At 42.5% G+C, this 72,089-nt stretch overlaps 1 protein-coding gene and 1 long non-coding RNA gene across 7 annotated transcripts; both read right to left on the bottom strand.

The window, feature by feature from the left end:
* Window positions 1-15,622: 15,622 nt before the first annotated feature.
* On the bottom strand, window positions 15,623-16,409 carry LOC116668031. The gene is made up of 2 exons (XR_004325077.1): window positions 16,162-16,409; window positions 15,623-15,935 (listed from the first exon to the last, which is right to left on the bottom strand). It is a non-coding gene; the product is annotated as an uncharacterized LOC116668031 (long non-coding RNA).
* Window positions 16,410-20,798: 4,389 nt separating this feature from the next.
* LOC106729829 lies at window positions 20,799-69,973 on the bottom strand. Of its 6 annotated transcripts, XM_032494415.1 has the most exons (6): window positions 69,614-69,973; window positions 68,625-68,755; window positions 64,453-65,282; window positions 25,947-26,082; window positions 24,694-24,828; window positions 20,799-22,552 (listed from the first exon to the last, which is right to left on the bottom strand). In XM_032494415.1, exons 3-6 carry the CDS (start codon window positions 64,680-64,682, stop codon window positions 22,460-22,462), a joined length of 594 nt encoding a protein of 197 aa, XP_032350306.1. In that variant the 5' UTR covers window positions 64,683-65,282; window positions 68,625-68,755; window positions 69,614-69,973; the 3' UTR covers window positions 20,799-22,459. The 6 variants fall into 6 exon arrangements, 1 of the variants encoding a protein (XP_032350306.1); XR_004325065.1 differs by lacking the exons at window positions 20,799-22,552; window positions 24,694-24,828; window positions 25,947-26,082 and adding exons at window positions 62,062-62,169; window positions 62,283-62,399; XR_004325063.1 differs by lacking the exons at window positions 20,799-22,552; window positions 24,694-24,828; window positions 25,947-26,082 and adding exons at window positions 62,062-62,169; window positions 62,283-62,399 and having other exon boundaries at window positions 65,147-65,282.
* Between the last annotated feature and the right edge of the window lie 2,116 nt (window positions 69,974-72,089).

The raw sequence follows: 72,089 nt of genomic DNA, 5'->3' as shown, positions 1-72,089 counted from the left end.
GCAATGACCACTGGAATCCCACTTTTCCTTCCCCTTCATAGCCACCCTGAGTGCCCCTTGCTTTTCCCCACTCATTGCTGGGTCCAGGATTGGGCTCCTGACCTATTCATGGGATCCTCAACCATGTACCCCATCACTCTTTCTTAGGACCCCAGTCCAGATGAACCCATACATTCTGGCCATGCTAATTAATAGAATAAGAACACTGTAATTATTGGTTCACCTTTACTGAGCATTTAGTCTGAACTAGGTGCTTTGTTAAGTACTTGGATCTATCATCTCATTTAATCCTCACAGCAACCCCATGGGTAAATTATATTTTAATCTCTTTTACAGAACAGGAGACTAAAGCTCCCAGAGATTAATTAATGTGCACAAGGCCCAGAGTTTGTAACTGGTGAAGTGAGGTGTCATCCTTAGCTGTCTGACTTCAAAACCTGTGCTGTTAACCCCAGTAACTGTGAATCTCTCCTGCTGCCAGCCCTACTGCCCACCTGGGGACAGAGGCTGCTGCCAGCCAATGGGCCCATGTCAGGCCTTCTGCCTCCCTTCTGAAGCCTGGGGTTGACTTATCTGAATCAGGTAAACACACACTATCTGAAAGATATCAGTTAATTATTTACACTTAACTTCTGTTCCTCCACTAGCATGTCAACTAGTGGCAAAGGCAATGACTTGTTCCCTACTGTGTCTCTAGTTCCAAGAACCAAGGCTGACACATAGTAGATGCCCAGCAGAGATGTGTTGAATGAGCACTGAATGAATCCCATGGAGCTGACCATACCCCTCAGACCCCATCCTCCCAGCCTCAGCCCAGCTGCAGGCCCACATTCAGACAGACAGCGAGGCCTGATCCTCTGGCCTCTTCGCCTCTTGGAAGCTCTGTTTCTCCCTTTATATTGCTGGAAGAGATCTCTGCTTCCCCTCCCCACACCTTAGAGACCTCTAGATCGGTGGTTAGAAACGAAAGCTGGCCTCATAATTTGTATTTATCCATTACAACTCAGGGTGATTCAGAGAGGACCTGAACCATGCAAGTAGCACGTGGCCACTCCATTCAGCTGCCTTTTCCCAAAATATTAACCACCATATATGGAGTCCCATCTAGGATACTGGGCTAAAGGCTTTATTACATTATTTCATTTAGTCCTTCTAAAAATCCTGAGGCATATATATGTGTATCCCTGTTGGACAGGTAAGGAAATTCAAGCTCAGAGAGGGATACATTCATTTGGCCAAAATCACACAGTAAGTGGCAGAACTGGATGTTGAATCCAGATGTTTGATTCCAAAGTTAATTCTCTTATCTACTAAGCAGACATTGGAGAGAACGGCAATGGGTTTGCTCTGGAAAAGACTTCTGAATCCAGAAGTCAGGGACAGAAACAGGGAGAGAAGTCCCACCTTGGTATTGAACCATGTTAATCTCTTTGGAATCAAACTGGAGACAGCACCCGGCTCAGCATGTGGCAACTCCAGCTGCTCACCTCTCCCACTCCTCCTGGGGGTCCCCTGGGGTAGGTCATATTTCTCTCTGACATTCTTGGAATAGTTTATGATTCATCCTTGGAGCGTGACCTTCTTAACTCTTTTCCCATGGAAGAATTTCTCCTTCCTTAGCTGCAAGCCTGCACGGAAATGCACAGAACTTGCATGAGCAAAGAAAGAGGGATACCTTTTGGTACTTCATCTCCTTTCTCCTCCATAAGTATGACTTATTGGAGTCTAATCATTTATTAGCTTGTTTTGGAGACCATCAAGCCTGGAAAGGACCTGATTTCCCAGAGAGGAGACTTGGCCAAGGTATAGCAGAGATAGGAGCTCAGGACTTGTACTGTGAGTCCCGGATTCATTATATTCCAGCTTCGTAAATTCATGGTGCCTGACCTAGTGTGGTTTATTAACATAAATTCAAGATGAGCCAAATTTTTTCAGTTTGGTCAATGGCACTCATGTTTTCAAAGAATACTTTCCTATTTCCTTTACTAGGGTAGAACAGCTGAGCTGAGTGAACCTTGGATGACCAGAAAAAGAGTAAAATTCCACAAGAAGATTCTCTGGGGGTAGAACTAATATATCTTGCCAAAGATTTACAAATATTTTCTTCTGTGATGCTCTTAATAACCCTGTGAGAGAAGCATTGTTTTCTCCATCTTCTAGATAAAGAACTAAGACTCAGAGAAAGTAATTAACTTGCTTAAGGCCTCACAGCTTGTAACAGAGCCAGGATCCAAGTCTAGATCAACTTGACTACAAAGCTTGAGATTGTTTCACAACCCTACCATTCCAGAGTAATTTGGGTTTTACAAAAGGTCAGATTTCTCCAGAAGTGCAAAGACTCTTTGATCAGCAGCCTGGGGGGTGATTTGTTACTTCTCAGGAGGAAAGTGGGAGGACAGTGATAGGAGCGGTTTTACCCCACTCCATTCCCCACGTGCCAGCCCTCTGACATCATGGGTGTGCAGCTCATTTCTGGAACGCCCTGCCTAGAGAGGCTCCACCCAGTGGCCCAGCACCATGGAAATGAGCCCATCCTCTGGGCCAGAGGTGTCAGTCTTTGCTCCCAAGGTACAGAATGAAGCCAAAGGCTGTATGAGTTTCAGGCAAGACATCAGAACCTAGGACCCAAAGGTAAATGGTTGGAGGCATCCAAGAAATTCCAGTAGTTCCATCTCAGTGACTTAAGGTCACAGTTCTGTGGAATATTCTTCAAATGGCTTTCAGTATCATTCAGAATAAAGTTTAAACTCTTATCCTGACATATAAGATCCTTCATGATCTAGTTCTTGCCCTATCACCTCTCTCCTTCCTGTTCATACCTTTTCTCTAACCACATGAACCACCACCAACCTTTATGCCCTGGCTCTTTTCACAAATTGATCCTACTGCCTGGAACCCTTGTTACTTCTTTGTCTGGATAACTCTAGCCCTGCTTTCAAAACTCAGCTTCTAGGTCATCACACCATATCTGGGAAGTCTTCTTGAAAGTCCAAGTCTGGGTGCGATGCTGTGATGCCTATCTTATCAACACAAATATCCTCCATAACATTTCTCTGTCTACTTGTCTGCCATCTCCCTTAGCAAGGGAGGGACTTCAGGCAGGGAATGTATCTTAATCCGTGTTGGTGTGCCCAGTGCCTAGGAAAGATAAGTCCTAGTTTGGACAAAATATCAAAAAGAGCTTGTGGGTATTTCTCATCATCAAAGTGAGCATCCTTTTTATTTCTGAGCACATATGAAGATGATCTGAAACATTTATTTATTTTTGTTGCCACCTCCCATGCCAGAGTTCAACTGACCCAAACATTTGGGATCTGAGGACTTTCTTCCTCCCTTGTTTATTCCTTTCTTTTTCTACACCCCCTCTCTGCCTTTACTTTCTCCTCCCCTGCCCAGAATCACAGCTTCAACCTGAAGGGGCAGCATTAAGTCTATAAAGCTTTAGGTTCTTCCAGTTCTTCAGAGGAGAGCATCAACATTCAAACCCAAACCAGCATTTCAATTCTTAATATTGAGAAACTTTCTTAGTAAACCTTTGATGTATTTTTGTGCTGACACAACCTTTACATCTTTATTTTGTCTCACTAATAATCACTTCTCTGCAAAAGATTTATGGCAGGAAAAAGAAGGAGGTGAGAGGGAAGTCAAATACTATCTTTTATGAAAATAGTTCATGTAGAAAAAAATGGATGAATGGTTGAATGGAGGCACAAATGAAGGGCAGGAATGGATAAATGAAATAAATGAAATAATAAATAAATAAATAAATAAATAAATAAATAAATAAATAAATAAATAAATAAATAAAAATTAGGTGCCCCTGGTTTGGCCATGACCTCTGGTACTGCAGTCCTGACCATGCTTCTGCTTGCTCTCCATGTGTGGTCAGTGGCTTGAATCCTAGGGCCCTGAGTTGAAATACTGATTAGGATTCAAATATTTATAGAGTCCTACCTGATACTGATCACTGTCCCCAACTTCCTAGTATCTTCTAACTCAGGGTTCCATATCCTTAGACTCATCCACTGGTCAATGCAATTCTCTTCTTGTCAAGGAAGTCACAGAGCAGACTGACTCATCAACAAATATTTTATGGAGTGTCTACTAAGTGCCAGACCCTGTTATTTGCTTTTTCTTGAGTATGACTGGTTGTCACCATAGTTTTTCATAGTTTTATTTTTCTACTCACCAGATTGAACCTCCCCTAAAATTTTAGGTGCACTTGTCTACAAAGGGTCTACCCTAAAGCTGGGTGCCTCCCTCCTGCCTGCCCAACTTGCTGCATTTTTCAAGGCACGACATCCACGAAGCCTGAGTTGCATGGACAAGAAGGCCCTGAGGGAGCACCTAGGAGATCCTGATAGACATAAGTTTAATAAGGAGGGGGTATGACATGAAAGGTGAGCCTTTTACCCTGCCAGAATCATGATGACAAGAGAAAGTACATAAAAGTGTCAAAGTGCCGGTGTCGCCATTCCTCTCCTTTGTTTCTTTTTTATTGTCCTCCATCCAAATTTCTACTCCTTTCTTTTCTCTCCTGATTGAATGCCCTTTGCTCTCTCTTTGGGCAAAATCCTTCAGGATTCAGTGTCACCTACCCGTAGAAGGGGGACTCTTTGTCATTTCTTTTTTGTGCCCCCAGTGTCCAGTACCTGGCCTGTCATAGAGCTTAATCATTGTTCATTGAATGAAATGAATAGTTAAACAAGGGAGTGAACAGAATGCAGTTCTTACTCAGAGAGACAGGTAAGTAAACAAGCAGTTACAGTGCAAAGTGCCAAATCTTTTCACAGCTAAATTCTAAACAAGCACAGACAGTAGAACACATCCAGTATGCCTAGGGAAAGTAGAGAAAAACCAGGGAATGTGTCCTGGGGAAGGGGACACTGAAGTTGAGTCTTAAAGGATATCATATCCTCATTGTGTGCATAAGAGGAAGGGCATTTCCAGATATTTCCAGTGTGCGCTGTGTACAGTGGCATAGAGACACCACAGAGTCACTCTGCAGGGAAAGACATGTCACGCCGCACAACGGATCCAGGCAAGTGATGAGCACAGACAGGTCACAGGCTCCCGAAAAACTGGAATGCTATCCAGTGGAAGGCCTGGAATACTATTCACCCTCAGGAGAAGGCTGACTCAAGCCCTGAACACTGAACACCAAGTTACTTAAGAAGTTAAAAGAGAATAAGATTTATTTACAAAACAGAAACAGACTCACAGACATAGAGAACAAATTTATGGTTACCAGTGGGGAAAGAAGGTGGGAAGGGATAAATTGGGAGTTTGGGATTTGCAGATACTAACTACTGTATATAAAATAGATCGACAACAAGTTTATACTGTATAGCATACAGAACTAAATCAATATCTTACAGTAACCTATAATGAAAATGAATGTATATATGCACACGTATGACTGAAACTTTATGCTGTACACCAGAAATTGATACATTGTAAACTAACTACATCTCAACTAAAAATTTTTAAATTTTTACAAAATTAAAATTAAATTAAAAAAGAGAATGAGGACATACCAGGCCATGCCTGATAACCTCTCATTGCTCCATCCAAGATCCCCAACATCCTTTCCAGGGTTTACAACCTCCTCTTATATTTTTATCAAATTTATCAAAGACCATTTCATTACACTAACCTATGTTCCCCTTTAAGATTTAAAATAGCATATACTGATTTAAAAAAAAAAGAAGGAGAAAATCATGAGTCACCACACATAAATATAACCATTGTTTACATTTTTGGCATATTTTATCTTACTTATTTTCCAAAGCACAATATGAAAAACTACAATTTTGTATCCTACAGTTGTGTCTAATATTATACCCTGAGCCAGTTTTCATGTTATTTGTTTTGTTTTAGAAGGAAAAAATTTTAAAAAAATTTAACTTTTTTTTATTGAGTTATAGTCATTTTACAATGTTGTGTCAAATTCCAGTGTAGAGCACAATTTTTCAGTTATACATGAACATACATACATTCATTGTCACATTCTCTTTCGCTGTGAGCCACCACGAGATCCTGTATATATTTCCCTGTGCTACAGTACAATGTTGTTTATCTGTTCTACATTTTGAAATCCCAGTCTGTCCTTTCCCACCCCCTGTCCCCTTGGCAACCACAAGTTTGTATTCTGTGTCTATGAGTCTGTTTCTGTTTTGTATTTATGTTTTTTTTTTTAGATTCCGCATATGAATGATCTCATATGGTATTTTTCTTTCTCTTTCTGGCTTACTTCACTTAGAATTACATTCTCCAGGAACATCCATGTTGCTGCAAATGGTGTTATGTTGTTGGTTTTTATGGCTGAATAGTATTCCATTCTATAAATCTACCACTTCTTCTTTATCCAGTCATCTGTTGATGGACATTTAGGCTGTTTCCATGTCTTGGCTATTGTAAATAGTGCTGCTATGAACAATGGGGTGCAGGTGTCATCCTGAAGTAGGGTTCCTTCTGGATATATGCCCAGGAGCAGGATTCCTGGGTCATACGGTAAGTCTATTCCTAGTCTTTTGAGGAACCTCCATACTGTTTTCCACAGTGGCTGCACCAAACTGCATTCCCACCAGCAGTGCAGGAGGGTTCCCTTTTCTCCACAACCTCTCCAACATTTGTCATTTGTGGACTTTTGAATGATGACCATTCTGACTGGTGTGAGGTGATACCTCATTGTAGTTTTGATTTGCATTTCTCTGATAATGAGTGATATTGAGCATTTTTTCATGTGCCTATTGATCATTTGTATGTCTTCCTTGGAGAATTGCTTGTTTAGGTCTTCTGCCCATTTTTGGATTGGGTTGTTTGTTTTCTTCTTATTAACTCATATGAGCTGCTTATATATTCTGAAGATCAAGCCTTTGTCGGTTTCATTTGCAAAAATTTTCTCCCATTCCATAGGTTGTCATTTTGTTTTACTTCTGGTTTCCTTTGCTGTGCAGAAGCTTGTAAGTTTCACTAGGTCCCATTTGTTTATTCTTGCTTTTATTTCTATTGCTTGGGTCGACTGCCTTAGGGGAACATTTTTGAGATGTATGTCAGACAATGTTTTGCCTATATTTTCTTCTAGGAGGTTTATTGTATCTTGTCTTATGTTTAAGTCTTTGATCCATTTTGAGTTTATTTTTGTGTATGGTATAAGGGAGTGTTCTAGCTTCATTGGTTTACATTCTGCAGTCCAGTTTTCCCAACACCATTTGCTGAAGAGACTGTCTTTATTCCATTGTATATTCTTGCCTCCTTTGTCAAAGATTAGTTGACCAAAAGTTTGTGGGTTCATTTCTGGGCTCTCTATTCTGTTCCATTGGTCCATATGTCTGTTTTTGTACCAATACCATGCTGCCTTGATTTAAAAAATTTTTAATTGAAGTATAGTTGATTTGCAATTGTGTGTTAATTTCAGGTTAACAGCAAAATTTTATATATATATATATATATATATATACTTTTTCAGATCCTTTTCCATTAAAGGTTATTACAAGATATTGAATATAGTTCCCTGTGCTATGTAGTGGGTCCTTATTATTCATCTATTATATATATAGTAGTGCATATCTGTTAATCCCAAACTCCTGATTTATTCCTCCCTGACCCTTTCCCATAAGGTTGTTTTCTGTGTCTGTGAGACTGTTTCTGTTTTGTAAATAAGTCCATTTGTATAATTTTTTTAGATTCCACAAATAAGTGCTATTATATGTTATTTCTTTCTCTGTCTGACCTACTTCACTTAGTATGATAATCTCTAGGTCCATCCATGTTGCTACAAATGGCATTATTTCATTCTTTCTTGTGGCTAAGTAGTATTCCATTATACACAGACACAGACACACACACACACACCCCACATCTTCATCCAGTCATCTGTTGATGGACATTTAGGTTGCTTCCATGTCTTGGTTATTATAAATAGTGCTGCTATGAACATTAGGGTGCATGTATCTTTTTGATTTAGACTTTTCACCTTTTCCAGATATATGCCCAGGAGTAGGATTTCTGGATCATATGATAACTCTATTTTTAGTTTTCTAAGGAAACTTCATACTGTTCTACACAGTGGCTGCACCAATTTACATCGCCACCAACAGTGTAGAAGAGTTCCTGGAAGGAAACAATTAACACTCCCCTTTCAAGAGACTCAGGACACAAATGGCAGATGGAGAGCAAAGTTACTGAAAGCTTTATTACCCAAGAACCTGGCTTCAGATGTGTAGCCAAAGGCCTTGATGCTGCCCTCTGAGTCAGATTTACCCACATGGCGACAGGTACCAACAGTCTGGCCCAGCTGCAGAAACCCTGCCCATCTTTTTCTTATGCTCTTGCAGGGAATCTGGGGAAAGAATGCTGGGAGGTGTTTGTGGACAGGCTAGTTCTAAAACAGTGAGGGCCTGGAAAGGCCAAGCTGGGCAGCTACATTCCTGTCCCCAACTTGACAAGAAGGAGAGAAGCTCTAATTCTTCCTTGCATACTTTTCCCTTCTGGGAGAAGGCAGGATTTTCTCTCCTTTCATCAACCCCCTTCCTTTCCTGGGCCTCACATATACAAAGTCAGAAGAACAGGTTAGCTAGAGAATCTTTTAGCCCATTTGCTGTTGGAAAGCTTCTCTGAAAGGCCCCCAATCAGCTGCTGTATCATTACCTGTCCCCACCGTGTGCCGCCAGAGCATCCTGAACTTATCTGCATCCCTGGCACTTGTCCTTCGGTATTGAAATGACCTGTTGTCTTCTCTTCCTCCTGTGCTACAGTGAGTGTGAGTCCCCTGGGAGCAGAGTCTCTTGATTTTTCTCACTCCTGGCCTCCCAGATCTTAGCGGAGAACCTGCTTCAGATTCTGAATCTCTGCCTGAGTCGTGCTCGGAGGAACACACCTAACTTTCTTTGTTTTATAAACTTGGGTCTGTGAAAGTTCCTACTTCTTGCTCATTCTGTGCCTCAGCGTCACCTGTCTGGTGAGGTCACACATCCAGGACAAGTAAGTCCAGTGACCGGGAGGGTGTGGGGGCCTGCCTAGCCTGGTCAAGCCCAGTGGTACAGCCCCGGGGGACCAGCTGGAACGCCTGTGATGTCACCATATCTCCAGGCCTGGTATTAGACCCCTCTAATTTGGTTTTGAAAACATGTGGTTTTGTCCTTGTTCAAATATTGATTTTAGGTAACTTGAGCCTGGCAGGAAAAGCCTCTGCCAAAGCCAGTGGGGCTGTTTGTTGCCTTAATGACATTTCTATGTGTTTGCCTAACATGGGCTGGCAGTCGAGTTGTCGCTCCCTGGGAAGATTTACGGGACTTTACACTTTGGAAGATATTGAGGCAAACTGTTGATGAAGGCCCAGGGCATAAATCAGGCCCACTCGGGCCAATAATGGACACTTTGGAAACTTTGCCAACTCCTGGTGTGAGTGAGGGGTTTAGGTTAGGTTGGCTGGTTCTGGAGTGTGTTCCCTACAGGCCTTCGATTTCAGGGAGCAGTTGGAGAGAGGCAGAGAAAGGAAGTGCTTTGGCGGAACAGGCAGGGTTCCATGACCATCCAGAACTTGATCAATTTTATAACCGTGGTTCTTACTAGGTCTCTGCAGGTAACCATAAAAAAAAATTAAAAACCACAGGAGTAAAAGACTTTTGATATGCCTTCTAGACCTAAAACTCTCATGCTTAATTACCCTGGGGCCTAACAGGAAACAGATGGCTCACTGGAATAGGGTTATTGAGAACAGTTTAATGAAGGAACTGTTAACAAAGGTATGAATGGAATTAAGGAAAATAAACAAGAGTAACAGTGCCCTTAGAGAGAGCAGGAGCTGTGCTGTGTCTTCAGCAGAGAGTTACCTGGTGGGAATCGAGGCCTTTGGTAGATGAACACAGCCACTGCCAACCTGTGGCCTCGCAGGAGGGAGCAGGGAATAAATACTGTCACCTGTCTTGCCTGCCCTCACATGTCTTGAGTCCCACTGGCCATACCCAACTGGAAGCCAGAGGCGTGCGGGGATCCATGGAGGCCAGGCTTCTGGGGCCCAGAGAGGCTGAGGTGGAAAGGGGGTTTGCAAGGGTGAGTGGAAGCTACCCAGTTTATACCAGGAGCTGTGCAGACTACTGCAAGAGGGCAGGAGGTAGAAGGCCTGCTTCTCCTCCCAGCTCTGTCCTCATCAGCCTTCAGCTGAGCATCTCACATCTTCAGCTATCTTGTTTCTGTTTTTAATCAGTTAGGAGTTTGGTGATTTCTTCCCATCTTTTCCTGTGCTATGAAACACCAAATCTGCCTGAACAGGGAAATGCTGGTTAGTAGTTGAAAGAGAAACAGTAAAGGAAATTGACTGAAGTCCTGGACCTTGAGGTCATACACAGCTGGGTTTCAACATTGGCTCTGTCTCTCAATAGCTGGGTGACTCTGGGCAAGTTATGTCACCTGTTAGAGGTTCAGCTTCTTACCTGTGAAAGGGAGACAATCCTATTACCTTACAGCATTGGGACAATGACAAAATGCATTTAAACTTGTAACGAATACGCTTAGAGTTAAGCACATGGTTAGGAATCAATTGGCAGCAGTTATTCCCCAGTAAGAGGTCACTGGAAAACCCTTGTATACACAGCAGTATTAAAGTTCTCATTCCCTATTAATCTTTGCATTCTTGTCTCCTCTCTGTCCTCAGCTTTCCTGGTCAAAATCTAGCAATTTGGAGAGAGTTCTCTTGGGTTGGTGCCAGAGACATTTAATGAGATAACCTGTAACCTCTGAGCTGACCAGGTTAACTCAAACTTCAGTATCTGCCCTTGGGAACATCCTCTCACCTATCCAGGACTCGGGTCCTCCAGCTCGGCCATTCTTGTCATCACAACAAGCTGTGTCATCTTTAGGGCAGGCCAAAGTGTCCTGGAGCCCAAGCTGAGCACAGCAGTCTCCTGCTCTCTCTCTTTAGGCATGAGAGCTTCAGCCAGGGCAGGTTGGTCCCAGCTGCGCTCCCTGGCACATAAAATCCTACCTCCTGTCAAAGCCAAAGCAGAGAAAGCTGTGCACCAGGTTGACCTAAGGCGAAAGCTTTCTCCTCCTTGTGCATTCTACCAAAAGCCACTCCCCTGGGGCCTGGGGAGACAAGTAAGCAGTTCACATCTCGCAGCGGCCCTGGCTGTAAGTCTGCACGATTTACCTTGGCTCTCGCTGGCACTGTGAATGAGGTCATAGAAGGAGGGAGACAATGGAGAAGACCTCTAGAAGGGCAGCAGTAAAACATGCCATCAGGGGGCAGGAGAGGACCCTTGAGTCATGGAGTCCTTGGCAGCTGTCTTTGAGAAGTAAATAACTTCAAAAAGTCCTTGACTGGAAGATAAAATGTGTACTTTTATGCGTACCAAAGGCCATCTCTAGACTCTTCTCTCATTTATTTTTATGGAATCAATTTCCCTAAGGCTCAAGAGTATGGGATGGGAAAATGAGCAAGAACCAGGGTGATGAGAGGAAAGATAACAGATTTCCAGAGCCAGACAGAGCCTACAGTGGTCTAGGTAATCCAGTCCTGGCCCACCTCTCCAGGACTCTCCTCCCCAATCCCCATGAGCCAGCTGTGCTGGACATCTCCCACCAGTCTTTCCTGTGACTCGTGTCCTCTGAGTCCTTCTTCTAGAAAACTCTTTTTCATCACTCTTCTTTGGCTAATTCCTGTATATTTTTTAAATCTCAGTGCCTATGTCATTCTTCGGGAGCTTCCGTCATCCACTTCTTATGTCTTTTCTCCTTCCTGATAGCTAAAATGCAGTTGTGATCATTGGTGTTTGAGCAGCCATTTTGGACCATGAGGTGGAAGTTACAGATGTAGATGGAAGAACTGCAAGATAGAAAGAGCCTGAATCCCAGAGGTTGTCATTAAGCTGCCTACCAGTTCTGAATGTCTCACCTCAGGATTTATTATGGTTTAGTTGAGATAAATTTATGTAACATTAAATTGGTCATTGACTGTTTTAAAGTGTATAATTCAGTGGTATTTAGTATGTTTCCTGGGTTATGAAATGATCACCTTTATCTAGATCTAGTTCCAAGATGTATTAATCATCCCAAAAGGAAACACCAAACCCATTAAGCAGTCACTCTCCATGCCCCCTTTCCTTCAGTCCCTGGAAACTAGGAGTCTGCTTTCTGTCTCTATGGATTTGCCTATTATAAACATTTCATGTACATGGAATCATGGTATATGTGACCCTTTGTGTCTGATTTCTTTCACTGAGCATAATGTTTTTGAGGTTCATTCACATCAGATTACGTATCCATACTCTGTTCCTTTTTAATGACTGAATAGTAGTTCATTGTATCTGTGTACTACACTTTGTTTATCTGTTCATCTGTTGATGGACATTTGGGTTGTTTCCACTTTTTGACTATTGTGAATAGTGTTGCTATGAACCTTTGTGTACAAGTATCTCTAGACTTCTTTTACTCAATTGAGACAGGAATACATTTCTGTCTACTTAACCCATGTTATTTGGATTTTTTTCATTCTCAACTAATCATACTTTTAGCTGATACAAAGGTTCTAGCAATTACAATGGAAAAAAATTGTATTTCTTCCTTATCTATCCTGTCTGGAGGTAGAGAATATTAAGAAGCAGAAAGAGCTATGTTATCATTTTTCTCCACCAACATTTCCTGTGTTTCTTTGGGCCTCAGCAACTTTATCTCTAAAATGGGGATAAACAGGCTCTTGAAAGCAGAGGTCGAAACCAGATAATCTCTCCTGGTCGCTTGTGTTTGATTCTTCAAAGTCTGTTTTGAAAGAGCTAGGGGTTACAGGAAACAGCATGAAACCCATTGAAATGTCATGTCACTTTCTTTGGAACACTTTCCCAATTTCATCCCCTTCCATTGTTCTTGAGCTGCATTTTTTGCTTTCATCTCCCTGCCCTGTAGCCCCTCTAAAGCTGCACTTTTCACAGTTCATCTCAAGTGTGATGTGTACATATCTGTTTTCCTGGTAGATCCCCCAGTCTTTGAAAATAAGTCCTTTATGCAGCCTGCTTTTCCAAACAAAGCAACACATAAAAGCCAAGCAGAGCAACAACATATATGCTGGATGTTTTTTCTCACCCAGCTTCTTGTCATTCCCAAGGATTTCTGATCTCCTGGGCCTTGGTATCTATGTTTCAGTGTCTCCTCCAGTTTTCCTTGATGAAGGTATTATTCTTTTGACTGCCAGTCTTGTCCCTATCCAATTCCATCTGATCATTTGAGCCACAGCTACGGTGATGAAAGGTTTTTGTTTGTTTGTTTGTTTGTGGGTTTTCTTTTTTTGTTTTTCATTTTTTTTTTTCCTTGCCAAGGAATAAATCCTAGAGGCAAAGCCTAATTCTGGTCCTCGTGGGAATCTGGGTTGGAGATGAAGAAGAAAACACTATTTAATGTAAGTTTGAAGATATATTTCCTAGCTTCCTATTTCTCTCTAAACTAACCATCTCTCCCTTCACCTCAAATGAGTCCATTCTTGGCATATATCAAGGATATGTTAAATGAATTAAACTTGGTAATTTTGAAAGTCAATAATAGCTACTGCACATATTATACAGGTGCTTGTCACATGATAGACATGATGAAAATTCCTTTATTTGGACAATCTCATTTATTCCTTGTAAAACCCTATGTGGCAGATACTTTAATTATGTTAATTTTCTATGTGAGAACACTGAAGCTTCTTAGACAGGCTAAAGTAACTTGCCCAAAATCTCACAGCTAATAAGTGAGGAGGCCATGATATCACTCAAGTCATCTGATTTTAGTCTACACACACAACTCCTCTTCTACATCCAAAATACAGTTCGAATTTACACAGGTATTTCTAAGCCTCCATTCATCCATGCATCAAGCTTGTACTGAGTGTCTCTGCTCAGTCACTTGCTTGGGATAAAGAGATAACTAAGATGGGGTTTTATGCAGAGCACATAAATATGAAGAATTTAACGTGACTATTTCCTGGCATACTTCAGTAGTCCCTAATCCTCTGCTTCAATCACAAGATATTTTTGAATGGTGAAATCCTTCTGAGACTCTCTATCTGTGTAATAATGAAGAAGAAGTTAATAAACATAGTAGGAATACTACTATTTAAGAACCCCTAAGTATAGCTGAATAATGGAACTCAAAGATGTCAGATCCTAATAATACCTGGCACCTGTAAATGTCACTTTATGTAGCAAAGCCATTGTAGATGTGATTAAATCAAAGACTATGAGATGACGAGATCATTTTGGATTATCCAGGTGGGCCCTAAATACAATCACAAGTGTTCTTATAAGAGAGAGGCAGAGGAGGATTTGACTACACACAGAAGAGGAGCGGGCAGTGTGACTATAAGTGGTAGAGACTGAGCTGATGCAGCCACAAGGCAAGGAATTGTGGCAGCTGTCAGAGGCTGGAAGAGACAAGGAATAGATCTTCCTCTAGAACCTCTAGAGAGATCCCCTAATTTTGGATTAGTGAAACTAATTTCAGACTTACGGCCTCCAGCACTACAAGAGAATAAATTTCTGTTGTTTTAAGCCACCAAGTTTGTGTTATTTTGTTACAGCACCCACACAAAACTAATATGCCAACTTAGCATACTTTGCTGCTTTCATGGCCCCTGGAATTACTAGCACCCAGGACAAGTATAAAACACACGAAGTAGAAAACTGAGTTTCAAACAAATTAACTTGCCCAGGGTCACATGACTAATAAGCAGTTGAGCTGAGATTAAAACCTAGTTCTGATTAACTTCCGAGTTTTGCAAATCACTTTGTAGTTCACAACCACCTTTTTAAACTTTTATTTTCCGTGGGAACCCAGAGCAGATTTTATTCCTTTTTTTCACTAGATAGATAGATAGATAGATAGATAGATAGATAGATAGGAAATCAGAGGTTCAGCAAGGTGAACGGACATGCTTTAAGTCATAATAGAGTAGATAAGATTGGAGCCTGGTTGGGTCTTCAGATTCTCTGCCCCTGTACTCACACCTCCTGGCCTATGATGGATTTGGATGCTGAGTGAGGAGGTCCTGTCATGAGCTTCCTGCCAGCCTGGTTGCAGGCACCCGCAGCTTATCAGTCTGACCTTTGGTTTTTCATGGCAAACCCCTTTGTGGAGGAGGCTGCCAAGAGGCGGCCAAGGCTCTGTATTGTCCTTATTTAGAATTGCTTTCACTTAAACTGGCTCTGCTCTTGCAAAACATGTTTATTCTGGTTTCCTCTCCCTTCTGGCTGCTTGACTAGTGTGAGCCCAGAGCACAGCAGCTCCAGCTATCAGACCTGGGCCAGGCAGGGCAGGGCCAGAAAGAAAACAGGAGACTCCAGAGACAGGGCACAGGAGGCCTTAATTTCCCTCCCCAAGTTTTGTTCCAGACAGGATGGACACCCTTTCTTTGGGGTAATGCTATAGGCCCTGAGGAGAATGGGCCATTCAAAATATCCCCCTGCTGAGACTGACCTCAGCTTAGACAGTACAAAGAACTCAGGAACAGAGCTTTACTTTCTTGAAATCCAAAGGGTTTTAGAGTAACAGTAACAATAATAATAATGATGATAGTTCTAATAGCGTAGCAACTTCATTTTCTTAAATACTATCAACCAAGCAAGCTATTAAATCTCTTATTGATTTATTTTGTTTAATCCTCAGGATAACCGTATTAGATAGGTACTTTTAATAACCTCAGTTTGTAGATGAGGAAACTGAGACTTTGAGAGGTCAAGGTCAAATGTCTGGTAAGCCACAGAAACTGAGATTTGAGGGCAGGCGTGTCTGGGTCTGGAGTGTGTTCTCTTATACAACACTCCTCTTTATAGACACTCTCCGTTAGTAGAGTGAGGTTTGTAGAGCAGAGTGACTTGTCCAAGGCCACACAGTGAGTTCCTGTAGAGTTCGTTTTCCAGGATTCCAGAAGTGTTCTTTTCAATAGGTTACCCCAATGCAGACTGTAATTTTAAAAAGAAGAAAAAGCAGTTCAAGACTTCCCGCTTGCTGTAATTTGAAAGGCTTGTTCTCCCCTCCCCTCATCCCTTTGAATCCCATTTGAAAGATATTAAAAGATACTATTGTCTTTGGGACCAAGACATTTTTTTTTTCTCATGGGCATATCTGGGGAGAAATTGGCAGGAAAAGGAAAGAGAGCGCTCCAGAGTTGAAGGGGCGTGTACTCACCAAGTTCCTTGTAACAGCTTTATGTGGAGAGCACTTTATGAAACATGTTTCCTGGAGTTATCTCAGACTCTTCCCACTCTTCTGGGGAGTATCCCCATTTTACCAGTGAGTAAAGTGAAGTTCAGAGGCAGTATGTCAACTGTCCCCAGCAAATGGCTGGTAAAGGGGTAGAGCTGGTCCTCCAGCCTGGGTCTTTGCCTGCTGACAGTAAACAGAAATACTGTACAGAAGCTAGGGTTCCTCCTGGGCCAGAGAGCTCAGCTCTCTCCCCAGCCATCATGCCACATTTTTTTAAAATCACTTGGAAATGAGAACATGTTGAAAATTCTTATCTTGCTCTGTAGAGGGAAGGAGAGGGGAAAGGGAAGACTCTCAAGTAAATTTGCATCATAATAGGGGAGAGGGTAATAGTTGAGGAGGAAAGCAACCCAAAAAAACAATAAAAAAAAATTCTTTTCCTCTCTAGTCACTCTCTCATGGGATCTAGAACACATATTTTCAAATAACCTTTTTAAAACGTGTGCCACGCACAGATGGGTGTGGCCTTCTTCCCAATGCCTGGCCCCATGGTGACTTCTGTCACAGATGTCAACATCTACATGGAGAGTGGAATCAACATTCACAAGGGGTGGGTGGGTGAGTGGGTAGGGGGACAGGAGTATAACCCATCCCTGTCTAGTGGCTGGGGAAGTGGAGGTTTCTTTAGGGGCCAGACAGAGTCAGTCCATTGGATATCTGATTCCCCTTCCCTTCCCCCATGGTTCCTGTCTTACTCTTGTTCTGCTTATTTTCTCTTTATGGTACCCTTCCAGGAATGGCAGAGTTTTTGACAATGTTCGTCGTTGGCCTTTCAAGAGGCAAATGAAGATGAAAGAGCTAGACTCACAATCTCCTGGAATCTCTCTAATTTTTCTTTTTCTATCTGCCTCGTTTTGGCAAACAATGGGATCAGCATAATCCCTCCAGAGTATGAAGGCAAACCACAGGCATTTTGCCTTGATTTTATCACCTATCTAACAGGCACCCTAATCGTGGCCTTTCCTACCTCATATGCTATTAAAGGTCAAAGAAACATGGAAACTTCAAACACTTCAAAGTGCTAGAAAAAGTGCTAAATTATTGGGCAGACTATGATCTAGAGATTTCCCTCCCACTAATGGAAAAAAAAATCCTAAGTAGTCATTAATTTAGCAAATTATTGCTACTCAGAATCTCTTCTCTGCTTTTTAGAATAGACTACAGGGGATGGATGTGTGGGCCGTGAGGGTAGAGGTGATGGGTAGGAGGGTGCTTCCGCGGTTGAATCAGAGACAACTTTCAAGTCTCAGAGCTACCATTTGCTAGCTGTTTGTAGTAAGCAAAGCACCTACTTTTTTTGAGGTCCAGTTTCCCAATCTGTAAAATGGGACTACGATACCTACCTCACAGGGTTTTTGTGAAACTTAATAAGAACAAAACAAGATGGCTGCCAAATGCTGAGCACTTGGTCTGTATCAGCTATTTGAATTAATGACCTTAGCACTTGCAATGGCTTGGAATCCTGTGCTTCATTAGGCTATTTTTAGAATTAAGGGAATCAGAAGCTCTGAGAAGTTCAGCAATCCGCCTAGAATCATAAAGTGAGTATAAGAGCTAGAATTCTAACACAGATATATTTATTCCCAAATCTGGTAACTTCTCACTGCCTCACTTTGCCTTTCAGTATATACTTGGAAATACTTTAAAAACAGTAAAGTGATGTGGAGTGCCATTTGCTTCATGAGCAAACACTTACTAAAGATCTATTATGTTGAGACCCTGGGATGCAGTCTAGGGATAAAAGCCATTGGTTCATTATTTCCTTCCTTTGGGCCTCAGTTTTCCTGTCTGTAGCTAAGAGAGGAATCTCTTAGATCACCTTTGAAGTACCATTTTGCCTAGCTCTGACTTTCTGAAACTATGTATTAAAAGAATTTTGAAAAAGTAATGAGTCAAAGTGAAAATGGAAAGGAGAGAATGGATGTTCATTCAGACTGAGATATGCCATGTTCTGTGTGTTTGATAGTCTCCAAAGGTGGTTGTCCTCAGCTCCTTCCCTCTCTGCACACACATACTTCTCACATCAAGAGATGAAGTCCACTGCAGTCTTTCCCTTGAATCTGGGCTGGCTTCAGTGACTTACTTGGCCAACAGAAAAATCGCAGAAATGATGATCTGAAACTGCCAGAATAAGGTCATAAGAATCTTTGTAACTTAGCCCTGGGTCTTTGGTAATCCTGGCTCTAGCTGTGCTCCCTCTTGGAACCCAGCCCTGTTGCTGTGGGAAGTCCATGCTGCATGGAAAGGCCACATTTAGGTGTTTCAATCAATAGTCCTCGCTGAGTTCCCAGTACATCAACTGCCAGCCATAAGAGTGTGCCATCTTGGACATCCAGTCCAGTTGAACTTTCAGATGACTCTAGCCCCAGTCAACATTAACTACAACTCATAAGAGGCTCTAAGCAAAAACTGCCTGGCTACCCCCAACCAACTCAGAAACCTGTGAGAGATCATCATAAGTTGTTTTAAGCTACTAAATTTTGGGGGTGGTTTGATAGGCAGCAGTAGACAAAAAACACCCATTATTTAACTGCCACAATAAGGCATAATTTTAGCCCCATTCTATGGGAAGGACACCTGAAGTTCAGAGAGATTGAGTTAATTGTGTAAGGTCATATAGAATGTGGCAAAACTTTGTTCAGAAATGAAATCTGCTTGACTTTAAGTCCTGCATTTTAACCTTCATTACGAAAGGATCTTTTTCTTTTTTTTTCTGCCTTTAGTCATTTATTAGCAAAACCATTAAGTTGAAGTAGAAAACTAAACCTAGGTGCTACTATATATAGTAACATTGTGAAGAAATTATAAAATAATAACTAATTTTCTTTATTGGGTATTAATTATCTACCATATTTGAATGACATTTTGTTATGGCTTATAAACCTAGTGTTATTCTTCCCACATTTCAGTGCTATTTTGGCCAAATTGCTGGTCCAAGCCTTCATGAAATAACTACACATCAAAGTGCTGGTCCCTTTATCTCTCCTCAGTTTTCTCTGCCCTGTCTCCAACTTTGCAGGTATCTCTGCCACCTGCCTCCTCTACTGCCCTGAGAACCTGGCCATTTATTCAAAGCTTATTCAAAAAATAAGTGAGTGTTTATTCTGGGAAGGCATAGGCTTGGTACTGGGGACTTGGAATCTAGGATTCAGAATAGACAAGTAGACTGACAGACAGACAGACAGACAAATAATCACAGCCATGACCCAGAGTCATGATAGAGATGGAGAGGCACTAGAGGTGTTTATGAATCCTCTTACTCCCTTCTGCTCATGCTCATCCTACACGGAGCTACTTTGATGTCCCCGAACATGCCATCCTGAATTTACTCATGCTGGTTTTTTTCTGCCCTACTTCACCCCACAAGCCTCCGTGTAGTTTTATTACCTCAATTTGCAAACTTAGCAAATGACAGTGCAATTGTTTGCTACTCTTTTTCTCTCCCTGTAACTGAGTTCCTTCAAAGCAGTGATTGTCTTTTTCCACTTTGATTTCCCTGCCTTTTAAAAAATAGATCAAAATTATAACATCTAATGACCATCAATAAAAACAGTAAAACTAGGTTAATGAACACAAACATTTTCAGTCAGGTGTTACCCTTGGCACTCAGTCTACTTTGGCATTTTGTTTTGGTTGTTCGGTTTGAAAAAACCTGAATTGCTCTGATGAGCAGTTGCAAGATACAGTTTTTAAAGAGTGAGCTTTCCAATCTTGGGGGAGTGAGATTAACAGAGGGGACGGGCAAGTTCTCATTCAGAACATCGCACAAAGACAACTTAACCTAACATCACATGAAGTCACTGGATAACCACCATGCATTCGAAGAAAGTAACAAGGTAAGTATAGATTGTGTTTCATGCTGAAGAGAATGGAAAGATGATGATGTTTCAGAGAGTAACTAGAGCACAGAGAGGAAAAGGGGATTTTATTTTTACTTTTTTTATTGAAGTATAGTTGATTTACAGTGTTATGTTAGTTTCTGGTGTACAGCATAGTGATACAGTCATGAATACATATACATATACTTTCATATTCTTTTACATTACGGGTTATTACAAGGTATTAAATATAGTTCCCTGTGCTATACAGTAGGACCTTGTTATTTATCTGTTTTGTATATAGTAGTGTGTATCTGCTAATCCCAAACTTCCTCCCCACTCCTTTCCCCTCTGGTAACCATAAGTTTGTCTTCTATGTGTGTGAGTCTGTTTCTGTTTTGTAAATAAGTTCATTTGTATCTTTTTTTAAGATTCCACATATAAGCAGTATCATGTGATATCTGTCTTTCTCTGTCTGACTTACCTCAATTAGTATGATAATCGCCAGGTTCATCCATGTTGCTGCAAATGGTATTATTTCGTTCCTTTTTAGGACTGAGTAATATTCCATTGCATATATATATACCACATCTTCTTTATCCAATCATCTGTTGTTGGACATTTAGGTTGTTTCCATGTCTTGGCTATTGTAAATAGTGCTGCTGTGAATATTGGGGTGCATGTCTCTTTTTGAATTAGAGTTTTCTCTGGATATATACCCAGGAGTGGGATTGCTGAATCCTATGGTAACTCTATTTTTAGTTTTTTAAGGAATTTCCATACTGTTTTCCATAGTGGCTTCACAAATTCACATCCCCACCAGCAATGCAGGAGGGTTCCCTTTTCTCCACAGCCTCTGGAACTTTAGATAGGAGCTGGGGAAAGCCTCTTTGAAGAGGGGATGTTTAAGGAGATAACTGAAGAATGAGAATAATCCAGGTATGCAAAGGACAGAAGGAAGAACATTCTGGACAGGAAGAAGCCTGGGATTGGCTCTCCGTCTTCCTTTTAGGAAACCACACCAGGGACTTCAGATAAAACTAGATACTCCCAGTGGCCTCTTATAGATGCTTGACCTCTTTTCTTAAACACAATGTCACTGCGGCGAACTTGGGAGGCACCAGGCCCATCTTATAGCCGAGAGGTAGAACAGGAATGTGACGGTCACACACAGCTGGTCATTGACAGGCCATAATGAGGTCCCAGCAACACTTTGGCTTCAAGCCCAAGAGTCCTAACCACAACATCACACCATTCCCTAGCCAGAAGGTAGAGTTATTCCTAAAACCGAACCTTCCTCCACCAGAAACCAGGGACTGGGTGCCAGGGCAGGATTTATGACCTAGTCACTGAGGACAGAAATAATTGGTCACATTAGTACCTGGCGATCCCAGGCTGGGCTCTGCTCTGGGGGGGTGGCACGGATTGAAATAGCCAAGGCAAGTTTACTTTTCTCAGCCCAGGTGCTCTACTGTAGCCAACACCGCCTTAATGAGCTCTGCATATTGAGGACACATATAATTGATGGTCCAATTTAAAGTGTGCAGAAGCCACATTTCTTTCCAGGCTCTAAAGGAAAAACACCGACTGAGGAAGAATGAGGAACTGCCTGTTCTAAGTTATTTTCCTTCTGTGGTCATTCGATCCCCAGGAAGACCATGTCTACCCTATCAAGAGCCTAGAGAAAAGAGGCAATTACCCAGAGAAGTCAAGCAAAAAGGAAAGGACAAAGGAAAATCATTCACCAGGGAAGAGGTCCTGGGCTCTGTGCTGGAATGGATACAGCCTTGAACATACCCTGCTTCGCACAGAAGCTTGAGTTAAGGCCTTGGCCTTTGGGGTCAGACAGCTCTGGATTTGAAAATGAATTCCACTACCTTTTACATGGGTGAGCTAGGCAAGATTTAACTGCTCTATGCCTTAGTTTACTCATTTGCTAAATAGGGATTATGAGCACAGACTTTGGGGCCATGAGACTTGGATTTCAATCCCAGCTGTGCCACTGACTATGTCATAAGAGCAAGTTTCCTAACCTCCTGTGTTGGTTTCTTTCTTTCTAACAAGAAAGTAAGTAGTTACCTTGGAGGGCTATTGGGAGGACTGCTTGAGATAAGATGTAAGATGTTTGTGTCCGGCGCTCAGGAAGGTCATGGTTAACTTGTTAGATACCACGGGTTAAGCTCTGGGACCACAGTTCTCAAAATGTGGTCCTTGGACCAGCAGCATTAGCCTCACTGGGGGGACTTGTTAGCAATGCAGATTCTCGGGCCCTACCCCAGACCCACTAAATCAGAAACTTTGGGGGTGGGTCCAGCATGCTATGTTTTACAAAGCCCTCCAGAAGATTCTGGTGCTCATTCAAGTCTGAGAATCTCTGCTTATGTGGTAATTCAGAATGCACCTCAGATGTTTCCACTCCCCAGCTGTCTCCGGCTCTTAAGTGCTTCAGCTCCATAATCCTTCAAAATGAACTCTCTGCTCATTCCTTTCTGCCCCTAAACAGGGAAGAAATACTTTATTACCCAGGATTTCAAAGGGGCCCCCTCACACTAGGTAACATTTTCTACATTCTTACTATATTCCAGGCATCCACATGATTATTGCAATTTATCTCTTTAATCCCTGTCTGCGGTAGATATTATTATCTTTGTTTTGCAGATAAGGGAACTGAAGGTCTGTGAGGTGAAGTAAATTGCCCAAAGATGTACAGGTAATGAGTGGTAAAGTCAGGATTCAGACCTCAGTCATCTATTTCTAGAGCCAGTATGCATCCTCACTCAACATACTACTTCTTATACCAGTATGAAGAACCAGGGGTGTCTAGTTTGGTGAAGAGAAGCTTCCAGAGTGCACGTGAAAAGTGTCTTCATGCATCTCTAGGGCCATTATGGTCATGGGAGTCAACCAGTTTGATGTTGTTCCAAACTTCAGAATGGAACCATGGGGAGCCTGATTGTGGCTTGACAGAAAAAATCACTTTCAACAAGTCTGAACTGTCTATGGGATAGTTAGCTCCCTGTCTCTGAGAATGATAAGCACAAGCTGGGTGAACACCTGTCAAGGTGTCATAGAAGGATTGGTTCCTTCCCTCCCCATGATATTTGATTCTGAGCGGAAGTTAGTAGACAGTCGTCTCTCTTGAGTGGTTTATCCTTTGATGTGTGTGAAGAAGTGGAAATAATTCCACTTATGCAGGAAGGAGACTAAGATAAGTCTCCTGGCTTGAGGAAGAGAGAATCCACTTTACTGCGGCTGCAAGGAGTTATTTCAGGACCTTCTCTGATCTGACTGGAAAGGACCTCTCTTTTCTCTGACTCCCCTATCATGTTATTTTGCTACTGCTCTTGTGCTGAGCCCTGTTCCACTGCACTATCGCTATTCGTGGGTAGCTATATTTCTTCTGTTATTGAAGCAGTAAGATGTGTCTACATGGAGGCTGATAGACCTGTGGGATCATGAGCAATAATCTTAACCTCTGTGGGTCTCAGTTTCCTCATTATGTAAAAGGGTCAGTAGGGGATTCCTTACTGAGGCTTAAAGGATTCAAGGAACTTGAAATATGGCTCATCATACCCCATGGTCTTCTCTAATCCCCCTGCAAATTGTAAAATGTCTTTGGGAAGAACGCACATCTAAGTCATTGAGATATCCTTTCTACTAGCCTCCACTCATCCCTGTCTTCCCACTCAAAGTAGAGATATTCAGTATCTATACATAAATATGTAACTGCCTATTATGTGCCACATACTGGATTTAAGAACAATTTAACAAATAAGTGCTCTTCCTCCTCTTCCTCATCTGCTGTGGATCATCTGATAGGCACTCCATCTGGGTGGACATTTTCTGGGTCACACCATGAGTCCTGGGTGTGTGTGTGCTTAACAGAATAATCCACAACATGCCATAATTTGAAGGGACCTATGGGAGGAGAGAGGGAACAGGAAAGGAAAACTTGAACTAATCTCTTTACAGGGCAACTAATTGCAGTTTTGAGGTTGTTTGGGGCACTTGATAACCGTGGAAAGAACCTGGCCTCAGGGGTACAAGCCTCACACATACTGATCTCCATCTTGAACCCCTTGGGTAGGAGCAGAATGTTTCAAGTGCAGATTCTAGAAGACTTAAAAGCAGGTCTGTTTTTCAACATACCACACATTGCACTTTCTCCACTGTGGGAGGCAGGCCAAGTAGTGGCTTTTGAAGCTTTTAAAGGCTCACTGGCCCTTCAAAAAAATGGCCATTGTGGACATATGGTTTTAGAAGCTTTTTTAAAAAGCCTTGTGGGCTTATTTTTAGAGCAAACCTTAACCTTGTAAAACTTCTGAAAGGAGCCTCAGAGGGTCCAATCGCTTGAGCCCCCAGAGAGCCCCAGGAAGCTGCTCCCAAGGTTTCCAACATAGCCTTTCCTTGTGCTTGATGTGAGTATCAGGCTGCCCACTGAGCCTGGAGTCGGCCATCCCTTGAGAGAGTGTGTCCTAGGAACCAGAAGACCTGAGGCCTGAGCCCAAGGAGGCAGAATTTTCTCCCAGTGAGTGGAGACCCTTGACTCACAGACTCCCAGAATCTCAAAGACTCCCCTGAAGGCAAAGAGCTTTAAAAGTCATCCAGTCAACTCTGATCTGATGCTAGAACCTGCCTGAAACACAGTTATAATGAGGTGGTTCCACTCGGCTTGCACACTTCCAGCGATGAGAAGATCATTGTCTGGGCACTCATTATTCAACACATCTCTAATTGAGTTCATGTTACATTCTCGGCACTGTGCAGAGTCCTAGGGATGACAGTCAATGAAAAATTAGTTTCAATACAGACCAAACATTAGTGGGGAAGACAGATGTGGATCAAATGATCACATCCAAACATAATTTCAAGTGAAAAGTATCATTAAAAAAAAACTCAAAGATTCATCAAAACTTTTGATCAGACCTGATGTGATCTGAGAGATCAGAGAAAGGTTGATGAAGAGGTGACCTTTGAACCGGGGCCTGAAGGATGAGTGAACGTTAACAAGGCAAGAGGAGGTTGGAGGGCACAGAGGGCCCAGGGAACATCTTAGAGAGGCTCTCAGGCAGGAGGGAGTGCAGCATTTTGGAGGACATGAAAGCAGCCCAGGTGTGTGACATGAAGGAGAAAGAGACCTGGTATGAGGCTAGGGGCACACAGTGTGTAGGGCATGCATGGCCTGCTGTCATGTTGACGGGTTGGAAGCCTCTGATTCATTTTAAGCAAAGGCTGGGCAACTCACACCAGTGCTGCAAATTCTTCCTCATTTGCTAAGTGTGGTGGTCTAAAATATGTCCATAATTCTCCTCTCTTCAAAGGTGGAGCCTAAGGTCCCTCCCTTGAATGTAGGATAGTCTCATTCTAATTAATAAAATGTGGCGGAAGTGATTCTAAGTGACTTCAGAGACTAGGTTAGCTTCCCTGGGCATGCTCTCTCAAATGGCTTGCTTTGGGGGAAGTCAGTAACCAAGCTGTACGGGCACTCAAGCAACCTATGGAGAAACCTAGATGGAGAGGAACTGAGGCCTTGTTCCTACAACCAAATTGCCAGCCATGGCAGTTAGAAGCAGATCCTCCAGATCCCCAGTGAAACTTGAGGATAACTGTAGCCCCAGCTGATATCTTGACTGTCACCTCATGACAGAGCCAGAGCCACCTAGATAAGTCAGTCCTGAATTCTTGGCCCACAGAAACTGTGAGATAATAAGTGCATCTTGTTTCAAATTATTGACTCTGGGTAATTTGTTAAGCAGCAATAGCAATCTAATTCAATAAGGCATTTCAAGGTATGGGGACAAAAGCAGGGACTTCAGGGTCAGAGAGATTTGTATTTGAAATCCAACTGTCCAACTTCCTGGTTGTTGGAGTGAAGGTGTGTTCCCTTACCTCTTGGAGCTCCCATTTTCTATCTGTAACATGACATGATGTCTGGAGAACCCCCATGATATGGTGCAATTGAGTCCCTCTCAGTTTCCTTGCCCTCTCCCATTTCACATCCAATTGAGACATGCCACTCTGGAAGCTGAGAAGATTTAAAAAAAGATTATATTGTCAATTAGCACTGCAGAGTGTGGGTTATCATAATTCCCCTGGAGAAGTCCTGAGAATTGTTTGTCTGAGGCTATGTTGAACCAGGTTTCATTAAAACACTACAGATTTTTCAAGCCTATTCCCTCCCCACTTGGGTTAATGAATTTAATGAGTCCATCTCCTGCTGTGGTAACAGAATTGCCTTTTATTTATTTGAAATTTATCTCTTCATAGTTGCATGTCTTACTTTCTTCATTTGCAAGGCAATAAGGAAATAGATTCATGATGAGTGTTCTTAGACAGAAGAAATTATTGGGTCAGTTCTTGCTATGTATCATATACTTTATGAGGATGTTTTTAGTTAATTCTCAAAACACAATCCTGGAATATCTATCATTCGTACCATTTTATGGATTGGGAAACAGATATAAAAGCCAAAAATAATACCTTGCCACCTAGTATTATGTGACCTTGGCTAATTATTAAACTCCTCTTATATCTTAGTTTCCTCATCTGCAAAATGGAGCATAAGGACAGAACCGATAAAAAATAATATTCAGCTGAAGATTAAATGAGCTAATGCATACAAAACATGTAGAACAGTGTCTGGTATATTATGATACACCCCTAATTAGCTTCTACTATTAATTTTTCTTATTTTTTAAACAACATTTCAAAAATTCAGATCAAGACTTCTTTCTAAGCCATTTTACCTCATCCATGACATTCCTCTCCTGTAATAATAATCCTTCCTACTTGTATAGAATTTTTTGCACCCATTTGATTCTTTCAACAATTCAGTGACTCAGCATCATCATCTTGATTTTCAGCTGAACCAGCTAAGGCTCAGAAAGGTGAATGTGAATAGCTTGAAGTATTTTAGGTTGCAAGCAACAGAAACCAACTGAAGCTATCTTACACTAAAGTTCATTATAAGATGTAGGGGTGATTCAGGGAACCCAGTCTCATGTGTGAGCCACAAGGAAAGGTCCCCAGATTGACAACACCTGCGGAGAAGAAAGCTACAGGAAACTTGGGGAATGCTGCTCCTCTTTCTCACCCCTTTTCTCTGTTTGACCGATGGGCTGCCTCCTGTCATTTTCTCTAAAGACTGGCTTTCTCAGCTGCTCTATATGAATGGTTGGGGGAATGACCAACCTCCCACATCCTCCAAATTCACGAGTTATCACTCCAACTGTAGGAGAGATTGGCCTTCTGGCCCTCTTTGTTTAGATTCCATGTTACCACAAATGGGACCTGGTTGAACAATTTTGGGTCAGAGGCTTTCCTCTGGTCTGATCAAACTTGGCCCATGGATGGCACCACGGTGCACAAACGCTGCTGGTGGGCACTCACTCCTGTAGATTACTTTAGAAAGGTCATAAGTAAGTGAAAAACACTCTAGAAGGAGCCTAAAACATGAAGTGAATTTCCTGCCATTTTACACATTGGATGGACTGAGGTAGGATTCTCTTCTAGATCCTCTTTATCACGAGGCTAATATCACTTTTTTTTCTTTTAATAAGGCTTCAGCTACTTCGCTTCAGGAAACCAGCACCTCCTGGGATTCAGGCTGGGTCTGATCTGGGCACTTTTCTAATTGCAGTCTTTCTTCAGATAGAGCCAGCTGTATAAACAAACAGTGACATGTGCTATATTATTGGAAATAATTCTTCACTCTTCCTGTTAGGAGAATTCTACATTTGCAGCCATTGCCCTGTGATTTGCAGCATTACTCTGGAGAAGGAGTATACTCCCCCAGATTACTAACATCAGATGTGGGCATATGACTTGCTTTAGCTGATGGAACCTAAGTGGGAGTTATTTAGACCAAGACTAAGCAGAAATATTAGGAGCCACTGAAAGTTTCAGCTGTGTCATTTTTCTCCTCTGCCATAAGAATGGCATGTCCCTCGAGCTTGGATCTTGAAATGAAGAAGACAAGCAGAGCAGAGCACAGCCACCTTGCAGTTGCTTCCTGCAGTAACCCAAGAGAGAAATGAACCTTTGAGAAATGACTCATCTGAGACTTTCTGTCTCGAGTAGGTCATTAAAGAGTGAGGGTGGGAAGGAGAAAGGAACAGTCACTGGGTGATTTCCAGATATATATATAATTTTTTTTGCAACCTAAGAGATGGCTATTAGATCTTTCACTGAGAGTAAGAACCTTGGAGAAGATGGTTTGTGGGGAATGGTGTTGTATTTGGCTTTGAACATGCCAAACTGAGGTGCATGGGGGAGAAGTCCAGCAGACAGTATGATAAACTAGTTTGAATTAGGAAGGAGATCTGGACAGGAGTTAGAGATTGGTGTTCATCTGCCCATGGAGCTACTTGAAGCCTTGAGAGTCAGTGAGATCCCAGAGAGAATAAAACCATAAGAGAAGGGAGGAAATGAATACTAAGGCACCAACATTGGAGGAAATGGTGGAGGAAGAGGAGCAGGGCTAGGGGAAGGGTGGAGCCTAGGAAGGACAGGTGAAGGAAATGGGAGACATATAGGCTACAATAGAAAGTGAACCATCGAAACCACTGGCACCAGAAGTCCTCCTGGGAAAAAAAAAATGCCTTTTTCCCTTCAAAATCATTAAATATATGAGCTTCTAAACAGTCCTGTGAGGTGTTTTTAGAGGAGAGCATGTATATTTATCCCTAGTTCGCTGAGGAAACTTAAGACTCAGAAGGCTACGTGCTTGCCCAGATGTTTTTTTTTTTCAATTTTAATTCTTAATTGTGGTTAAAAACATAAAATTTACCATCTTAACCATTTCTAAGTAGTGTTAAGTATATTCACATTGTTGTGCAACCCATCTCCAGAACTTTTCATCTTTATAAAACTGAAACTTGGTACTCATTAATCAGTTCCTCCCCGTTTTCCTCCTCTCTCCACCATTCTACTTTCTATGAATTTGACTAGTCTAGATATTTCATGTAAGTAGAATTGTATGGGATTTATCTTTTTGTGACTGGCCTATTAGCATAATGTCCTCGAGGTTCATTCATGTAGCACGTGTCAGAATGTCCTTCCCTTTTAAGGTTGAATAAGATTCCATCCTGTGCATGTACCAAAGGTTGTTTATCCACTCATCTGTCGATGGCCACTTGGGTTACTTCCATCTCGTGGCATTGGGAATAGTGCTGCCATGAAATTGTCTTCTTGAGACATGTGGGACAGAAGGTGACTCTTAAGAGCATAGTGTGAAGACAACAGAAGGGATGTCATTACTGCTCCATATGAGAAAATGAGAGGAGTTTCCCTCCTGAGAGAGATGGAGGGAGAAGAGAGGAGAGAAGCCAGGGAGAAGAGATAGAATGAGATGCTCCTGGGAGATGGGGTAAAGTAGGGAACACCTGGGGTAAGGGGCCAGTGAAGACTTCCTATGGCTGTGTGGTCAAAGACCAGAGACATCTAGTGTTCAGTAGAAAATGGTTAACACTGGTTGTTGTATCCAAGCTCCACGACTCAACACATTTTGGGAAAATCTCCTACATGGACACACAAATGCTCCGTGTGAGTTGCTTTTTTGTGGACACTGACAAAGGCATTAATTTTCCCATCTGGTTTGGTATGGAACAGACAGAGAGCGTGAGCAAGAGAGGGTGAAACAAGCTATCAACTGTCCCGTGTGGGGGAACAGTTTTTCCAGACGTGACCAGAGGTGACTCTGAGAGAGCTCCCTGGGAATTCACAGACAATTTGGGGAAGGATTTGGACTTCCATAGAATGAATACTAGGGATTTGGACTTCCAGGGAACACAGCTAGGAACTGGGAGGCAATCCTCTGTAGATCAGTGCTTCTTCAACTTTAAGGTGGCTCCAAATCACTTGAGGGTCTTGATAAAATGCAGATTTTGATTCAGTCAGTCTGGAATGAGGCCCAAGACTCTGGATTTCAGACAAGTTCTAGCTCATGCATGATGGTGCTGCTGCTAGTCTGTGGAGCACACCTTGAGTCATAGGGTTCCAGATTGCAGAGGGATGGAGAATTCCTTATGGCATCATAGTGGCTCTCTGTCTCCCTCTTTCTTCTTTTGTCTCTCTGTCTCTCTCATCCATCATCTTCATCCTCTCCCAGTGTTCCTGAGAAAGCAAGGCTCTCCTGTCCTCTCAGGGTGACAGAGAAAGCCGTCAAGGAGCCACCGCTCCCTCCTTAGGCCCTCACCCCAGTCCCCGCTCTGACCCCACCCAGGCAGTGTGGAGGTCACATCAGGGTATGCGCAGAGGTCCCTTCTGCATGCTTTGGCCCAGGGTATTAGAACTACAGTCTGCAGGGGGGAACCGAAGCCTCTTTCTCCGTAGTTGGCCTCAGCACTTCCTCTCTCTGAAAGATGGAAAGAGGTGGAGAAAATTTTTAAATGGTATTTTTCTTGAGAAAGGTCACTCTGAGGAGCCAAGTATTAATTGAGTGTTTGATTGTGAGAGGGCTGTGTGGTAAACTCCCTTGTTTTCCACAGATGTTGAAGGAATCTGAGCCAGAATTCAGGGAAAATGTTTTCCCGCATATCCACCCCTACCCCAGAGGCTGTGATGAAGTTGGCAGAGGATGTTCAGGTCATGCCGGGCTCCGGCCACCTCACGGAAACAGGAGAATTCACAGAATCTGAAGGGGAAACAGTGGCTGGGGAGCATCTAACGTGAAAAGAAGAGAGGAAAGGGGGAGGGAAAGCCCCCTGAATGGTGCACTTGCCTGGGCGGAGCCCTATGCCGGGGGCTCCCAGTACCTACCTTGGGTGTTGAAGGAACACCCTTGCTTTCTTAGCTGGTGTTTCTTTTGTTGGGAAGGCTTCCTGCCTCACCCAGTTCAATCAGGAGCACTCATTGTGGAAAGACTATCCCTTGCCTTGAATTGAAACCTGCTTTTCTCATCCACACTGAGGTCTTTTTGTGTGCCCTCTGAAGCCACAGTGCCACGGGACCCCACCGTATCTCAACCGTGGATCTCCCAGTCAACTGAGCACAGCCCAGTCACATCCATCAGCCCGTCTGATCCTTAGAGCAGCCTGGCAGAAAGCAGGGCAGCAATTCTTCCAGGGTTTCAGATGAGAAAGAGGAAACCTTGAGATGTTGCTCGTGCTCATGGGAGAGGTTGAGAGCACAGGCTCTAGAGTCTGGCTGCCTGGTTCACAGCCCAGCTGCTGTTGGCTGTGTGCCTTTAGACAGGCTCCTTGACCACTCTGAGCTGGGGTTGCCTCCTCTGTAAAATGGGCATGATGATATTACATACTGGAGAGTTGTGGTGAAGACTGAAAAATAGATGCTTTTCTTTGCTTTATAGGAACTTCCCTTCTGTTGTGGAGGAGGGAGAGGAGAAAAAAATGGAGGTTAAGTGACTTCCGCAAGGCCAGAAAGAGGTGGCACCAGATCTAGGACTTAGCTATTCTGATGCTAAATCCAGTACTTTTCCGGTACATTCAGTATCTTACATTCCTAGCCCATTCAAAACCGAAACTCTTCCTGGACCCTCATGTTGGCAGGCCAAGACCTGCACTGAGCTGAACACAATAGGTGGTCCTTGTCTGATGTGGGTTGGGATGCCCTCCCACCCCCAGCTCCCTGAAGCCTGAAATGGCTGTGTCTGCTTTTCAGACCTTGGAGTTAGGACTGCCCTTTCCCCTTCAGCCTCTTTTCAAATACAAAAACCCTTGCAAGGTCAGGGGAATGTAGGAAACCTCCCTCAGTGGGAAGACTGCCCTGGTCCAATCACTCCACAGATGCCAACTTTCTGCTCCTTCACAACTACTGTGCAAAGCAGCATTAGTCCCCTAGTCACACGTGAAGAGAGAAAAGCCCAGAGAAGTAAGTAACTTTCCTGAGGCCACACACTAGCCCCAATGGCACAAGGACTTGAACCACAAAATCAGATGCCAGTGTCTGTGCTTGTAACCTCTAGGATATTGTCCCCAACTGGGTGCACCTTCCATCTCATAAGAGGAGGGGAAGACGAAGAAAAAGAATAAAATAATGCCATTTGCAGCAACATGGATGGACCTGGAGATCATCATTTTAAGTGAAGTAAGCCAGAAGAGAAAAAAATACCATATGATATCATTCATATGTGGAATCTAAAAAAAAAAAGACACAAATGAACTTATTTACAAAACAGAAACAGACTCACAGACATAGAAAACAAAGCTGTGTTTACCAGCAGAGAAAGGGAATGGGAAGGGATAAATATGGGAGTTTGAGATTTGCAGATACTAACCACTATATATAAAATAGATAAACAACAAGGTCCTACTGTGTAGCACAGGGAACTATATTCAAAATCTTTACAGTAACCTATAATGGAAAAGAATATGAAAATGAATATATGTATGTATATGTATACCCGAAACATTGTGCTGTACACCAGAAATTGACACAACATTGTAAACTGACTATACTTCAATTAAAAAATTTTTTTATAAAAGGCTTCCACTGCACAGGATGGTTTCTAGCTTTTGTCACCCTCCCTTGCTCGCTCTCTCTTGTCTGTTCTATATCAACCCAGATGGGAAATGTAATCCCTTTTTCAGTTTCCACCAAAAGAATAATACATGATCTCCTCTGATCCTCCAGCAGCAATTTGAGTTAGTCACTGGCATCCTTAGACTTACAGTGTTTGAACCTCAGAGAAGTAACTTGCCCAGAGGACATAGATGCATTAAGTAGGGGCTCAGCTAGTGCTTTCTCTACACTGCACTGCCTCCAAGCCTGCAGGCAGCATCTAACACCCTGGGGGGCCTTCATCAGATTCTTTTAGGATGTCACAACAGGCACTTGGGGTTGGGCAGGCCCTAAGTCTACCCCTCCAGAAGCAAGCCTCATTCACCAGGGTGGGGAGGACATTGGGGAGGTGATGCCTGCGGTGGGGATGGGAGGGGGTGTCCAGTGAAACAGGCGGAGCAGGTTCCCAGAGAGTTGGGATGACAATGAGTGAAAGATCCAGGCAGGCTCTCGGGTCAGGAACTACAGCTATTTTCCAGAGGCTGAGTCTGGGCCACCGTGGAATCTAGCCATGGGACTGTCTGGGTAAAGCTGAGGGAATTTGATGGGATTAGGCCCTGGGGAGATAAGTGCAGGGGTGGAATATCACAGTATTTAGGAGGGAAGATCTCCTAGGCCACACTGCCAGGGGTTCTTGCCCTAGCACTTTCATTTGTCGTCTGTGTGACCTTGGCAATTGACTTAAATCTTCTGTATCTCATGTTCCTCATCTCGGATGCTAATAGGATCTAAATCAGAAATAGAACTTTCGTGAAGAGTAAATAAATGAGCAAGAGAAAAGCAGCCCGGACATCTGTGAACTGGCCTAGCACTAAAAGCAAGGCCTCCTGTGTTGTTAGGTGCTAGTCTGGCTCTTGCTGTCAGGCTGCGGTGTTGTCTTGCTGAATATAAATAATCTCACAAAGGAAACCAAAAAGGAGCTATTATATATGTATATTATATATATAATTATATATAAAATCTATATCTATCTATCTATATATATATATATTTTTTAGTGCATACAAAAACAAGGTCACTATGGAAACCACAAAAATACCAAACATCCCCCTCCCCTAGCAAGTATGAGTGAGTGACTGCCGCCTCTTAACTAATTACCTCTTTAGGCTCTCTCTATTCTCCCCTTCTTCTCAGTAAGATTCACTAAGATATCAAATCCGAATTATCCTTTTTTCTTGATAGCACCCGGTATAGAGCAAACCCCTGCTTCCTTGAACCCTCTCCAGGATCACCTGACTTCGGCTGGTAGAAGCCCACATTCCATAAGTCCTTTCTAACACCGTCTACTGAAACACCCCATCGCTCCTATGATGTGCGTGCTCCCTCACTGCAAACAGTCAATCCAGCCAGCGTGCAGCCGCAGATCACTCCTGGTGGTCTCCGGCTGGAGGGCATGGGCACAGTTAATAAATGGAAGCATGTAGAATAGTTCCTGGCACAGAAGTAAGCACCATGTCAGAGATGTCATCATAATTACTGGGTAGGTTACCAAGGCAGCCTCAGGGACAGGGAGATCTGAGAGGAAAATCTTCAGGAGAGAGGCCAAGTGGACTTGCAGATTTACAGCCAGACTTCAATTTCAGTCCCAACTCACCATTCAAAATAGTAACTAATGTTCTATTAAACACTTCAAAAGAGCCAGACCCAGAGCTGAGTGTTTGACATGGAGGCTCTCACTTATTCACTGTGGTACTATAGGCAAGTTGCTTAACCTCTCTGAGCCTCGGTTCCTCCATGTGTAAAAAAAATGGGGAAAAAATACTTACAGGTTTGTCATGCAGGCTCATGAGAACAAGTGTGCTGTAGGCCCTGAATTTTATTAAGTTTTATTAAAATGTGACTTTGACAAAGTCTAGGCTACAGTCATAAGGCTGTCCAGTTATTTCAGCTTAAACTTAAGATTGGTAAGGACAGAGAGTAAGGCTGATTTAAAGTAAGGTTCCTGAGATTCTTGCATTTATTTACTTTCTTATAGAGGAGGCCTGGACTGTAACTCTGAATTATGTTGCTCTACAGGAATGGTGAAAAGGCATTTGTCAGGAACCCTTCTTTGGCCTCAAGTTTCCATGTAGGTGCTTTTCCAGGGAGACCAGGACTGATGAAAAACTTTTGGCTCCATGTCACTTATTAATGTGACCAAGGCATTTATTTGAGACCTAGTTTTCCAACAAAATGGAAATTAAGTTAATTCCTACCCCACATATTTGTGGTGATGATCCAGTAAAAAGGTGTATATGGGACTGTGCTGTCAGCCACGAAGAGGACCTTATAAGTCCCTCTGTGGCTGCCTTCCTATTCTTTTAGAATAAAAAAAAAAAGAGGGGAGAATAGAAGGAGGCTAAAAAGGCAGCAGTCACTCATATTAGCTGGGAGAGGGAGATGTTTGATCTCTCCCTTGGGGACCCAATCATCTGCTCTCTGAGGGCTGAGCTATTGGCCAGTGGCCAAGGTGTGTGTCCACATGTCTCTGTGCACTCACCTCCTCCTATAAAGCCACGTATGTTAGGGAGGGTGCAGGGAGCCCCCACATTGGGCTTATGTGAAATAGGTTTCTCTCTCTCTTACTTAACAGTCCAAAGGAAAGCAGTCTGGGCTAGTGAGGTGGCCTCTGAGGTTTCCTCCAGCTTGTTTCTGCACCATCTTTAGAGTGTCATCTTTGTCTCCAGTTGAGGCTGGATTGCTGTGGTGTCAGCTCTCCACAGCTTGACTTCTGTTTCCACATCTGTAAAATGAGCATGCTATTTTCTGTCTTGAAATATTATTTTACAGTTAATTGCAATGTTATACTTATTTGCTTGACATAATGCTTTAGGTATATAGTTGGTACGTAAAAACATTAATAGTTATTTTATTATTTTAGGCAACTGAGGCCCAGTGCGAGTTAACCACAGACCAGGAATTTCCCATCTCCCTCCTTAATATAAAGCAAGAAACTTTTTGAACTTGTACTGCTCTCAGGTACACTCATTCCTTTTTTAAAGTCGGTTGCCCTTTTTTAAAGGTGCATTGTTTATTGAAATAAATATACATACAGAACAATGCATAAATCATAAATGTATAGCTCACTGATTTTTCCAAGTGGGAATCTGCCCCATGTTTCTGCATTCAGATCAAGAACCAGAACATCACCAGCACCCTAGCAGCCCCTTCGTTGCCCTCTCTGAAATGTACAAATAGAATCACAGATAGGTGTTCCTGTCTGGCTTTCTTTACTCTACACACTGTTTGAAACATTCATCCATGTTGTTGTGTGTAGCTGAGTTGTGTCTAGCTTGACCATTCTTATTGCTGTACAGTGTTCCAGTGAATATACTATAATTTATTGATCCATTCTACTGGATGGTTGCTGAGTTTTAGTTATTATCAATAATGCCACTAGAAAAATTCTTACATGTGTCTCTAGTGCATGCATTTCTGTTGAGTACATATCTGTGAGTGGAATTTCTGAATTTTTATGTTTGTACATGTTCACCTGTTGTAGACACTGTCATGCAGTTTTACAAAGTGGTAGAAGTATTTTCTGCTTTTAATTGGTAGGAACTCAAGAGGCTTTGATAGTTGCATCTGCTCCCAATCTCCCTCTCACTATACTTCCTGGAACCCAGGAATTGTCCTCTTACTCTTCGGGTATAAGGAGTCAATAGTTCTTGGGTAACCCAATGTATTAGATATCTAATAACAAATCCCCTCCAAACATACTGGCCCAATTCAAAAATACATTATTTGTTATCTCTCATGTTTTCTGTGGGCCAGGAACTTGGGGAGTGATTAGGCTGGTGGTTCAAACTTTAAGCCTCTAATGAGATTGAATCAGATGTTGGTCTGGGCTGAGGTCATCTGAAGAGTTGACTGGGGTTAGAAAATCCATTTTCAGGGTAGTTCTCTCATATAACTGGGAAGTTGGTGCTGCCTGTTGGCAAGAGGCCCCGGGTTTTCTTCATATGTGTCTATTCACAGGGCTTCTTGAGTGTCCTCACAACGTGGTGACCAGCTTCCCCTAGTGTGAGCAATCCCAGAACCAAGACAGAATCAAGAATGTGTTTTATGACCTCACCTTGGACATCTCACATTTTCTCAATATTTTATTGATCACCCAATTTATCCTTATTTAACATGACAGGGCCCTACACTGGAGCATGAATATCATAAAGTGAGGATCACTAGGGACCACTGTGAAGGCTGGCTAGCACTGTATGAAGCCCTTCCTGCCATCAATTAAAGACTTTTTTTTTCTGTGGTAATTGAAACCCTAAGTGATTAGCACAGGGAACAGGTAAATTTTGATAAACAGATGGAGGGAAAGAGGAAAGAATACATAGAATAAGCAAAACCAGGGAGAAAGGCAGGCCTGAATATAGCAGCCAAGAGGCAGCTTTAGTGTTTAGAGTATCTCAGTGGGAGTGAATGAATAAATAATGTGTGAGTTTTAGGCTAGGGACTTGGGGTGAGGGATTATATGTGGGGAATTAGAAATTTTTTTTGCTTGTTTGTTTGTTTACTAATTAGATCGTGATTTTGGACCATGAAGACTCAACTCTGACATTGCTTATATAAAAGTAGTAGCCTAAATTGAGTATTCTCAACTTTTCTCGTAGGTTATTCAATTTACCATCCATCCATTTGTGTATCCATCTCTTATAAGCATCCAGCAAATATCAGGTTCTAGTCTAGAGGATGATGGGGGGGGTGCAGAAATAAGCAAATGCTTTAACCTGACATGGGTGATGGTGAAGAGGGAACTAATATTTATTGTGCACCTACTGTGTTCTCATTTATTGTCTTAAATGATTCTCGTAACTACTATAGATGTTGGACATAATTGTTCCCACTTGGCAGATGGGTAAACTGAGACCTGAGAGTTTAGCTGATTTACTCAGAGTTGGAGCTGAAAAGTGGTGATGTTGAATCCTCTGCTACAAAGTAGAAAGTGATTAAATGTGAAAGAAGAGTGTATATATAATACAATGGCAGTTCAGAGAATGGAGTGAGTTCTTTAACCTAAGGAGGTCAGAGAAGGCTTCTTGGAAGAGGTGACATTTTAGCTAAATCTTGATTGATGAGTAGGAGATGATGGGAAAAGGCCAAATGTGAGGTGTAAAGAATACCTAAAATAGAGGCATAAAGGTAGGAATGGATATTAATAATGATAACGTACACAGAGGTGCACAGAGACATATACATATAATGTAGCTAGAGAAATGTGCATAGAGGAAAGGACTGGCTGATAAAGGTGAGCAAAATATGTTTGGCCACACAGATACCAGGCAGATACCAGACCTAGTTGTTCTTTAATGCAGCAGAAAGCCAGGGAAGGCTAGATCATCATTTTTACAACTGAGTGTGAACTTCTTTCAGACTGCTTGAATAACATCTTCTTTAAGGTTATTAATAATTAAATTGTGAGTATACCATCACACCCAGCAAAAAAAAAATGTAGATTAACAAACTGTGTAAGATTTGCAAATAATTGAATAAAAAATGAGAAATGCCATTGATTGTTAACAATCACGTACTGATGGTGAGCTCTGCTGCTAGTTAATGATGAAAGAAGAATGCCTAGAAATGACAGCAGGACCTGGGGCAATTGATTCCCAGAAAAATCTAGGAATCTCAATGTTGGGAGTGGCCTGAAGGATTACTTACCCTAACTTTGCAGTTTACATGTGAGAAAACCAAGGCCAAGAAGTAGCAGTGACTTCTTCTAGAGCTGAGATCCTTCTAGTACACCTCAGTCTTATGAGAACAGGATATAATCTCTGACCTAGAGAAAGCTATGAGCATGGAGAGTGCTGTGAAAATCACTAGATGTGAAACATGGTTAAGAGCTGGATTGTGTCTTCCTCAAATTCATAATTTGACATTCTAACCTTTAAAACTTCATAATATGGTATTATTTGGAAACAGGGTCAGAGCAGGTGAAGTTAGTTAAGATGAGGTCATATCAGAGTAGAGTTGGCCCTGAATCCAACATGACTGGCGCCCTTATTAAGGGGGAAGTCGAGCTGTGAATACATGGAGAATGCCGCGTGAACATGAAGGCAGAGATTGGGGCAACGTATCTACAAAGCAAGAACACATCAAATTACCAGCAAACCACTAGGAGCTGAGAGGGAAGCATGGAACAGAATCATCCTTACAGCCCTCAGAAGGAACCAATCCTGTGACAGCTTGATCGTGGACTTCTAGCCCCCAGAACTGTGAGACAATTCATTTCTATTGTTTAAGCCACCCACTTTGTATTGATTTGCTATGGTAGCTCTAGGCAACTAACACAAAGGCTAAAAGAAAGAAATGTTATATGGAAGATACACGAAGTAAGCAGTGTGAAGGAAGGGGCAATGCCTTAATGAAACAATGAAGCCGTACATTAATTCATTCAAACACTGAGCGTGCATGAGGTACCTCACTTGGCCCTGGAACAGATACATATACAAGTAGAATAAGATTCTCTCTGCCTTTGAGAAGCCCAAAGTGTGGTCTAGTTCAGCTCAAAATAGAAGTAACTGTCATGGGGCCCAAAGGAATGAGATAGGCAAAGGTTTGGATGCAGATGGCTTTGAAGGATGAGTGTGTTTGCTTGCTGTTTTTCTTAATGGATCTAATTATTTCTGTCACTGGAAAGAGCTTCCTAAAATCTCCTCCTTGGTCTACATAGCCATCAAAGAGGCAAAAATCACAAGATAAGTTTGTTCAACCTAGCATTTCAAAAAACAGCCTCAACAACCCAGGCCAGTTGTCTCGATCTTCTGTCCTAGTTGGCCTGCCATTCATATGAAAAACAGGAACAGAGATGCTGACCTCTGGCTGCTCAAGCCTGACTCCCCTTGGAGCTTCAGGCTCGTGCAAGAACTGGCTTCAGAAATGCACCCTGGTGGGGGATCTTCCACCCTGGCTACTCAGACCTCTCTGCAGTGCTGAAAAGTTAAATTGTGTTATTTATATATAAAAATAACAACAGAAAATAACTTTTTCTTTCCAAATATCCCACGCATGGGAAGCCAAGCCTTCAGCACGTCATTAATATGTTGACGTTTTGAAGAACTGTGCTTCCAGATTCTGAAACAGGAGCCAGGTCTGCTGGCCTCGGCCTTGAGATCTCTTGGCAGTCTCATGTTAAGGACCCCCAGGCTCCCAGATTTGAGCTCCCAGCAGCCACTGCTCTGAGTAATGCTGCTAAGAACAGAGCCAATTGCAGCTGGAACCACATCTGCCTCTGTGGAATGATGTCAAGTGTGCTGGGGGAAGGCAAGGGGTGTCTCCTGACTCTAATTACCTCCCCACTGGTCGACCACGCTCCCTGAAATTCCGTTAAAATGATGGAGCCTATTTTGTTAGGTTTATGAGGGAGAACGATGGGACAGGAGAGGGCCTGCGCACAAGCCAGCAGTCTCTGCTTGGCCGATTATATTGGAAAGTCTTTGGGAAGGACACGATGATCCTTTTGCCCCAGGCCCTAGGGCCCCCTTAAAGTATTGCATCAGGTCCATTTGTTATGGTTGTTACCTGCGTGGTCTCTCTAAGCAATTGTTTTTGTAAACCTTGCTCAACTCATCCATACATATGGTTTTGACCACCACCTGGATGGAAATACATCTAAACTTCTCCAGTTTGTACCTTTCTCATCAAGTTTCTGACTCTTCTGTCTAACCTCCTGTCCCTGAGTGCCTCATCTTCAACTAATTCATCATCCTTCCTCACAAACTATCCCTCTCTAGGGTTCTCTTTACCCAGTTTCCCAAGTCAGAAAAGCTGGAAAGCATCCTTGACCCTTCCCTTTCTAGCACATCAAATCAATCACTAAGATCTATTAACATTATTTCCTAAAAGTATCTTATAACTGTTCCCTCCTCTTCATTTCTGATAATATCCTCATTCAGGATGATATTACCTTTTGCTTAAACTAGTACAACAGCTTCCAAAAGGATCTCCTTGCTATCAGCTCATCCCCACCCAGTCCATTCTCCACTGAGTAGCCAAAGTGTCTTAAAAAATGTAAATCTGTACTCAGAAAACTGGGAATAGGAAGAAACTATCTTAATGTAATAAAGACCATATATGAAAAATTTACAACTAACATCATATTCAATGGTAGAAGACTGAAAGCTTTTCCTCTGAGGTCAGGAGAGGCAAGGATGTCTGTTTTTGCCACTTTTATTCAACAAAATAGTGGAAGTCCTAGCCAGAGTAATTAGGCAAGAAAAAGAAATAAAAGGCATCCAAATTGGAAAGGAGGATGTAAAACTGTTTCTGTTCACAGAGGACATGATCTTATATGTACAAAATCCTAAAGATTCCACAAAAACTATTAGAAATAGTAAATAAAGTTAGCAAAGTTGCAAAGTGCAAAGTCAACATGCAAAATATAAGTTGAACTTCTACATGCTATGAATGATCAGTCTGAAAAAGAAATTAAGAAAACAATAGCATCAAAAAGAACAAAATAATTAGGAATAAACTTAAAGCAGCAAATGACCTGAACACTGAAAACTACAAAATGTTGCTGAAAGCAATGAAAGAAGACACAAATAACGCAAAAAACATCCTGTGTTCATGAAAAGGAAGACTTAGTATTGTTAAGATGATAATATGACCCCAAGCTATGTATAGTTTCAATGCAGTTCCTGTGAAAATCCCAATGATATTTTTTGCAGAAATAGGAAAACACATTCCAAAGTTTATATGAAATCTCAAGGGACCTGGAATAGCCAAAATAGTCTTGAATAAGACGAACAAAGTTAAGAGGTTTCACACTTTCTCACCTCAAAACTTATTGGAAAGATTTGATAAGCAAAACAGTGAGGAACCAGCATAAATACAGACATATAGAGCAATGGAACAAAATGAGAGCCCAAAAATAAACCCTCATGTATGATTTTCAACCAGGATGCCAAATCATTCAGAAAAGGACAGTTTTTTCAAAAATGGTGTTTGGAAAACTGGTTATTCATGTGGAGAAAAAAAAAAGTTGGACCCTTACCTTCACCATATACAAAAATTCACTCAAAATGGATCAAAGATGTAAGCATAAGAGCTAAAACTATAAAACTTTGATAAGTTTATATATATTTATTTTATATTTATGTATAATATATATTATATTTATATACATATAATCTGCTTTTGTTGATATCTTCTGCTTGTAGGCACAGCAGCAAGCACTTCACACATGTTATCTCTAAACTTTACAGAAATTTCATTTTACAGAAGAGGAAACTGAGACCAGAGAATATAAGAAATTTGCTTGAGATCAGTCTGAAATTAAGCTAATTGTGGGTAGATTTCTGACTCTTCTCAAACTCAGATCTCTGGACAACTCAACATAAAGCCTTCTATAGAGTGCAGGCTTTAAAATCAGAAAAAAACATTGCCTAGAGCCATGTGGTTGTGTGGTGGGACACGCTTTTAACCTTCCTATTAACTCAATTTCCTCATCTCTAATATGGAGATAATAATATTCGACTTTTTACAAGTCATAGGTGGTGAGGACTAATTAAACGGAAATAAGGACAAGAAAGAAGAAAGATCTCTGACTTAGTTATTCTGGCTCTTCAGGGCCGTAAAAATGTTTATTCATGAAAATTCGTAGCAAAGTCAGAAGATGAGCTGTTTGGAGAAGTGATACCTACTCTGGAAATGGGAAAGGATGGAACTGGAAATAAGAGAGAAAGAAAATCAAAATGAAGGTGAAACTGTGTTTCCAAGAAAATAGTGTGAGAAAAATTTTGGAAATTTTGTCTCATGTATTAATGGGGAAGGAATTATAAATATGTATGTAATGCAGATTACTTTTTAAAAAATGATTCTGAGAGATTTCCCATAGGCAATGTCATATAGTGAGAGAGTACTCTGAGTTTCAGCTCTGATTTCACAACTTTATATTTATGATGACATTTGGGCATGCCCGTAAGTCCTTTAAATCTCCAGGTCCCTTTATGTAAAACAGGAATATTAACACCTAGCTGACATTCTGGGGAGAATAGTGAGAAAATACATGTCCACATTATTTGAAAAGTTAAAATACCTTTTGGGTCCAGGTTAAAGTCACTTCTATTAGACATATGACCCAAACCACTCACTTTTCTGAACCTGTTTACCATCTGCAAAAGACATAAATACAACCTACAGCCTAGAATTGTTAAAAGGATTAAATGAAATAATGCAGGTAAATCTTAGCATGGTGTTTGGCATATATTAAGGATTCAATAAGTAGCTGTGTTTACGATACATGCTAACAACAATAGCAATAGAAACATTCCTTTACTGTTGGGAAGTTAAAAAAAAAAGTAAGATCTATTGGAAATTTTAGGAAAAGAATTTATGGAGATTTTTTTAAAATCCAAGTTTCTCAATGTTTTTAATTTTTCCTTACCCTGGAAAATTGTAAGAGGGTGGCATGCCTGAGGTCGCGTGCTTCTCTGTGAATTCTCTTTGACTCTACAAGGTTAGAAGCTTCTCGTCTTCTATGATTGAACACTCCCAAGACGTTGGATCATTTCCTGAACTTCATTTATTTAATAACTAATCTTTTATTGCCTTCCCTCTTTTAAAGCCAGCCGGCCAGTCTCGTTCCCTCCCTTCCACCCCTTCAAGGTCTCACCTCTTTAATCATTTGGATAAAGCTGAGACACACTACAAACCATTTTAATGGGAGGCTGATAAGTGAAGGCCATTTTTCCTCCCGTCTGCTTCTCAACCGAGCCATACTTCGGATGATTTCCAATCATCCCAGCCAATCACTCATGTCATTCTCCCACAGCCACCTAGTTAATATCCGCAGTCAACAGGTTCCTTTTGGCTCTTTTCTCTGGGAAAGCCTGCCATGCAAGTCCCCAGAACTCCAGAGAAATGACTCCGTACCTGGAATTCGCACAAACTCAGCCCTCAGCTGCAGGATTAACATTTTCCCAAGTTGATATTAATAGCTATCATCTCTGAGCCGTACTTCTGTGCCAGGCACTGGGCCAAGCTCTATATCTGTATTATCATGTTTAATCCTCATAAAGCCTACTAGGGAATGCTCTCACGTCCGTTTTGTGGATAAAGAAACTTAGACCTGGGACCGTATTACTCAAAAGTGTGGTCCTCTGAGTAACAGCATTATCTGGGAACTTGTAAGAAATGTAAATTCTCCAGTTCCATCACAGACCTACCGAATATGAATCCCTGGGGGACTGTGTTCAGGAATCTGTGTTTTAAAAAGCCCCTCCAGTGATTCTGATGCAGGCTAACATTTGAGAAGCCCTGGACTAGAAAAGGTGAGTAACTTGCCAAGTTCACAGAACTAGTAAGTTGCAGGAAGAGGCTTGGAAATCAGACTCTGGCTAACTCCTAAACCAGAGTCAGGGAGGCTCTTGAATGAGATTGTTCATGAAGTTTTAGGATTTGAAATAAAATTGCCTGGCACCACCAGGACATCTGTTATTTCATGTAATAAGATGTGCAGAAGTAGCTGAACTCCCAGTTTGGTTTAAATCAGCAGTTCAGTGGCTTTCTGGCTCCAGCTCTACAACATCCCTCATTCTCTTGGCTTTCTTTTCATGGTCATAAGAAGACTGCAGCAGTTCTAGGTATTACATTTTGTTCCTCAATGCCTAGATGTCTGGGGGTGGAGGCAGAAGCAAAAGGCCTGTCTTTTATCCTTATTTTTTTATGAGCAAAACTTTTTTTTCCAAGACATACTTTCCCCAACAGACCTCCTCTCATGTATGACTGTTCAGAATTTCATCACATGCTCATTTCCAAACCAGTCCCTGACAAGAAAAATAGAATAATACGACTGGATAAGATCAATTAAGATTTACCTCCCTTGAAGCATGTGGATGCCTAAATCAACGGTGGATGGAAGTGCTAGATCAAAAAGAATGACTTCCTCATATAAGTGATATCATATGGTATTTTTCTTTCTCTTTCTGACTTACTTCACTTAGAATGACATTCTCCAGGTCCATCCGTGTTACTGCAAATGGCATTATTTTATTTTTTTATGGCTGAGTAGTATTCCACTATATATATATATATCTCTTATCTTATGATATCACTTATAAGTGGAATATAAAAAGAAAAAGGACACAAATGATCTTATCTACAAAACAGAAATAGACTTACAAATATAGAGGACAAACTTATGATTACCAGGGGGTAAAGGGAATTGGGAATTCAAAATTTGCACCTCTTGGGGAGTGACAGAAATGTTAGCTATCTTGATTGTGGTGGTGGTTTCATTGGTGTATACATCTATCAAAATTCATCAAACTGTACATTTGAAATATGCTTAGTTTATAGTACATGAATCACACCATGATAAAGATTTTTTAAAAAGAATAAAAAATTGTAATTAAAAAATTACATAAATAAATTTAAAAAAAAGAATGACTTCCTAGATGTGATGCCACCTGAGGTATATCTTGATAGATAAGTTGGATTATGTAGAGGGGGAAAAACAGTCAATAGGGACAAATTTTGAAAGAGAAATAAGTTTGGGTTCACAGGATGGCATTAGATGCTTGGAATCCAGATAGAAAAATCAGGAGTTTATGCCATAAGAATGCAGAGCCTGTTCATTTTTGAGCAGGGCAGAGGCACACATGAGGACATGCACGGGAAGAGTCTTCTGGTGGTGTGCAGGAGATATGGGCACTGGACTCAGGACAGGGAATGGAGAGAGGCTGTGGAAGAAGACTAGCTGTTACTATAGTCTCGGTAGAATGTGCCAAGGGCTTAGTCTAGGCTGGTGGCATGGTAAGAAGGATGGCTGGAGATAAGAGTCATTTGGAAGGAAAACTGGCAAAAATGAGTGACTGATCTGCCATGGGTGATAAAGAAGGGGACGGGTCAGGAGTGACAGGTCATCTTCATGTCTGGGACCAGTTGTTCTGCTGTCCCCGGGTCATGGTGAAAAGAAAGTGCAAAAGGAATTTAGGCAAGTTAAAGGAAAAAGGTCAGGTGTATAATGGGTTATTTAGGGATACATGCTTATATTCTGAAATTCAATAATTGGCTTGTGCTATAATAATAGTTTCAGTTATTGTCAGTCTATTATGTCTTGCTGTTTTATTTATTTACTTAAATGTATTTTTATTATAGAAAATGTCTAACAGATACAAAAGTAGAGAGCATAGTATAATGAGCCTGCATTACCTATTAACCAGCTTCAACATGATCAAATCCTAGCCAGTCGATCTTATTTCCTCTATTTCCTCATTTAATCTCCCCCAACAACTCCAACCTAGGTTATTTTTTTTAATAATAACTTTACAGGGACATAATTCACATACCATACAATTCACCTATTTGAAGTGTATAATCAGTAGTTTTTAGTGTATTCATAGAGTTATGCAACCATCACCACAATCAATTTTAGAGCATTTCATCACCCCCAAAAGAAATCTCATACTCTTTAGCTATCACCTCCTGTACCTCCCTCCCTCTCCCCCAGCCCTAAACAACCACTGGTCTACTTTCTGTCACTATAGATTTTCCTGTTATGGACATTTTGTATAAATGGAATTGTACATTATGTAGTATTTTGTGATGGGCTTCTTTCACTTAGTATAATGTTTTTGAGGTTCATCCTTCTTGTGGAATCTATCAGCATTTCATTCCTTTATATTGTCAGATAGTACTCCATCGTATGGATATACTACATTTTACATATCCATTTATCAGTTGATGGACATTGATTTCCACTTTTTGGCTGTTATGAATAATGCTGCTATGAACAGTTGTGTACAAGAACATTCATATACAAGTGGACATACATTTTCATTTTTCTTGGGTATATACCTAGCAGAGGCATTTCTGGGTTATATGGTAACTCTATATTTAACCTTTGAAGATTAACCAGAAAACTGGTTTCCAGAATGGCTGCACATTTTACATTCCTATCAGCAGTGTGTAAGGATTCTAATTTCTCCACATTCTCCCCAACACTATTTATTTATTTATTTATTTATTTTAATTTTTAAACTTTAAATTAAATTTATTTTTTTAAGGATTTATTTTTTAGAGTAGTTCTAGTTTCTCAAAGTTGAGAGGGAGGTATGATTTCCCCTATACCCCCGCCCCCATGTGCACATAGCACCCCCTATTACTAACCTTATCCACCAGAATGGTACATTTGTTACAACTAGTTGCACCTATATGGACGCATAATAATCACCCAAAGTCCACAGTTTACATTAGGAGTCATTCTTGGTGTTGTATATTCTATGAGTTTGGACAAATGTATGATGATATATGTCCATCGTTATAGTATCATACAGAGTGTTTTCACTGCCTTAATAATTCTGTGTCCTTGCTGTTTTCATTAGCTTTTCCCTGACTGCCAAGGCTGTTGAGCATTGTTTCATGTGCTTATCGATCATTTGTACAATAGCCCTTACATGTCTTCAGTTTCACTTTCTGCAGTTTCAGTTACCTGTAGTCAACCATGATCTAAAATATTAAATGAAAAACTCCAGAAATAAGCCATTCATAAGTTTTGAATTGTGCATTGTTCTGAGTAACATGATGAAATCTCATGCAGTCCCACTCCGTTCTGCCCAGGATCCCCAGCCTTCCACATCATCTGCTCCTGACATACAGGCATCGACATCATCATGACTCAATGATCCAGGGTCACCTGAAGCAAATGATCCCCCTTCTCACTAATGTCACTAGTAGCCTAACACTACGTCACAATGCCGACCTATGTCATTCACATCATCTCATCATGCAGGCATTTTATCATCTCATGTCATCACAAGAATGAGTACAGTACAAAATTTTTAAGAGGTAGAAAGAGAAAACACATTCACATAATTTTTATTATAGTATAGTGTTATAATCACTCTGTTTTATTATTAGTTATCATTGTTAATCTCTTACTGTGCCTAATTTATAAGTTAAACTTTATCATAAGTATATGTATGTAGGAAAAAACAGTATATACAGAGTTTAGTACGAGCTGCGATTTCAGGCATCCAGTAGGGGTCTTGGAATGTATCCCCAACAGATAAGGGGAGACCTCTTGGAGGAATATCTTGTCATATTATTTACTCATTTTTAATTGGGTTATTTATCTTTTTATTATTGAGATGTAAAATTTCTTTATATATTCAAGATGTACACGTCTTATCAGGTATACGGTTTGTAAATATTTTCTCCCATTCTGTGGGTTGTCTTCTCTTTTTCTGGATGGTGTCCTTTGATGAACAAAAGTTTTTCATTCTTATGAAGTCTGAGTTAGCTATTATTTTCTTTTGTTGCTTGTATTTGTGGTGTCATATCCAAGAAACAGTTGCTTAATTTAAGATCACAGAAATTTACATTTTTGCTTTCATCTAAAAGTTTTATAGTTTTAGCCTTTCAAGTTATGTGTTTGACTCATTTCAAGTTACCTAGATGGTGTGAGATACAGGTCCCACTTCATTCTTTTTCATATGGATATCCAGTTGTCCCAACACCATTTATTGAAAAGAATATTCAAAGAATATTCAATATTGTCAAGATAATATTGTTGAATTGTCTTGACTTCCTTGTTGAAAATCGATTGACCATCACCCCCAGTTATTTTGAAGCAAATCTCAACATCATGTCAGTTCTTCTGTAAATGTATCAATATGTATCTCTGAAACTCAGTGCCCCTTTCTTTTATTTATCTCATCACTGATCCTCACAATAACCATCAAGGCACCATTATCCACATTTAACAGTAAAGGACACTGATGCTTTGAACGGTTGCATGACTTGCCCAAGATCATGCAGCTACTTAAGTGACAGAACCAGATCCAAAGTCTGTGCCCTTCCTGATTACACTATCATCTGCTGAGGCCAAAGCACAGTGAAATGAGGGCAGCTTGACCCAGGCAACACTTGCCTTCAATTCCTTAAAGGTATCATTTAACTTGTTTACTTTCTTCACTGGCACCATTCCCATCTCTGTTTGCTCTTGATCTGTCCTTCTACCCATCAGGACAGAGAAAGACAGCTCTCTAAAGACTCATAGATTACCTCCTCAGACCTCAGGGAAAAGGTGGGGAAGAAAAATCAAAAGCTTGAACAATCTTAGCTTTCAAATGGGAAGTGAAATTTTGTTTACTAGAAGGACGACTTGAATTAGCAAATCTTAGCATTGAGGGACACCTTTAGTCATAGTTTGTTTGACCTCTTATTTCACACATGGAAAAATGTCCAGTGACTTCCTCAAGGTAACAGACTAGTTAGTGGCAGAAAGGGGTAGAAACAGGATCAAAGGCAGGTCATCTGATCCCATTTTGGTGAATATCAGCATTTTCTCTTCCTAGAGCCTGCTGGGCATGGAGTATCACATAACCTGCCCTCAGCAACTGAAGGGCATACAATAATCTCATGGGACTCTAAAAGATAGAAAGGGAAAGAAGAATCACTGAAGACTGGGGTTTTTCTGAACCTACCCATGGGAAACGGAAATTGTCAAAGATCTGTACGGTAGCAAGCAATCCAACTTCTGAGTCACAGAGAAGATATATGATCCAGGAATTGGAGCACATCATGCCTATCCTGTCAGTTTTTTCAATAAGGCAAAAAAAGAGAGAGAGTTGGGCTCAGACTCAACTGCAATATGCTGCCGAGGGGCACAACAGAAATACTGCAGAGAGAACATGGATATGGATTTAAAATGACTGGGGTGAGGACAAGATGTTCAGGCTATGCTAGAATGATTTAAGTCTACACCAGAGGATAAAATCCCACCAAGTTGGACAGTGTAAGGGAGAGAACATCAATCAATGACATGGCCTTCAGGACGGATGCCAACTTACCTTCCACTGGGCCCCTACTCCACCTCCAGCAGAAAGTGGTTTTTAGGAAAGGTTCTGATGGGTAGAAGTGTTATAACAAAAGTTTAGAATCAGCTAGATCTTACTATCCAGCTATGTGATCTTAGACAAGTCATGTCACCTCTGCGAGCCTGTTTCTTCCTCTATCCAGAGAAGGATATCATGAGAATGAACTGAGGCAATGGTACAGCACACACAGCACAGTTCCTAGGACATAGTGGATGTTTCACTCATGCATTTTTGCATCCCTCCTTAGTCTTTCTCAGCCACATAGGAATTTTGTACCACCTCTCCAGGCACTCTTTGGCTCTCAGGAGCCAAATTATCTCTTTCAGTAGATAATTAAATATTTTATTCTCCACTTGAAACACTTTTAGAACTAAAGGAGCAGAGGCCCTGCTGAGGAACCTGAGGCCAGAGTATTCTTGGCAGAGTGGGCATCTGGACTCTCCACTCAGTGCTCCCTCCTTGGCATCACCATGGTATTCCTGGGATGCTGGTTGCCATGACTACCTAATTATTTCCTCTAGGTCTGACCACCACAACGAACTGAAACACTTGCCAAACTCCCAGCCAAATAAGCAGCAGATGTCCAATTTGAAAAACATCTTTTCTGAACAATAATGTTTGGCTTCCCATCCATCACATGGACTCATCCACAGAAATAAAGGCTGGGAGAGGCCGCTTTTGGCGGGGCAGGGTGGCAAGAATAAGTCCTGGGATGCAGAAGGGGCCCAGACTCATGTCTGTGTCTTCCCTTGGATGAACCATGCAGGAGGCACTCCTTCCTGACATGACATACTGATTCATTTATGGAGTCACTAACTCTGTTCAGTTGGTCTTATGACAAGTTCTGAGCAGCCACATAGTAGCAGTGAGGGCACAAAGCTAATGGCTTTTAGGGTCAGACCTGGTGTGAGTATCAATACCACTTTTGCCTCTGATTACCTGAGACTTTGGCCAAATTTACTTCTTTGAGGCTCCCATTTCCTCATATAAAATGAGGATTACAATACCTGCCTTATAGCATCATCATGGAATTAAAGCAGAAAGCATAGGGCTGTAGCACAGTGCTTGGGCCTAGTAAATCCTTGATGCATGTTGGTTATAAATTTGTTTTTAAATCATCACACAGTCTAATATACCCACTCTGCCACAATATATCAAGATGAATGATTGCTTTTGAGAAATACAGAATCTCATCCGAACAAAGAGAGTCTTACAATGTATTTCATACAACATATTTATTTTATTGAGGAGGAAATTGAGACCCAGAAAGGTTAAGGTCTTTGCCTGAGATCACACAGCTAGTCAACAGCAACGCTAAGATTGGTAGGCCAGGGTTCTAACATCCAATCCTGTGCTTTTTCCAGCATCCAATAATGATTAAGAAATGGAAAGAGGGAAGAAAATTAGCATGCATTGAGCACCTACTATTCACAGATATTCTGCATAATTTTTTTTATTGAAGCATAGTCAGTTACAACGTGTCAATTTCTGGTGTACAGCACAATGTCCCAGTCATGCACATATATACATATATCTGCATGAATTGTTTTGTTTAATCCTTACAGCAATAATAGAGTGCTATGCATTATTAGTCTTAATAAATAAGCAAACTCAAATATAAGCTTTAAAGAGCAGAGAGTATGTCTTTTTTTGTTCATTCCTGTATCCTCAGCAGGCAGAACAGTGCTTGGCACATAGTAGATGCCCGATAAATATTTGCCAGTGAGCAAGATGAAGTTACTTGTCAAAGTCTGATAGCTAATAAATGGCAGAGCCAGGACTTGAAATAAAATCTGATTCCCAAGCCCATGCTTTTTCTGAGAAAGCTTTTGTACTTTCTCCCCCAGGGGACTAGGAGGCAGGAAGGAAGAAGGAAGGAAAGTCTCATTCTTTGAGAAACTTGTAAATCACAAGGTGCTAAACTAGGCACATTTATATATGCTATTGCATTTACTTTTCACAACCACCAAGGACAACTATTTTCCTTTCTTAAAAAAAAATGAGGAAATTGAGATACAAGTTTTGGTGACTCTTCCAAGGTAAAATAGTGAGTAGAAAAGACAAGCGCTCAGATTACAGTGCCAGGCTTTCACCTCCATCATGGACACTTCTCCTAATATCACAGCTGCCTATAGAATGGGCTCTGGAGGAGGCTGGGGGGAGGGTGGCAGGAGCGTGACATCAGACCTGTCACACAGTGGGGGCAAGCATAGTCCCTTTGAGTTTGCCACTGAATCTTGGTCAAGATGCCCAGCTCTGTGGTAGCCGTGTATGACCAAAAGCACAAACATAGAGCTCCAGTGAGTTGGAGATGGCTGGGTGCTTGGTGACACTGTCGGCTTGCAACAAACCTGGCAGTTGCCTGCGTCCCAGCTCCTAGTTAAATTCCATAACAAAATGCCTTTGTTTCTTAAGCTTTTATTAGCTTTATTCTGTTATCTGCAGCCAAAAATCATTTCTTTTCAGGTGTGAGGGAGTAGTAAAGATCACAGCATATAAACTGTCTGTTCTCTCATTAATAGGCAAATCTGTACACTTCTGGAATTCTCAGTGTGCATATTTTTATTGGTGGGAAGTATCTGTTGGTTGAAAGTGTCAGAAAAGAGCCTGAACTACCTTATATGAATGAGAAGAAATTGTTATAGAAATAAGAGGCATCTCTTGGGACCCAAGTCTAGGGATTCAGCTCAACCTGGCAGTGGAATGGGACCAGGACCTCAGAAGCATTTGATATTCTGTTTCTAATACTATCTGCTCTTCCCTTCCCATCCTTTCCCTTCCTACTCCTCCTCCCCCTCTTCCTCTTCCACCTCCTTCTTCCTCATTTTCTTCTCCCTGAGACCTTCTCTCTCTCTCTCTCTCTCACTTTGAATAACAGCCTCCATCAGTATCTAGATTTATGTGTAACCAATTCACCTGTCAGAAAAGAGACTGAATCTTGGGCCCAGTTAGAATTTCTTGAAGAGCAAATGTGATTGGCCACACTTCTGTCTTGTGGCCAACGCTGCGACAATCAACTCTGACCAGGAGGAAGGATCACAGAGCAAGAATCTGACTTCCCAGGGATGATCCCTGTACACCACGTATATGATCGAGCAGAGAAGTTCTGACAATAGTTGGACTGGGGAGACAACCCAAAGCTGTCTATTATAAAGTCCCATCTCCTCTCTCTTCCCAAGGCATTAAGTGCTGGCTTTAGTTATTCTCAAGGTCAAGTGGCAGCCCTGCCCTTGCTGCAGTTTGTTCTCATTAATTTAACATTGTACAGGCTCCATTCCAGGCATTGGGCCTAGACCAGTGACCAAAGCCGGCTAAGTCAGTGCCCTCAGAAGTCTTATGCTTTCCTCTGTCAGTTGTATGGGATCACTCACATCCTTCCTGTAAGCTCCCACATCTCAACTTTGCTGAAGCTTATTTGAGATGGGTTTTTGTCACTTCTAACCAAAAGAGTTATGACTAATTCAGAAATAGGTACTGGGAGTGAAATGTTCCAACTGACAGATCCCCTAATATAAAAGTGGCTGAGTCAGGATAGACTAGGGAGTTGTGAGGACTCTGCCACATAGGGCTGAGATACTAGCCGTCCTTGTTAGGTGGTAGGAAATCAGTTGGTCAAAAGATGATCAGTTCTCGGCTAGAACTCAGAGCGTTGCCCATAAAATAGGAACTTTATGAACTTGGTAGAAAAATATCAAAATAGTGCTACCTGTGGCTACTTCAAGTAAGTTATTGATTTTGGCCCATCTGATAACAAATAGAGACTAGTTGGGCAGGTTTAAAGCCCTGTTAAAAGAATTAGTTTCTTTCTACCTATAGTTAGGAATTTGAATCTGTTGAAATCAGATAAACAAGTGCCTTAAGGATATGGTCTTAAAGTTGGTGCATCATTAGGACACTGGCTATCTGAGAAGATCCAGTAGAGTCTGGGAAGTCTGATGACCCCAGGTTGCCTCTGAGCAACTCTCCTGTGAATCCCTGGGAAAGTTGGAAATGCACCCTTGAATGGGTAGTGACATTGAGACAGGAGCTACATGGCAGAAAACAGGAGCCTTTCCCCTCTGTTCCAGCCTATTTTTCTTCAAACTTGGAGGCAGAGGCCAATAAGCTAAGATTTAGGGACATGTGCAGAGTCCCCAAGATTGATATTAAGAAACTGATGCTACAAAACTGAAGTCCAAACTCAAAAACAAAATTTTGGAAAGAATTCTGGTGTTGGGTACCAGCAAACTGAGTCTCCCATGAATCTTTCCCTCCTCTAACCCAATGCAATCAATAGGCTTGGCTAAGAAAGGACTTACAAGAGTTGTGCTGTAAGAAATACTAAGCCTAATAAAGAGAGACCTGTGCTCATTCAACCCTAAAAGCAAACCTTAGTCCACATTCATGACTCAAACAGAAATGAGCTGCCAAGATAGTACAGCTCCTTACAGTGGAACCCTCCTCCATCCTCCTCTCAGCTCTGGTACTGACTGACACTGGCCAGAGGATGCCCTCCTGGTGGGTAGAACCCAGGGCAGCTAGAATAATTGGTCATGGAACATATCTATGAGAGTGAGAGATGCAACAGAATCCAGATGATGCTCTACCCTAGGGACTCAGTATCTTGTTGCTTCTCCCCCCACCCCCACTAAGGGAGTCTTGTTATCCTTTATTTGATGCTTGGATAATGAGTGTATCAGGCAGTTAAGTACATTATTTAGTACTTAGCTTGTGGAATCTCAAGGAACCACAGCGAGCCATGTTCGAGTGGAGGAATCAACATTCAACAGAAAACTTGAGCTTGGAAATCACTGGCCTTTATGAGCTGGATGGGACTTTAACTTTTTTTCCTATTGGAAAAGGGTTGACTTCAGATGAAATAAGATGATTTCTGCAATAGGAATATCTAATGCTTATTGAGTCATTATTAAGTTCCAGACACTGGTCTTGGGCTTTATGTGCATGACTCTTTTAATTGTCCCAACTATCTTATGAGGTAGGTACTATTAGCATCTGCATTTTACAGAAGTAGTTAAGTGCCTTGTCTAAAGTTAAGCTGAGAAGTGAATCTATGGCTTGAGTTCTTCACTATTATATTGCACATATTTGTAGGATTACTTCCTTTGCTAGATTTTGCTTTTATTTTCTCCTATTTCTTACTGCTGTGTCTTCTTGTCAGCCTATCTCTTTGGATTTTTTTGAAGTACAATTGATATACAATAACGAGTACAAATTGATGACTTTTGACGTATGTTTACATCCATGAAAAATCACTACAGATCAAATAAGGAACATATCCCTCACTCCCTCCCCAAACTGTCCTCATGTCTCTTTGTTATATATCTTTTCTACCTTCTCCCCTATCCCTAGGTAACCACTAAACTGCTTCCTGTCACTATAGATCAGTTTGCATTTTCTAAAATGGTAATTAGAATAATATAGTATGTGTTCTTTTTCTGTCTTCCTTCATTCACTCAGCATACTTATTTTGAGACCCATGATGTAGAGTATATCAATAATTTGTTCTTTTTTATTTCTAATTATTATTTTCATTGTATGGATGCTGCTGTGTGTAACAGCATGTACATTAGCACAAATATAACTACTATGAATATTCACGTACAAGACTTTGTGTGGACATATGCTTTTATTTAAATAAATAGCTACAAGTGTAATGGCTGGGTGGTATGGGAGGTTTATATTTAACTTTCTAAGACACTGTCTAACAGTTTTCCAAAGTGCTTGTACTATTTTACATTCTCACCAGCAACATTTGAGAGTTCCAGTTGCTCTGTGTCCTCACCAGCACATGGTATGATCAGTCTTTTTAATTTTAGTCATTCTAGTTGTCAAGTAGAGGTATTTTATTGTGGGTTTATCTGTTTTCCAAATGACTAGTGATGTTAAGCAGCTTTCCATGTGTTTATTTGCCATCTACATCTCTTTGTCAGAAGGCTTATTTTGACAAATATTTCAGTCCCTTTTATTTTTATTGGAATGTTTGATTTTTTAAAAAATTACTTGCCCTAGTTTTTCCCCCCTGGAGTTGGCTTCCTTTTTCTCTAAGAGGACATTCCACAGATTAGAACACAGATCAAAGTGATGAGCACGGTTTAACAGGGCACGGGTTTGGAAATAATCAGGTACATTTGGACTTGCATTTTAGCTCTATAGCTTGATTAATTATGTTGCTTTGGGCCTTACCCTGCACCTTAGTTCATTTGTCTGTAAAAATGATCTAGTGAACCTGCTTCTCAGTGTTTTTATGAGGAATGGATGAAACATTCTTTTTAAACAAGTGGCATAAAACAATGAGAATGATACTTGTTAAGGCCCAGTGCTAAAAAGAAGGCTACTTCTGAGAGTTTTAATTGTAAGAATTATTAGAATACCCATAATGACAGATATCCATGTACAGTAATATCTGGAAAGACATCTTGCTTATTACTTCATTGTTTAATCTTTTCTTCCCCTCTGTATGTATGGTATACACAGTTTGCAGAAGAGGTTTCTCATGCACACATACCTAACACACCCCAATACTATCATACCCCAAGGTGTCCTGTTGTTCTCTCACCAGGAATCTGGGAACCCTCTGATCTAGAGGCTTTTCTTTGTCATCCTGTTTTTACACTCCTCTCATCCCTTTCTGAGTTCCTCCTTGTCTATATCCTGCTCAGGTAGACAAAACAATGGACGCTTACACATGGGTGATTTTTTAAAGCAATGCTAAAGAATTCCCAGTCTGTCTGCGGGGGCTTAAAAATACAGGTGGTCATCAGCAGCTAATAAGGTTTGTTTTCTCCCATTGGACACAAAGCACAGGGGATCTCTGCCCAGAGCTCTGAGTGTCCCTGGATGCTGAGCTGCCTGCACCGCTCTTAGTGGGGGGAGGAGCAGGAGCACAGGATGATAGCTATTGCCCCTGGCTCTCTGACAAGAAAAGAGCAGCTTCCAGACAGGGTTCAACCTGCAAAAAGGCTCCCCTGCTGTGCAGGAATTATTCACTCTAGGATAGGCTTCCTGTGCTGTAACATCAAATATTCCCCCTGGCTGCCAAAGCTTAGAATTTGATGGCTTAACTGTTTCATTCCCAGTCTGCAGAGCTAGAAAATCCCCTGCCTCAATGCTATGAACACAACGGGCACCCAGTAATGGTGGCTTTTTTCCTAATTCTGATTTCTACTCTCAAAGAGGTATCAGGGCCACCTCTCCAAGTTCCCCTGTGGTTGATGTTACTGAGATTCTGTTTGAGTGTCATCACTACTAGGGGCTACGTCAATTCCTAGGAGGCTCATTCCCCTTAGTCCTACCTGTCCTGGATGAGCCCAACAACTGGCTTCGCAGAAGGTGCCCAGGGCCCCATGAAACATCACAGAGTCATTAAAAGGATAGACAGCCCTCCCAGTGCTTTAGGGCTTAGACCTTTCCTGAAGAATTTCTGCTATTCTCTACCCTAAGGAAATTCAACATATCTTAGTGAAAAGGCAGGTGAAATATCTGTGATAGCCATCTCTCTCACTAAGTGGAAACATTCTGGTCTTTTTGCTGGAGAAATTCATAACAATAAACCTGCAGTAGATTACAAGGGTACATTGAAGGAGACATTGCATTAAACCCAGAGTGCTCCAGGATGCCACAGAAAGACTGGCTTAGTCTCAAATGCTAATAGCCCCGCTGATGAGCATGGACAACATGATTACACAGGGACGGCAAGGCCAAGTTCTGCACTCGCTCCCCAGCTGGCAGGAGCAATCTTCCTGGAACAGCCCCCTTCTACCTCCCATCCTCTCTGCACTTAAAAAACTTCCGGGAATCTTACTTCCTGCCTTAAATCTTTAAACAAAATGAATGGATTGAGCAATCGCCCTTCACACAAACCTCAGTGTCTTACCTTCAGGCACCATAATTTGAAAACAAAACAAAACACTGGATCATTTATCTTATAGAGCAAGGTGGTTAACACTAGAAAGAATACCAGGTAGGGTCTGAGGAACATCCGGAGATTGAGGATCTGAAAAGGTCTTGGGGAGAGCTGACTATGTACCAGGCTCTCCCAGTGCTGAGCGGCTCATCCTTTGGCATAAGGATTGTAATCTTCAGTTTCTGAGTGAGGAGACAGAGGCTTATGGAGTTGGAAGAATCTGTCTCAGGTCACACGGAGATTAGCAATGGATCTGGGATTTAATCATGAGTTGGTCTGATTTCCAAAGCTCATGGATTTCCCACTGTGTGCATTTTAGATTTTTGCACTATGTCCCTCATTCCACCTACCTGTATCCCACACAGCCAGCCCCTCTGGTCTCCAGCCATGTTGCACCTCAGACCCTGAGGGTATGCCCACCAGTACTTGTTCTTTCCTCTAATCTTCAGTTTTCCTGATGCATATTCACAAGTCAGGCTGTTGGAACTACCCTCAGTCTCTTCCTTTTCCTTCTCTCTTGGCCTCTCCACTGGTCCCCTGAGGGGCCAGGGGCCTTTGTGGAGGAAAGTGCTGCCCTACAGGGAGGAGCAAGGTCTGCATCTTCCTGTTTTAAAGCTGGCACTGCTGTTCCAGTTGTTCATTCAAGCCCTACTTTTGGTTATTTGGGTGGTGGAAGTGTGTTGTTCATTGGTTCGTCTGATAGCAGCTTTGCCCTCAAAGATCATTGGTGAACACAAATAAATGACCTACCCTCAGCCCACTGGCATTCAAGCCCCTGTTTAACTCAGGTTAGTGGCTCCAACCACTTCTTTAAGGGGTTCATTTTCCAGAAGCCTCTCCTGACAATTTTGGAAATAAAGGATACAAAGATGAGTGAGACAAGATCTTAGCCTACTAACAGCTCTCAATAGGGTAAGGGAGATAGACTTTCCCATCCAGTGTTCAATTCAGGAAATGGAAGCTGTTCTAGGTATTTCACGCAGAAAGGATTTCAATATGGGGATTCGAGACTCCTGGGATCATTGCAAGGACTGGAGAAGTGGATTGTAGACTCCAGGATGACTTCCAGAGAGATCCACTACCTCTGCCCAATCAGGAAGAGGGAAATCAGGAGGACCCTAATTGAATAATGAGTTCTAGATTTTAGAATCTATAACAAACCACAGATTTTTAATGTAGGGAATCAGAAAGGCAGCATTGGGAAGCTATTATTGCTGCTGTTAAAACTGACTCTTGAATATCATAAAACTGTTAATGAGTTACTAGCATATGATGCAAAAAAACTCCAGGTCTCCACAATTGTGCTTGCCAACAGAAAACATCCAAAACAGCAGGATTTCCTTTGTTTCATTTTTACTTTTCGAATCTCATTCATGGGCATCTATTGGTGGAACTTAATTTGCATTCAGAATGCTATCTACACAGGGAAGTCTGGAAAATGGGCTTGTACTATAGAAGATGTGAGTTGATATTGGGAAAATAACTAGCAGTGTCTTCCACAGACTCATGGATGTCTAAGTGCACTAAAGTGTTAGAGGAAGCATGTTATATGGTTGCAAAGTAGGAAGAGATCAGTTCTACCTGGGGTTCAGGGCAAGAGGCAGAGAAGAGACTCCTCCTGCTGAGTCTTGAAGAACATCCTCTAGAAGTTTGCTTGGAAGGGGGAGAAATAGGGGTAAAGAGAACAGTTGGAAGATATTGCAAAATGGTAGACAAGACATGGTTAGAACCTAAATTAGGAATATGGATGTTGGGATGGGGAAGAGAGGGCTTGGAATATGTCAGGAAGTTGAATCAACAGGACTCAACTGAGCTGGAGTAATCGGGAACAATTACTGCACGTACACTACAGTGCCAGGCTCTATTCTATACACTTTGCATGCATGAACCCATTCAATCCTTACAAAACTCAGTGAAATAGGTTCAGTTATAAACTACATCTACAGGTGAGGCAACTGAAGCACAGCTAGCAAATGTCAGAGCCAGGATTTGAAACCAGGTAGTTTAGTTTTTGAACACAAATACTCAACCAATTTGCTATGAAACTCCTCTGCTCTTGGTGATTAAAAAAAATCTTCTTTCCTGTACTTCATTCATCTGAATTTTACTTGTAAATTCCAGTTTGGGTCCTGAATCAAATTCTTTTAACCTAGACGTTTATGGATGAATTTTTGCAAGTCTAACGAACCCTGAAATTGTAATCAAAGTTTTACATTGTTTTCAGCATCTGTGTACTGTTTTTTGGGGGAAGTGGTGGCAAGGCTTACCAAATGGGTTATCAAGGATCCTCAAATGGATTTTGACTTGAAAATACAGTTAAGAAATTTGCCTTAGAGCAGTGGTTCTCAAAGTGTGATCCCTGAACTGGCAGACTCAGCATCTCCTGGGAGCTTGTTAGGAATGCATATTCCCAGGTCCAGCCAAGACCTCCTGAACCAGAAACTCCAAGGGTGGGGCCAGAAATCTGTGTTATTGAGTCTTCTAGGTGCTTCTGATGTGTGCTTAAGTTTGAGAACCACTGTCCTAGCACAAATGGTAAGCATGAGTGATGTGGCATTTGGGTGTGTTCCCTGGCCTAAATAGGACTTTCACAGTAGCTATGGTATCAAGGAAGGTAGAAAAAAATCTTGGAAGCCTGAGATCCTCTTTGGGTAGTCTCAGGAAGGGAACACTAAGACATAGCTTCGAACTTGGCCAATATTTTGGACAAGGCATTCCCTGAGGGCTCGTGTGGTGTTAAAAACAGGCATTTCTGGGAGTTACTGGGCTCAGGACTTGCAGCTGAGAAGGCCTACCCTGTGGACCTGTGCACCAGACCCATAATACCTGGGGTGCCGGCCTCCTCCTCTCCCATACAGTTTCTCCTATGGCTGCAGATTAGATATCTCATTTCATCCAAGGTACACAGACCTCTAATGGCATTTTAGCAGAGGATAACCTGTCTGGGCTTCTGAGGCATTTAGTATCCAGTGACACCATAACTGCTCACCGGGAGGTGCCAGGGCCTCTGGTGCACACCTTGCTCAGTTGACACAACACCTGTGTAGCTTGTGCAGGATTCATGCTGGCAAAGCCAATTACTTTCTACATCTTTTTGGAGACACAAAAAAGTCCAGAAACAATGCCGTGCCAAATGATGGAAATGGCGGGGATGCCTGTACCCAACTCCCTTGCTGCCCCTCTCCCCCTGAACCGCAGGCCTGGCTCCTCCTTTCTGCTAAGTCACAAAGCTGGAAAGCTCTTAGGGTAGGGAGAGAGCAAGTGCCTGCTGGTTGGCTCAGAAAGGTTCTGAGAATTCATTATGATCAAAACAACTATTCCAGTTATTCATGTGACTCAGCCCCTGAAAGCGGGAGCTTCCTATGTCCACAGGGCCGGGTGTTGCTGACTCAGTGCTGAAGAGGGCACCTTGTGAGCCCTCCTGGGCTCCCCACCGCCTCTCTCCTTCATCCCAGGGGACACCAAAGGGAAGCAGAGTGGGGCTGAGATTCACAGGAGTGTTCAGTTTCATTTCTAAAGAAGCAGCCAACCTCCTCCCATTACAGCTCTCACTGCATACATCTGTCAGTCTTCGGGCATTCTGGAGGGGAAATTATCAGAAATAGTCACACAGACATCATCTACATACATTTGCATTTAGCACATGTTTCCCCAACACCTACTATGTGTTTGGGTAATGGCTAAGGGCAGGGGTCCAGAGAGATGTGGCTGTATCTGCCCATACCATTCAGAGGTCTGCCAGGGGAAAATTCATTAACGACGTTGAGGAAATAATGGAAAAAGCACTGGAACAGAGCTAGAGAGAGCTTTGAGAATGCCGAGGAATGAGTGGCACCCATTTCTAGGTACATGGAATTCCTCTCTAACACGCAGCAAAATTCAGAGTGTGGGTCAGAATTACTTTTGTCTCTGGGAGCCACAGAGAGAAGAAAATGCCAGGAACCAACATGGTACAAGAGAAGGACTTTCTGGATGTAGGGAAGCTGAAGAAGGAGACGAAAGGGTAGGGAGACTCAAGCGGCAAGTTTTACAGTTTTGCCAAAGGGCCTTTTCTTAACTTGAACTTGTTACTAGCTACCAGGCAGGATGGCGCAATTTAATCCCCAAAATAGTAAATAAACTGCTTGAAATTTTCTCCTTTGAGGAAGAAAAGGAGGGGGAGAAAAGAAAGATCACATGCTGCTGGATGGAAATGAAAGAAAAACTAAAGGCACTAACATGGGCGTCTGCCATGTATCAAAGCTACTAAAGATGCTAACCTTTATATGTATAGTATCATAGTTCATTAAATACTAACAGAACACACACACATAAACAGTAGGTATTGCTGCACAGAGGGGTTAAGTAACATGTCTGAGGGTAGCTGGGCTGAGATTAGGACATGTGCTCTTGCTGCTTATAAATTAACTGTGCATGTAGGTATCTAATGTAAAGTGTTGCTCAGATCCCCATTTTACAGATGGGAAAACTGAGGCATGGGGCAGCTAACTCACCTCTCCAAGGTCATATGAGTACTAAGCAAGGTAGTGGGACTTCAGACCCCAGTCTGTTTGAATTCAATGTTCTGGGCCGTTTCACCACACCACCCTGCTTTTTGTTTTGTTTTTTTTTTTTCCCCATTTTGAGACCAGATTTTATCTCTCTTTAGTATCTAATGTCTGAACTTCTATAAAAATGGAACGTGATATCATTGTCCTCCAGGATTATGATTATCTTCTGTAATGTTAGAATTAAAATACTCAATCATATCACCAAACATACTTTCTTATTCATTTCTTCATTTATTCAATAAATTTATATTGAATATTCATCTACTTGTGCCAGACACAAGGTCCTGAGGGTAAAGCAATGAAGACGCCAGCCATGGTCCTTTCTTCTCCTGGAGCTTTCAGTATAGCACAGAGAGGAAAATATGAAATATGACTTATTCAACAGTTAGTTTATTCCAATCGTAGTAAATGGTGTCATAATGATAGCTAACACTTCAACGGAACTTACTTTGTGCCAGGAATCATTCTACGTATATTAATAGAGTTTAATTAATTTAGGTCTCCCAGGCCAATGAGGGAAGTGAAGAAATCAATGAAGGCTTCCTGAAGGAAGTGTCAGCTGATTCTGGAAACAGGAGGAGTTAGTTATGTTGAGAAGGGGAAAGGCAGAGAAAACCAGGAGTAGTCTAAGATGGTGCTGTCCAGGTAGCCACTAGTCACCTGAAACTCTAAAGTACTTGAAATGAAGCTAGTCTGAACTGAGATGTGCTATAAGTGTAAAATATATCCCGTGTTTCAAAGATTTAGTCTAGAAAAAGATAATGTAAAATATCTCAATTTTGTATTGATTACATGTTGACATGATGCTATTTTGATCCATTGGATTAAATCAAATATATTATTTACATGAATTTTCTCTTTCTTTTTACTTTTTTTTAATGTGGCCACTAGAAAATTTCAAATTACATGCATAGCTCACATTATATTTTGGTTGGATAGTGCCGCTGTAGAAGGCTGGGGAGCCTCAGGGAGCAAGTGCTTCAAGGAAACTAGTGCCTGGAGGAGGCGTGGAGAATGACGGAGAAGAGAAAGGAGGATGCCGAGACAAATGTGAACTGCTAGCCTTCTATCCTGCAGGTTAGGAAGAGTAATTACAACCTTTGTAAGCCCCAAATCTGAAACACTGGAGCTGACTGACTTTCTGGAAGTGCCTCTTTCTCAGAACCAGCTCCAACTGTGAGTCAAATTACTGCTATTCTTAAGACTGGTATTGTATATGGAAGAGGCAAGAACAGTCAGAACAAAAAAGTAAAGTGGAGGAACATCTAGGATAAAAGTCAAGTCCCTATGAATGGCCCACCCAGCCCTGTAACATCTCCCTGCCTTCCCCTTACCTCTCTGCTCTCATCTCCTACTCAGCTCTTCCCGCACCCAACATCCAGCCCAGTTACACTGAACTTTGTTGGGCCTCAAACACACCAAGCATACTCCTGCCTCAGGACCTTTGCACTGGCTGTTCCTTTTATCTGAAAATGCTCCTCTCATCTATCACATGACTAACTACCTTAACTCGTGGTTCAAATGTCACCTTCCCAACAAGGTCTACCCTGACCATCATGTTTAAAATTGCACCCATGGGCACTCCCTTACATTACTCGGTGTTTTTTTTTTCTCCCGTAACATGTATTACCTTCTAACATACTCAATACTTTACTCTTCACTATATTTACTGTTAATCTCCCTACTAGAAAGCATTTTCCCTAAAGCCATTGACCTCAGTTGTATTTCCTTTGTCATCCCCAACATCCAGACTGCCTGGCATGGAGCAGATGTTTAATAAACTTTTTTTTTGGAGCAAATGAGTGTAGTGGCACTGCTTAGGGCACAGCTGGTGGATGGATAGGCACCCTCCATGCACTCTCTCCTCTCCTGAAGAAAAGGACTTTTTTCCTCCCTTTCCTGCAGTGGAACTCTATTAACCTTGCTCTCCACCCAGCTTTTACTAATCAGGGTTCTGCCCTGTTCTGTATCCCACACATAGATTTCCCAAGAGAATGGAGGAAGCAGCTGACGCTGCAGGACAGCCTCTTCAGCTGGGAGCTGGGATTCCCGGGTGCCCTCCTCCTACCTGGTTCCCCTGCTGGTCAAGGGGTCCAGGCTCAGTGGGAGGCTGAATAAGGTACTTAGCAGATTGAGGAGGAACACAAGGAAGGCAGTTATTCCATACAGGGCAGTGGTTCTCACGATTTGCCCCACCCTTCATGCATAGGCATTACCTGGGAATTTACCAGAAATGCATAGTTTCAGGCCTCACCCTAAACCGCTGAATCAGACACGGGGCTGGGGGCAGTGGAGCAGGCAACAATGGGGTTAATAATAATCAAATCATCGACTTAAATCGTTCAGTTAAAATCAATCAACACAGCCTCCAGGCGATTCTGATGCACCCAAGTGTGAGAACCCCTGAGCTGGGGGAAAGGAAGGACTTTGTTAGAGCCTTGAAGACAGGGAGGGACTTAAAAGGTCAGACCAGCAGACACGTCCCCAGGGCGGGCTAGCACCGGGTAGGTTCCCTGCGTCAGAGGCCGCACAGGGTGGTCTGACCTGGGAAGTTAAAGGCCATCGTTCTCAGGTCTTCCACCCCCACCCCAGGAAAGTCCCCGCGGCGAGGCCGTGACCTTCCGCCGCCACGTCCCACTGGGGGCGGCCTGTGGCCCCGGGCGGAGGCGCCGAGCTCAGGATGCCTCCCGCTTCCTCTCCGGGTTCCCTGGCTGCGCCCAGGCTCCTGGGGCCCGGCGCTGGGCTCCAGCCCGGGATGGTCCCTCCCTCTGCCCCACGGCGCCAGTCTCTGCCTTTGGCTGCCGCCTCTGTCTTTGTTGGAGTTCCGTCTCTGATTTTCGCTCTTCATCTCTCTCTCTCTCTTTCCCCTTCCCGATTTGTTCGCCCCGCCCCCTTTTCCTTTTTCACTCTCACCCAGTGTTTTTCACCAAAAGTTAAGCACCTGGATGGTCCTAGGCTCTGGGCAGTGAGTCGTGAAAACACCGAAACCTGCCATCAGGGAGCGTCTGGGTCTTTGAACCCTTGTCTCCTACCTCTGTCGTCCCTGCTCCCTCCGCCCCTCCTTTCCCCTCCCCTCCCAGCAACTGTTGTTCTTCCCTCCACCTCCCCGTGTTGAAGCTAAAGGAACTTTTCGCCTGGAAGGTCCCATGGTAAGATTAAAAAGCCTACTTTTATCTGACTAGCCGAAAGTTGCCATTAAAATGTCCATCCTACCTTGATGAATGACACCAGTTTCAGCTATTATCACCTATTGGCACCTTAACCAAAATTAGCTTATTAGAGGTCACCAAGCTGAGAGAAACTAGTACTTACCTGTGTTGGCCTGTGTGTAAGACACTCATTTATTCAAGAAAATGTATGCATTCGTTCCATGATTTATTGAGGACCTAGGATGTGGCAGATTCTTCAGGATGTGCACTGCCCAATAGATGGTGTTTTTCACAGCACTCTGAAGAAATTAAAGCAATGACACATGATGACCGAACAGTACCCCATTTAACCCCTTCAATCCCCCTTCAAGGTGAATAAGATTATATGACAATTTGATAGATATGAAAAGTGAGGCTGAGAGACCGTGCGTCTTGTCCAAGCCCCTACAACTAGTAAGCTGTATGGCCAAGATTTAACCCCCAGTTAGACTTGACTCCCAAGCTGGTTCCCATTAACCTATAAGGCCAGGCTGAAGGCAAGGCTACCCCAAAGAAGAGGGAGGTGGGGGAAAGATCTGTAGAATGGCTTTGGAGTTAAAACTTTTGAGTACTACACTAAATGCTGGGTGATGCTGTGTGTTATTGATGAAGTTTCATGACCTCTCTGGGCCCACCTCAGAGGTTAAATGGAGAGTTTGGCTTACTGGCTACAAAGACCTCCTCCAGGTGTAACATGTAGGTTAGTATATAGGCTCTGGAGCCAGACTAACTGGGCTGGAAGCCTGCTTCCTCTACTGACTTGCTGTGTGATCTTAGACAAGTCACTTAAGCTCTCTGGGCCTCAATTTTTTCATCTGAAAGACTGCTGTAATGATGACCACCTCGCTGGGCAGATGACAGGATGAATGGTTTCTGTTAAGGGTTAGGAAGGGTATCCAGCACAAAGTAAGCACCCAGTGAATGTAGCTGGTTCTTCTGTTATCCCAGCTCTGGCCTGCAGACTTCTCCGCTGAGGCCAGGGACATGTTGTCCTAAAGCCCAGGCCTGTCTTATGCCTGGCTCCTGCCCAGTTTTCCAGAGCAATGAAAGTTGTGATCTCTAGTCCTGATGGTGAAGGCACCAGGGATATCTCAGGAGTCTTGGAACCCAGAGGATTTTCAGTCAAGGTCTTTTCAACTGGCTTACCCACAAAGGAGAGAGCTTTGTATAGAACAGTTAGAAACGTTTCATTTTCAAATGTACCTGATTTCACTTTTTTTTTTTTTTTTTTTGCAAAGCTCAAAGCATTTTTTCTTTAGTCCAGGTGGCCTAGACAAAAGTCCAGAGTTGGGGAGGACAGTACTACATGGTGTTAAGGAGTAGGGGCTTTGGGTGTTGTTTAGTTGATCATCCTAGCTGGGGGACCTTAACTGTTTTGTGTTTCAGTTTTCTTTATTTTAAAATGAGCTTAACAGCAGCATCTATCTCATGGCATTTTTGTAGACGTGAAATGAAAAATTGCATATAAGCATTGAACACAGGGGCTAGTACATGGTAATCATAGGACAGATTGTGGCTATTACATTAACAGACCTCATGGATTTTGTACTTTGGCATTAGAAAGACCTGTGTTTACGTCTTTAGCTCTATCACCTGCAAGCTATGTGACCTTAGGTAAGTCAATGACTATCTCTGAACCTTAGGTTTTTCATATGAAAAATGGAAACAAAAGTATGAGATATACAACTTGCCACAGAGGGTCTTCCTAGCTGTCAAATAAGGTTCAGTTTATTTACATGCTTGACAACCATGAAGCTCTGTGCCTGTGTTGATTATTCTTGGTAGTTCTGTTTCTCTCAAGTCTATATATCTAGTCCTTTGCAGATCTGAGTTGCCTCACCTCTGCCTTTGTAGCAGAAAACACAGAGAACTCAATTGTATTTATCTTTTTACCGGCGCTCAGCAAAGTGATTTTCATGCCAGCAGTGCCCAGATGGCTCAAGTTAGGCATCAGAGGCTCTAGTTTGATCTGTGTTATATGCTGGTGGTGTAACCTTAGACCAGTCATTTAATTTCTCTGACCTGTTTCTTTAGCTCCAAAGTAGAAATTTACTCAATATTTGACTCACCTACTTGTTGGACTTGTTCAGGATGATCAAAAGAGATAGAGATGTGTGTTGAACACCATAAATCTTCACCCAAGTATGAGGGAACATTCCCAAGCATTTTCCCCATATGTAGCTTGTCTTCCCCAGACTAATACAACTAGTCAATGTGAGAGTCAGGATTGGAACCCATCCACCTTTCACCTTTCTATCCATTATCTATCCATCTTAACTATATACTCAGCCGCTCACACACCCACCAACCACCTTTCTATCCATCCACCCACCCATCCATCCATCCGTCCTTCCATTTATCCACCAAAGCACTCAGTTAGCATTCACTATATGCCTACAACTCTCCAGTCACTATGTGAAACACAGGCTTTAACAAGAAGAGCTGGTCCCTCTTTCTATGCAGTTTATAATCTACCTGGAGAAATTAGATAACTGAACCACAGTTTGTGGCAAAGGATAGTGTATATCCTATGGGTGCCATGGCAGGTTTTTAAATTAGAGTCCATGGGTGAGAGTCAGGGATCTGTGAACTCCAAAAAATTGCAAGCAAAATCCTGTGGGTAAGAAGGTGTCTATCTACAGACACGTGCATTTTCAGGGATGAGACTCCATGGCTTTCATTACATCCTCAAAGGGGCCTTGTTCCAGGACATGAAGGGCGGATAGCCCTAGTTGAGGGCCTTGAAGTGGAGGAAAAATGAAATAAATGTTTATGATGTCAGACCCACTGGGTTATGGACTGAATGTTTGTGTCCCCTTAAATTCATATGTTGAAGCCCTAACCTCCAACGTGATGGTATTACAAGGTAGGGTCTCTGGGAGGTAACTGAGTTTAGATGAGGTTGTGAGAATGGAGCCCCCACGATGGAATTAGCGACCTTAAGAAGAGAAGGAGATATCAGAGTTTCCTCCCTCTGCCACATAAGGATACAGCAAGAAAGCAGCCATTTACAACGAAGAGGAGGGTCCTCACCAGACCTGACCACATACATATGCACCCTGATCACAGACTTACAAGCCTCTGGAACTGTGAGAAATAGATGTCTGTTTTTAAAAGCCATCCAGTCTTTGGTATTACGTTATAGTAGCCTGAGCTGATTAAGACACTATATGCCAGGCACCACTTATTCTAGTTTTGTAACCTGGGATATATCCTTATTTGGAATATCGGAATGGGAGGGAAATAAGGCAGAGGAAATTAGCCTTTCCTGAGTGCTAGGCTAGGCGGTATCTTCTAATTTAATGCTTACAGCAACCTTTCAAAATAGGTGTGCATCCCTGTTTTACAGATAAGGAGGCTCAAAGAGGTAAAGCAAGGACCACAGTCACACAGTCATAAGGGGTAGAGTGAGAATTTGAGTCCAGGTCACTGGGCTCTAGGATCCCTCCCCAGACTTGCCTGTGGATCAGGCATGACACTGAGTGGGTGAGCGCTTTAGAGCTGTAGGATACCGCTCAGAGTGACAGATGTCGTCTGTGCTCAGAGGATGTTAAAAGAATTTTACAAGCCAAAGGAATTACTGTCATTAAATTTTCAACAACCTTTTTCTGCGTATTCTGCCTGTGTAAAAGGTCAGCGAGTGTTGGTTCTCACCCAAGGAGTGTTATCACAGCAGTTTCCAGGAACGAGGCTGGGCATGGGGCAGTCACTCAGCAAGCACTTGTGGGTAGATCTGTTGGCAGAAAAGTACCCTCAGCCCCCAGCCAAACTCCATACCCCACCTCTGCTTGGGGAGGGCAGCACCCCGCTCCATCACAGCTGCCCCAGTGCCTGGAACTAGGTGCCTGCCTTGACGGTAGAATAGACAGTCTCTCCTGTCCAGAGCTTTCTGAAACTTCAAGAAAGTGTGTGTCCAGGCCAGCCACCCACCTGGACTCTTCCCAAGCTGCCTTCCCACCACTCCCTCCCCTCACAGCTGGAGTTCAAACCCAGGTAGAAAGTCACTGGACTTCTTGCAAAAGGAGATCGACTAAACCACCTCTAAGTTCCCTTCCGGTCGTGTAAAACTGGGATGAATTAAGGGAGAAAACGTTTCCTCAACTGAAATTGTTTCCTCCTTGAAAGCAAGGACCATACAGTTTGTTGATTCGGCTCATGACTAGAGTTCCCCTTCCCCTCCTCTCCATCTCCTTGGCGAGCACCCTAGCCTAGGACACCACCCCCCTTGCCCTGAATCTCCCTACAGCTTCCTAAGGGTCTCCCTGCACCTAGTTTGTCCCGTCCCAGCCAGACTGGTCTTTCTAAATGGATCACAGTAGATCTCTGGCCTTGTTATAATTCAGTTGCTCTCCTTGATGGCATAGAAGACCAAAAGTTTCACCGTTTCACCTTCCTAACTTATCTCTTCACACGCTGTGCCTTTGCGCCTGTGCTCTGACCACCCCAGCACTGCCCCCACCCACCTCATGTTCCCGTGGGCTGTTTTCCCTGCTCCTAGTACCCCCAGGTTCCCTGATGAACTGCTTTTCAGCCCCCGGTCTCAGCCACTAACACAGGGGACCAACCCTTCCTTTGAACCCCCGAATCTCACGTAGGTGGTCTTCTCCATGCTCCTGCAGCCCCCGCAGCCTTCTTCACTCTGGATTGTGATTTTCTGGTACATTTTCTGTTTCTCCCGCCAGTGGTAAGCTCCAGGCGGGTCCATCTGTGTTTGCTTGTTTATCACATCCTCAGCATCCAGTCCACAAAGCCTAAGACCCTCAATCGTAAGAGGTGTTTGGTGAACACATTTGCGTTGCATAGAGCAGGGCTCTGCTGGGAGGCAAGGTCAGATTCCTTGCCCTGGAGCTGGAGAGGCCTTGCCACAGAGGGCCCCAAATGTGGGAAACCATTAGTGAGCCCTCCCCCTGCCCTTAACTGAATTTGCTCTGAAGAGGCAGGAGCCTTTGGAAGCACCTGAATCTGATTACAGAGCTTGGAACCAAAGCCAGGCATAATTGGGCCATCTCAGCCACCTCCACCCTCCTTTTTTAGCCAGATGACCAGCATCCTGCCCCCTCAGGCACCCTGCGGGCCTCTCTGCCAGCATGCTCTGGCCGTGACAGCCCTGCCACCACTGAATGGGCAGCTGCAGTCACATCAGAGAGGGTGAGGCAGAGACACTCATTTCAACTCTGACATTCAGTCCGTCTCTTGTGACTCAGGTTGCCACTTACCCCTGGGGCTTCAGGATGCAAGCAGGGATAACCCTGTCATTAGATATCTGTGACATGGGAAAAGGTCAGGCAAGTGGGCGGGGCTGCTGAGTCACCAGGCGTGAGCGTGAGTCCCTGCAGCCCTGCTGTCGTGGCCTGCACATTTCAAGGGGCACCTGTCCGCTTTCGGAAGCTGGTTTGATTCCTGGGATGGATTCAGTGCAGGGCACACAGGGGAGAATGTCCCTTGTCTGTCTCCGTAAAGGGAGACGATGTAACGTGGTTCAGAGGAGAGCAGGCTTTAGAGTCACACACACTTGGACTGGAATCCCAACTCCCCAGTTTACCAGCCGTGGCCCCCAAAGCCAGCTACTTAACTTCCCTGACTCTCAGCTCTTCATTTATACAGAAGCCATCATATTACCTAATGCACAGGGTTGCTGGGAGAATACATGAGGTGAAGGGTATAAGAAGCTTAGCGGAGAGCTTGGCAAATGGTAAACAGTCCATAAAAGGTAGGTACTATTATTTGGGCACGCCGACCTCTCAGTGGATACTTGATCCCTGGGGAACATGACATCTCCCATGGTCCCAGGGCTCTGGCCCCCAACTTCCCACACCCACAGTCACAGAGTCCTGGCTTGGGGCAATTTAGCTAAAATGGAGGTGAGCCAGGAAGAAATGAAAAGGAAGTAAAAGGCTAGGGGCATTATTCAAATTTTACTATCTCAAATGGACAAATCATTCCCTTATGGTTGTGTTGGTCCCAGTGGAAACCAGGGGCCACAAAGGCAGCCCAGCGATCAGGGTCTGACCAGGGCAGGCTCTTTGCCCTAGACAGCTACAGAAGACAGAGTTTGTTTCCTGAGACCTCTGACATACACACACTCCTTACCATTCACTGAATTCACTAAGGTTGTGCCCTTGGGCTCTTGGCTCAATATCCTCTCCCCACTTCAGCCAATACTTCTACTCCTCCAAGTAGAGGGAAAACATCGAAGGGATCTTTGGACCACACGGAGAAGGCCGAGCATGCTCAGTGTCACTTGGCAAACCGTTTAACCTCCCTTGTAACCTAGCTATCTTTAGCCTCCTTGATGCTATTTTGAAATGTCAGACAAGCAAATACTGCTTCCAGAATGGCTCTGATCTGGGATGTGACAGGATGCTTGCTTGAGGGTGGGGAGACAAGTGAGAGGTGGGGGTGATAATGGAGCCTTCTGGGAGAGGGTGAGATAACGCACCAGCTTCACAGCTGCCCAGATTCTCTCCCTCCTACTGGCTCAGCCACCTCCTCCTGGAAGCCAGCCCGTTTAAGGGGCAGTAGGGCATTGAGTCCCACCTGAGCCTAACCGAGAGGGATGTCTGCTTATCTGACTCTGGAGCCAGAGCTGGACATCACATTAGCCAAAAGAGCAAGCTGACTCTTGAGTGCCCAGTCCAGTCTAAAGATATTTATTCATTCACTCACTTCATTCATTCATTCATTCAGCAGGTATTTACTGAGTAGCGACTATGTGCCAGGCATGACTAGGCACTGGGGATACAATAGCTTGATACCCATTGGAGTCATGGTGAGGGCAATAAAATGCAGCTTCTGTAGCTCCATTCCCAAGAGTTAATGCAGGAGGTTTGATGCAGATCTGGGAGTCTGTATTTTGAACAAGCTCCCAGGCAGTCTGCTGCAGGTAGTCTCAGCTATGAGAACCCCTAGTCTACTTGTAGCAACAGCTAGATCCTAAGCACCTCCCCAGTACTGAAACCTGGGAGCATTGAAATACATGTTACAGCCCCAGACCTTGAAGAACTCACCATTTCCAGTTTCCAGAAAGAGATAGACAGTGCCATTTCATGGTGCTCAGGGCCCCGAGA

Source organism: Camelus ferus, chromosome 13 (assembly GCF_009834535.1).
Source record: "Camelus ferus isolate YT-003-E chromosome 13, BCGSAC_Cfer_1.0, whole genome shotgun sequence".
Taxonomy (NCBI): Eukaryota; Metazoa; Chordata; class Mammalia; order Artiodactyla; family Camelidae; genus Camelus; species Camelus ferus.
The sequence above is the reverse complement of the archived record's forward strand: the minus strand, read 5'-3'. Positions and strand labels throughout refer to the sequence as shown.

Bases quoted from the DNA above. Each gene is read 5' to 3' on its own strand.
- LOC106729829 (XM_032494415.1), bottom strand. From the start codon at position 64,682: ATGAAGAGCGAAAATCAGAGACGGAACTCCAACAAAGACAGAGGCGGC. The intron at 26,083-64,452 runs GTCACGGCCTCG...AAATCTTCTCAG, and splicing joins GTGGGACGTGGCGGCGGAAG to CTTCCAGAGTGGCATGTCTC. The intron at 22,553-24,693 runs GCAGGTTCTAGC...TTCCCTGTTTAG, and splicing joins TCATTATAACTGTGTTTCAG to GGGCAGAAAGGAATGAGCAG.